Consider the following 72,089-nt stretch of genomic DNA (forward strand, 5'->3'; position numbering starts at 1 on the left):
GAGATGCCAGTCAACTGTATGAGCTATTTAGTGACCTGGGCATGGACAGATCCTCTGAGACAATCAGCTGATCTCTCTTGGGCATTTCAAGTGGTATATTCCAAGAGAATAAAGTGTTAGCAATGGGGAGAGAAAGTGAAAGGGAGTGAGATAGAAATAGGTCAAGGGTGAGATAAAACTATACATGAGCCATGGTTACGAATGAACAGACACTTGAAGATGGAGAAGACTAGAGAATAAAGAAGCCAGTTCACAGGAAAAGAAAATAAAGAAGGCATATGGAGAAGTGGTGGTGCTCTGTAAATTGTGGAGCACTGCAGCAAAGACATCCCACTGCTGAGGACTCCTGAGAAATCTTGGATTAAGCCCCACCCTTCAGTTTATTCTTCCTGACAGTTGAGCTTTGACCCTCTTCTGACTCCTCTTTCTGTATATCTGTGACATTCCCTTTTCTTTTTTCTTTTTTTTTTTTTTTTTGTGGTACACGAGCCTCTCGCTGCTGTGGCCTCTCCCGTTGCGGAGCACAGGCTCCAGACGCGCAGGCTCAGCGGCCATGGCTCACGGGCCCAGCCGCTCCGCGGCACGTGGGATCCTCCAGGACCAGGGCACGAACCCGCGTCCCCTGCATCGGCAGGCGGACTCTCAACCACTGCGCCACCAGGGAAGCCCTCCCTTTTCTTTATCCCATTTAGATGTTCCTAATACCCTGACTCATTTGACTTAGTTTGAGTCTTTGTTCCCGGAAACCAAAAAGTTCCTTAGGACAGTGGTCCTCCTGTCTGATATGGAGTATCAGATATATTCCTTGCTCAGTGTCCACTTCACCAGGGTATGAATGCAAGCAATAGTCATTCACTTAAAAAAAAAAAAAAGGAATATAAAAAAATTCTTCCCATGATGTCTTCCAACAATCTGAGATCAACGTCTTCTCTGTACATGATTCTTAAGGAGGCTAATTTCATCTTTTAGCTGCCAAGCAGGACAAAGTGCCAGCCTAATAAAAAGGCACAAGGCTGAGGGTGTTGATGCAATCTCAGTGCATTCTCTTTCCAGCCAATTGTTTTCATCCTACCCAATCACATTAGCATCACAACACATACTCAAAACATACTGACAATTTATGCTCTGCTTATTCTTCTCCCCAGACACTACTTCTAGAATTGATATTTCCTTTGGCCATCTAATATTCAAGAGTCATGTAACCATCTTTCATCATCACTCTCTGACTTTGCTTAATGCTCTTTTAAAATTATTAAGTATATAGTTGTCACTATTGAACAATAAAACTAGAAGGACCCATAAAATGTTCACAATTTTCATTAATGTTTACTCTCCTTGGTATTATTTATTAAATAATTAAATTACTATGAGCAGATGGTGATTACAGGGTATAAAATGTCAATGTCTATGATATCAAATAAGGATATATTGTTGATAGAATTTAATTTAAGTACTCCTTGTTGATTGGTCCTTTTCCTACAGGAAAAAAAGATAACAGGGGTGCCTATTACTACATCCCATTTAGATTAAGTAATGCATTTTCCATCTTCAAGAAATCCCGGTGGTGTCATGAGTTAATGGTATGGAAAGTTAGTAATTTGGGGACATATGGTCAATGTGAAAGATAACTGCCCAGGCATAAAACAGACTAAGATCTAATGGTTTAATGTCTGTTAATAGTTCTTATCTCTTTAGAGAGAACAACACTGCTGAATCATGAATAGCTGACATCCTTTACATTTCCTTGAGAAAGGGAATGGTTTGAGCATCAAGGATTTCTCATGTTTTACTCCACCAATGACCTTTAAAATTATTTTTAAAAATTATTTTAAAATTACCTTAAAATAATTATTAAAATATCTAAAAACTATTTTTCCTCCATGGATTCCTTGTTTTAAGTCTTTCAAATATATGTATTTAGTTATTAATTTACTGAAAACTTTTATTACTTCAATCTATATTTAATGGTCAATATGGGCTCCTGATTTGCATGAGAGAACAATCCTTAACATACTGACCTTATAGAATTTCAGTCAGATCAAAAAAATCTTTTAGCTAGTTTGTGCAAACTTTTCTCCTAGGGTTTTTGAGATATTGAAAATAGTTAAGAAATTCCATCAATACCTTCTGATATTTCTAGGGAACTGCAGAGTGGAAACCACTGTAGTCACCATCTCTGTGGTCCCTCAGATTTCCCAGGGCAATCTTGATATCAAATATTCATTTCTAAAGTCAGGTCTGATTTGGGATTTTAATAATATGGTTGTTGTATCTGTTGTTGTAACCAACAGAGGTTCCTGTCCTTTATCCTTGCTAAAGGAACCTTGATTTGGTAACTCTTTTCCAAGAGGCAACTGCTTTAGAGAAAGCTGACCCCATGGAAGACTCATAATTGGTTTCCTTTTCCTCATTTGCCTTTGATTGATGTGGCATGTATGCTACTTGGTTCTATGAAAGAGTACTGAGGGGAAGTCTGCTAATTTAAACCAGTCATGGTAAGTACATGACAAAAGTTTGACCAGTGAGAAGCCTAACAGGGAAGCTTTATGAAAGGCTTTCTTCATTCTTAAAAAAAATGGAAGGAAGCAAAGATGTTTCCCTTTTCCTTGTCTTGCCTGTGGAGGTGCTGTGTAGTGATGTTAAACCTGGGGCTGCTGCAGTCATTTTGTGACCATGAGGTAAGTGCTGAAACATTGACAACTGGCAGGCTAGAATGAAGAAAAAATTCTTGGCCCTGTTGATTTATTAATCAACTTTTTAAACTAACCCTGGAACTTCTCTGTTTCTGGATTTTTTATGTGATGTGGTTAAAGTCACTTTTAGCTGCATTTTAAAAAAAAGATATTTGTATTTCTTGAGGCTGGAAGTAATTCAACTTGTATATCATATAAATAATTATAATTTTAAAAATATTAACAATAAACAAATGTACTCATAGAATTTCAGAGTTGGGAGGGTCTTCAAAGTTCATCTAGTCTAACCATCTGATTATATTATGCAAACTGAAAATGTGATGGGTAACCTATAGTCACTATTAGAAAATGTTGTGAGACAGATGTAGAGAACAAACATATGGACACCAAGGGGGGAAAGTGGCGGGATGGGGGGTGGTGGTGGTGGGATGAATTGGGAGATTGGGATTGACATATATACACTAATATGCATAAAATAGATAACTCATAAGAAGCTGCTGTATAAAATTGAATTAAATTAAATTTAAAAATTAAAAAAAAAGAAAATGTTGTGAGAATTGGTTTTCACTGACACTCTAAAATGTTCACAATCACCTAAGAGATAGTATATTATCTATAAGAGGAGACCTGTTATGAACAGTTACAGTGTCCTTCCCAAATTCATATGTGGTTCATACATGGATATATGAACCACATGTGAATTTGGAGATAGGGTCTTTAAAGACGTAATTAAAGTTAACTAAGGTCATGAGGATAAGGCCTTCATCCAATATGGCCTATGTTTTTATAAGAAGAGGAAGGGATACCAGGGATGCACTCACAGAGGAAGGACCCTATAAGGGCGATCAACTACAAGCTAAGGAGAGAGGCCTCAGGAGACACTAAACCTGCCAACATCTTGATCTTGGACTTCGAGCCTCCAGAACTGTGAGAAAATAAATTTCAGTTGTTTAACCCACCTAGTCTGTGGTATATTATTATGACAGCTCTAACAAACTGATATAAGATCCAAACAAAATTGCTTTAATATAAGCAAATTTATCACTTCATATAATATAGAGAGTTCCAGAGTTAGGACGTTCCCAGGGTTGATTAATTAGCAGCTCAATAATGTGAACAAGGACCCAGGCTCTTTTCATTTTCCTGCCCTGCCATCCTTAGCATATTGACTTTTAACCCTTAGGCTTGTCCATGCATGAATACAAGAGAGCTAATAGCCCCAAGTGTTACCTCTGCACACAGCTGTATAAGAAGCAGAAAAGCAGGCTTCTCCTCGTGCAAATCCATTTAAGAGTGAAAAAAAACTTCTCCAGTAGTCCCATCCCACCCTCCAAAATCCTCTCCTCAGTCTTAGTCAAAATGGTATCATATGCTTTTGCCTAAGTAGTCCCTTCAAGGAAAATGGGATTACTGTGATTGGTTTAGATCAATTGTGAGTCACTTTTTGGGACTGGGATGGGGCCCAGCCCTCCCCTTGAAGCAGGTAACTCCTGGGTATCTGTCAGCCAGGAACTATGGGGTAGGGATGAATCTTGGATAGGCAACCAACAAGATCCCTTTCGTGTGCTTATTCCATGTCCTGCTTTGATCCAATTTACTAGACTGGCATGTCTTCTGATATGTAAAATTGCCAGGGCAGGGAAGACAGGACTGCAAGTAACATCCCTTAAGACTCTCCAGCTTTCTTTGACCTTATTCCATGCTTATTAAGCAGTATTCTCTTGATTAATTATGCTACCTAACTACCTTGATATCTGGTAGGAAGTGCCCTAGTTAGCTGACTGACATAATTAGTATATTCAAGAGGTGTATCACATGTTATAAATTAATAACTTCATGCTCTGACCTCACATAGCAGTCCCATGTGTGTAATTGGAGTAATTTGTTCATCATTCATTCAGCACTTTCTTTGTGCTGGGCACCACCGCAGGTGCTAGAAATTCAAAAGTGAATAGGATGTGATTCCCACTCTGAGGGCTTCTCTCATCTTTAGGAGCTCAGTCCCAAGGGTAACTATTATAGTTACCATTTAGGGAGTGTGTGCCTGGCACTGGGTTGAGAGACTTCCATGTCTCACAATCTTGCTCTCCGTCATCTTTCTGATCTCGTTTCTTGGAGTCCTTCCTCTCACTCACTCAGTCTGCTCCAGCCGATCTGGCCCATGAAGCCTTGAAGCAGCACTTTTGGGAACAATCCCTAACCTAGAATACTTTCCCCCAGATATTCTCTCATCTCTTTCAGATGTTGACTCAAATGTTATATTTACGGAGAAGCTTTCCCCAATCATTCTATTTAAACTTTCAACTTCCCAATGCTTCCTATCCTCTTCCCTGCCTAATTTTTTCCCATAGAACTTATGACCATGTAACATACTATGTATTTCATATATTGCTTTTATTTATTGCCAGTCTTCCCCTACCAAAATATAAGCTCCTTGAGGGCAGGGATTTTTGTCAATATCCTTAATGTCTACAATAGTACCTGATACATGGTAGGATTCTCAATAAACATATGTATTGAATGAATGAATCATTGCCTATAAGTAGAATTATTTATACAAGTTGCTCTTGATTACAAAGCTAGTAAAAAAAAGTGGTGGAACCAGGATTGAAATTCAAGTCGTTCCAGTGATAAAGTACGCTCTAAATTCTTCATATTCAAAAAAAAGTGGTGGAACCAGGATTGAAATTCAAGTCGTTCCAGTGATAAAGTACGCTCTAGATTCTTCATATTCTTTGAGCTTCCAGATCTGCAAAGCCAGACCCTGGTACCAGACCCTGGACCATGGTAACCCTTGGAGGCTTTAATCTCCATGAAGACCTCACGGAGACAGAAATCACACCAATAACTGAAAAGGGAAAATTTAACACGAAGAATTGTTAACTTGCAACAGACAGTTAACTAAAGAGAGTGTAAAAGGACTCCGAGAGGTAAAGCAGAATCTATGCCTAGGCAGAAAGAGAGTGAACAAGAAGGAACTAGAAACTTAGAGGAAGCTCCTCCCTCAACCCCAGGTTGAGCTTCAGAACCTCTGAGAAGAGGGTACATGTGGCCCGCTGGTGCTGGAGAACCTTGCTGGAGGGTGTAGGTTGACCATGCTTGCTAAATCTGCCAACTGCTGAGTGGAAACGTCCCACCGGAAGAAGGAAGGAAAATCCCTGCCTCCTGTTCTGTCCTTGAAGAGTCTCTCTAGTGCCCTCTATTGGCAAAGCCTTATATGATCCAGCCAGCAATGAAGATAATTTTACAGGGACCCGTTCCACTGTCACAAGGCAGGGCAAAGAAGAGTGGATTTGGAGCTGTGAGACAATCAATTAATAACTGGCCCACCGAGTTACAAAACGCCCCCCTGAGGCCCTATGGCATGTAATAGTGTTTGATGCATATCTGCCCCTCCTGTTTCTCATCTCCACAGCACAAAAAATCCATTGGCTTGTAGCCTACCTTAGATGTTCTTGCATGTTTTCTTTCCACATATGATTTGAGAAATTTCTCTAGTTTTTCTTGTCAGTTCGCTCAGGACTTTCATGTAACCATATGGGATGGCAGATGATTCAGCTGAAGAAAGTAATATTTTGGTTAATTTGGTCTACCTCTATTTTTTTTTCCCCAAACCTAATTCCTTCCCAGTCTAACCATTTACAGACGGTCCCCAACTTAAAATGGTTTGACTTATGATTTTTCAACTTTATGCGTTTGAAAGTGGTATGTATTCAGTAGAAATAATACTTGGAATTGTTAATTTTGACCTTTTCCTGGGCTAGTGGTAGGTAGTACGATACTCTCTCACGATGCTGGGCAATGGCAATGGGCTGCAGCTCCTCAACGGCCGTGAGATCATGAGGGTAAACAACCAATACACTTAAAACCATGCTGTTTCCATACAGCCATTCTGTTTTTCACTTTCTGTACAGTATTCAATCAATTACATGAGTTATTCAACAATTTATTGTAAAATACATTTTGCGTTAGATGATCTTGCCCAACTGTAGGCTAATGTAAGTGTTCTGAGCACGTTTAAGGTAGGCTAGGCTAAGCTATGATGTTTGGTAGGTTAGGAGTATTAAGTGCTTTTTCAATTTACACTATTTTCAACTTACGATGGGTTTATTGGAACTTAACCCCACTGTTAAGTTGAGGAAGATCATTAAGATCACAGAGCTACTATCCCTGCTGTTCACACACACTGTACCTTCAGTTTGATTTTCTAGGCTCTGGAATTCATGGGCAGTCCCATTATATCTGTGCATCTCCTGCTGGGAAATAGAGACTCCTTCCCTCTGTGCATGGACATTCGGGAATTTGTACTGTCCTCCTGAATCAGTCTATGAAAAGCACCTGAAACTTCTCTCATTATTATTTTAATAAGTATCAATTTATTAAAGATTCTCTTTCCTTACTTCTCCAGATCTTTTGCCTGAACATTAGCGGCCACGCTTCTCCAATGTCTGTGGTTTTATCTTGCTGAGGGTAAGGATTCAGGATATCATTTTGAAGTCTGCTCCTTTAAAGGTAGGCCATTTATAGTTTTGTTGCCTGGGCATAATTTTAACCTTTTTGAAAGCACCAGGGCTTGTTTCAGGGGAGAGGTGAAGTACATTAGAGACAATTGCTTCTCTTATAGTCTGAACTGAACTGTGGTTTGGGTCGGTTTTCTAATTGGTTTGGATTTTCAGTCCATTAAAGGAAAGCTCTGATTACATTTTACAGCAGGTCACTAGTAAAAAATCTGCTTCATCTGCACAGTGGCTGTGGTTCCCTTTCATTTGACTATGTCATTGGAAGATACTTACTTTGTGCTGGGCAACAGAAGCATCCCAGGGAGTGCCCCATTCTCCCAACCGCATCAAAGCACTTTATACAACACAGAGCCCTGAGGGAGGACTCTCAGGTGCACTGGCTGAAGTTCACTCATCCATTTCATTGCATCCAACCTAAGTCTTGGATCTTGCAAACAGCAGGGTGGTTTCTGTATTCAGACCCCAGTGCGATGTGAATCTCCCAGAAATCTCTGGCCCATGCAGGGTAAGTTCACATCTTCCAACTTTAATAGCTAGCTGAGGAATAAGGAGGGAAATTATAGGAACAATGCAGTGCCCATTAGAAGGAAAGCATGCAGGCTTCCCTGGTGGTGCAGTGGTTTGGAATCAGCCTGTCAATGCAGGGGACACAGGTTCGAGCCCTGGTCCGGGAAGATCCCACATGCCACAGGGCAACTAAGCTCGTGTGCCACAGCTAACTGAGCCTGAGCTCTAGAGCCCACACGCCACAACTACTGAAACCCATGTGCCACGACTACTGAAGCCTGCACACCTAGAGCCCGTGCTCCACAACAAGAGAAGCCACCGCAATGAGAAGCCTGTGTACCACAACGAAGAGTAGCCCCTGCTCACCGCAACTAGAGAAAGCCTGCATGCAGCAACGAAGACCCAACATAGCCAAAAGTAAATAAATAGATAAATAAAAATTTTAAAAAAGAAGGAAAGCATGCTTGCTTGTGCCTGTGCTTTGTTATCCCAAACAGTCTTGGAATGACCAAAAAACGTGAGGGAGGGGAGAAAAATAACTAGGATTTTTAAAGTTATGCACCTCTGAGCCTGGGGTTTTAGTATATGGCACTCTGAAACGCTTACTGTATGCATCAGTATCAATAAAGACAATTATCTTAAAAATCACTCCCAGCCTTAGAAAGACATCATCCACAGGTAAAGCCAACTTGCCTTTCAGTCCTTTGTGAAAGGGATTTACCGAAATCCCTAAAAGACCAGGCCAAGAAGCCAATCTATCAGTGTTTTAAGATTTCAAAGCAAAAATATTGGCAATTTCCTGGTCAAACTAAAAAGCCCTAATGCTTTGTGGGCCAAAAAAAATGTATCAAAGATATGTCTTTCCTTGACTAAAGTTCCTTACTAAACTGTGGCCTCCTTGAGGGTAAGGAACTGGGTCCTACTTATGTTGGTGTCCCTAATGCCAGCACTGTACCCACCTATAGTCAGCAATCAGTTAATGACTATGGAGAAAACAAAGAAGAAGGAAGGAAGAAAAAGAAGGGAAGGAAGTGAAGGAAGGGAAAAGAAGGGAAGGGAAACTTCAATCAGTTACAGACAGTGAATGTAAGAGAAAGAAAACACATCGAATATGAGTGAGAGATGATGGTGGAGTGTGATCCTTCAAATGCTGGAGCCATTTTTCTTTTTCTTCCACCAATAGTCTCCTTTCTTCTTTGGGGGTATTTTTCTTGTCCTCCAACACATTTTAAGGCCTCCCATAGCCTTTCATAGCTTTGTAGAATAATTTTTTACTGTAGTAAAAGGAGCAACACGGACACTGTGAAGTCTCCCCTGGGTTGTCCCTCACTGCATGTGCCACTTAGTCCATCACGGTGTGACCTGAGGGAAAGGCAGGCATCTTTTTGTGGTTTAATCTCTCAAAGAATTATCCTCATGAGGCACATGGGATAAATATTTGTAAAGAAATAGAAGCTTTTTAGATTAAAAAAAAAAAGCTAAGGAAGGTCAAAGTCTTATTAGAGACAATACACTTGATGCACATTACAGACAACAGCGTCTTTTGTGGGCAGTGCAAGTGATTTTTGTCTTAATAACATTTTCATGATGTTAATTTAAAACATATTCTTAAAGCCTCAATTAAAAATGAATGCATTTCTTTGCCTGTTATGTTTTAAAAGAAGCCTAATTTTAAGAATATAATTGATGATTAATTATACTGCCCTTTTTCATAGACCTGATAATAAAATACTGCGTACTTTTTTCCACAGTTATAAAAATAATTACAGTACTTGATTTGAGAGTAATTTTTCCTAGGCCATCTTTCAAAAGCAGCGTATAACCATAAGTATATAACATTAATTAGTTAAGATTTCCTCTTAGGTGTGACTCTTCTTTGTGTGGCTTCAGAAAATAATAAATTAATCATTTTAGGTGCTAAATGTCTGCACCTTCTCCACAGCCATTGTCTTCCTGAGTTCTGTCTTGGTGAAGGACATTATCAGCCTCTCAGAGCCCACATTGAAACCTGGGAGCCACTAGTGACTCTTCTTTCCTTCTCTCATCCCCAGTACTACTGGGAATTAACACTCTTATCAACCTTTGCTTGGACTGATGAGATTTTTTTATGGCATATCCCCATCAGTTAACTGATGAGTTCAAACTCCCCAGTATATATATTTTTATAGTTGATGAAATTAAATTCATGCACTATTTATCTAATATTTTATATATTATAAATAAAATTTTAGAGGAGGTAAAATTGAACAAAACAATAATTTTTAAATTTTATTTATTTTTTTAATTTTATTTTTCTGGCTACCGACGCATGGCTTGTGGGACCTTAGTTTCCCAACCAGGGATCGAACCTGGGCCCCTGGCAGTGAAAGTGCCGAGTCCTAGCCAATGGACCACAGGGAATTCCCCAAAACAATATCTTAAAAGTTGTGTTTTTAAAAGCACAAAAGCAATTTTCTCACATATTATAGAAATTTGTCAACGTACTTGAGACTTTATTATTAAACATCTGACTTTAAAAAAGTTTTTGTAAGTAAACTTTTTTATTTAACAATAACATGCAAGGAGAAAAGAAGACAAATCATGAATGTCCAGCTTCATGAATTTTCACAAAGTGAACATAGTTGTGTAATCGTGTAACTTAAATTAGGAGCAGGAAATAGAACATGACCAGTGCCTCAGAAGCTCCCCTTGTACCCTCTCCTGGTCACTATTCCCTCCTCCCCCACTGCCAAGGATAATCACTAGCCTGACCTCTGACACCACAGTTGAGTTTTACTTGTTTTGAACTTTATATGGCAGCAGTCAAATAGCATATCCTCCTTGTGCCTGCCGTCTGTTGCTCAATGTGAAGTTTCTGAGATTTACTCCTATTGTGAGTAACAATATTGTTACTTAAACATCTTACTACTTTTATATGATTTATCTTTTATAAATCATGTATTCACTTGGTGAGGGTGAGTTTGGTTTAAATTAGATAATATAATGCATGAATCCACTTAACTGGGCACATGTTCACTGAAATAGGCACTTTAAAGTATGTGAGGTGAAGAGTGTCCTAACAATGTTACCAAATTAATTCGTATAGACTCTGCTAGGGCCCTAGCCCTGCCAAAGGCTCTCTGCCTGGCAGTGGGGAAGCTCTTTTTCTGTTTGGGTTTGAGCAGCCAATTACAGCACAAGTTTTATTCAGTGGCCAAAGAATGGAGAAGCGGGAACTAATTCACAGGTTAACTTCTCTCCCACCCAGTGAGAGGGATTTAATTTTAGAGTAAAAACAAAGAGAGGAGAAGTGAGGCTAATGGTGGGGAGGCATATGCATTAGTCTACCGGGGAAGGGGCAGGGCTTTTTAGAGGGAGTAGGGTGCCACCTACTTTTTATCCTTTTCTGGTCCTTAATGTCTAGTCATGGCCACCAGTAGGTGTGTCATTTAATATGTTAATGTAGCAAAATCAGCATATATAATGAGACTCAGGGTCTGTTGGAGGTCAGATTCCTCACCATCTTGGTCCCAGCTGGCTCCATCTGGTTTTTTTTTTTTTTGGTTTGTTTGTATCTTCCTTTCTTATTACTGGACCCTTTAACTTAAAGATTTATGTTAACTCCTGCTAAAGGTGAGGGTTGGAGGGTTGTGAGAAGGGACACTCCTGCTAAGGGTAGAGGTTTTGAGGAAAGACCTGGAGCAGCTCTGGCTGCAAAATCTCTTCTACAGTGTAGAACTCTCTCTACTCCTCCAGCACGATAAGCAGCATGTGTCCCTCTGGCACACAAACCAAGTGAAGGTCCCCGTATTAATCCATATATTAAATGCTATTAAGCCTTATTTTTTTCAGATGACAATATAACAAATACATATCAACAGAATTTCTGAAATTTCCTTTCTGAACCATAATGGATACACTTGTACCCCTCCTAGGGTACATTATTCTCACTTTGGAAACCACTGATGAAATGTATATAATGGTGTCTTCCCAGCTCTTTGCTAGCCTCTTATCCCACCTGAGTCTATACTCCAAATAGCCTAGGGTCAGATTTTTAAAGTGCATATCTAATTAAGGTATTCAAGGCTTGAAACTATTCACCTCCTCCCCACTTCCTTCCCCAGCTTTACAAGCCGCTTCCAGCCTACATTGCCAAGCTCTTCATTCCAGCCCTTCAAACCCAGCCCTTCCCTGCCAACACCCCCAGCTGTGCTTCAGTCATGCACTAAACTTTTGTTATCTTACTGTAAGCCCTGACAATTCAGGCTTCCTTGCTTTTGCTCATTTGGCTTCCTTGCCTGGAAGGCACATTTGCAATTTGTCTGCGGGCAAATGCTTTTTCCTCTTTGCAACACATCTTAAGAAACGTCTCTTCATTGGAATTTTTCCTTTTAACAGTGGGATTTTAACTGCCATCTTGTGCAACAGGGCTCTGCCCTCAACTGCTGCCCCAGTTTCTGGTTCCAGCACCTTCTCAAAAGGTATGCTTGCATCAGACAGTGATGGCTTTCAAATGACCAAATTCACCCTGAAACCAAGTCCCCCTAAAACCGAGTTCCTCTGCCGAGTTAATCTTTATCCAAAACATTATTCCCTCTCTTGTCCAACACCTATTCACCTCAAGGTTGAAGAGTATCAAAGAAAAGGGGGGAGATTGAAACCAATCAGAACCCTGTGGGACTCTCCCCGGCACAAAAGCCTTTCCGTGTCCCCTGTTTCTTGTTTGTAGGAAAAAGGCTTCAGCCTCCTAGACCTTCCCTGAGTTCCAAAGGGCAGATGAGAACAGTTACTAATTAGCGGGGTGAGGGAATGCAGAAACAAAGGAATGGCAGTCGCTGCCCCATCCCTGCACTAGTTTAGATTAAACTGTTCAGGAAAATAGTATTATTTTATCTGTTAGGCACCACAGGCATGGTCTACAGTCTAGAGCTTTTGAAGAAGTGATGAAGTATGGATAACCTAGAATTAAAAAAAGAATTTTGGCTTTAAAAACAAAACTGCAAATTGAAATTGATAAATGTTTTAAGTAAATGTCTGCAAACACTAAATTGCTGCCAACTAATCAAATGCAAATCAACTTCTAGAAAGTTGGGTATAAATTATTTTTAATGTTGGATTTGGTTTCACTTAGGAATGTTTGATAGAAAGTGGGATGGGGTCTGTAAACTCAGTGCCTAGGCCTTAGGGACTATGAAGGTCTTAAAACAGCCTTTCTGGAAAAATTGGAAATTTGTGTTTTAGTGGGAAATATTCCCATTTTAAATGTTGGCAACTTATTTTGAATTTTTTAAAAAGTATGTAGGCTTTTGTGGAAACATGGGTGGACCTTGAGGGCATTATGCTAAGCCAGATAAGTCAGACAGAGAAAGACAAAAACTGTATGATATCACACCTACGTGGAATGTAGGAAAAGCTGAACTCATAGAAACAGAGAAGAGAATGACAGTTACCAGGGGCTGGAGGGTGGGAGGAACTGGGGAGATTTTGGTCAAAGGGTACAAACTTACAACCAGAAGATGAATAAGTTCTGGAGATCTAAGGCACAGCATAGTGATCATAGCCAACAATACTGTATTACATGCTTTAAAGTTGTTAAGAGACTAGATCGTAGATGTTCTCACCACAAAAAAGAAATGATAACCATGTGACGTGACAAGGGTGTTAATTAACATGACAGTGGTAATCATATTGCAATGTATTGAATATAACTGTATCAATATATAAGAGGTTATACACCTTAAACTTGCACAGTGTAATACGTCAATAATCTCTCATAGAAATAAGCATGTAGGCCAAATAAAATCTGCAATGGACCAGATTGGGCCACTAGTGTGTGAATTTGGTTTGGCTGGCTAGGATTATTGAAATAGTCTTACTGATTTTTCAGTTTTCATTCTTTCAACACATCTCATTCACAGATATCCCTTCAAACTTTCCAAATCATCAATGTCTTCATCTGCAGGTTGAGTACAAATTGCTAAACCTGACATTCAAGAACTACATCATTTTGCTCTTAATCATCTTTCCAGATTTATTTTTCATTATGTCTAGTACAAGAAACCTGCATTGTAATTCCAAGAAGACAAGCCAGATGAATTCCAACTCTAGATTTTTGCTGACATATCTTCCTTACCCTGGATGTCTGTATTCCTCTTTATTTATCCAATTCTTCTCGTACTTGCAAACTCACTCAATGTCGCATTCTCTGTGAAGTTTTTCTTTTCCAGAGCAGTTAACCTCTTTCTGTGGCATTTATTGTCCTGAGCATTCATTTGGTACATAGTTTACGCCCCTTTGTTATTTCAATGCATGCTCCTCTGCGTTTGGGTTTTGTCTCCTCAATAAATGTTTGGTGATGGTGCAAATCTAGAGTAGCGTATGCTGCTTCAAGGGCAGGAAATAAAAGAGTTACACACCCGTCAGAGAACTTACTTTCTTAAGAAGTCACTTATGCCCTTGAATAAAATCCTGACACCTAAATGGAGAGTCAATACATTAAAAAGATCATTAATCCAGCTGCCTGGGAGCATTCCTATGACTGATGGAACTTTGGACCAAATTGGCCAGATGTTCTGTTCAAAGCCAAATGTATTTGTTTGGAGTGAAAGTCTGTGACAAGAAATACAAGACATTGATTTTTATTCAGAAGCTTCTAAATATATACTTTTGTCTGCTCATACCTTCTCCAGAGGGTGGTATGGATGAGATATAGCCCTGGTTTGTCAAGTTTTGTATTGGATTGAATTTTCATTTCTCAGCCATGGTTCTTAATATCATATTGGAACATGTTTTAAGGCAAGTTGTAATCTATTATTTATATTTAATAAAAACTACTCCTCAGTCCATAACAATTTCACATGTAGGGTACTGCCCCCCAAATCTTCAAGAATCTGAGGTTACGGAATCTTTCTATCTTGCATCTGAGTGTTAACACTGAGTGCCGACAGGGCCATTACTAGCATTTCTCTGACTTGGCCCTTTACAGCTTTTCCTCTGAGTGTGAAATGCTCTCATACCCCTTCGGGGCAATCTAATTATGATGTAGGCTTTTCCTTTTGTCCTCCTTGGCTCTAATATCTTCAAATGACAGCTCTTATTACCTCTGTTAGTGAGAGCAGACATATTTTCCTGCAACCAGGTTGGTTCCCCTTAATGAAGAGAAGCTTTGTCCCTTAGTATTCTCAATTGGTTTCTAAAAATAAAACCTGATACTTTCTTTAGGACAGAAGTTAAACCAGACGGTCCACGGTTTTCTGAATCTAGAGCGTCCCGGGCCTTTATTACTGTTACCTAATTTCAGTTCCTCATGTATTTCTCCTGAATTCTTGACTGACGTCATTCCAATTAAATCACCTTGGTGTTTAAGTGCTGTGCTAAGAATTTGGCCAATCAGGACTCCTAAAAATAAGTTGACACTAATTCTGACGATGGGACCAGTAAGTGTTGATGCTGCATTCTTGTTCATTCTTTTGTTTTATGAGCAAATGAGCTTTGGGAGGGGCACAAAGATGGTTTCCACTGTCTGCTTTCAGGAACTGATGTACTTCTGATCCCCCAAAGAGCAGTTTGAAATAAAATCAGGCAGAGTACGTTGAAAGTAGCTAGCTTGTTTACTTCCTTCATTTCGAGTTACACTGTTTTTCTTTTTTTTTCTCATCTTTAGTCTAATGGACCATCACCAAACTGGAGTTAAGTAGCATGCAGTGTGTTCACTGTCATCATCTTTCCATCAGCTCTTTGTCTGCTTTGGGCAAGTTTTCCAACACAATTCAGTTTTGGCAGTTTCCACCTCATTTAAGTACATTGAAAAAGCTGTGAATTACTGCCCTGAAAAGTTTTCCAAACTTCCAAGTTCACCTGCCATTTAAAACTGCTGTTTTCCTCATTTTAACTTTTGTAACTCTTCCTTCTACAAGGATCTCTGAAGTTATTAAAAAAGAACTCCAGTAGCATGTGGCACTCTTTTACATCTGCCTTACCTTTGGTCTTGTACATTATCAGAAGGAAAATCATTTACTTTCAAACAATTGTTTCTTGCCTAAGCTGTGAGTTTTTCCAATGTTATTTTAACCAGTTTGCTTGCAGTGGGAAAAATTTTTTTTCTAACATTCTATTTTTTATAGCATATGAAAACAGAGCAAAAAAAATATGAGTTTGGGGTAGCAAATATCCTGACTAACAGATAAATCTTGTCAGTTCTTTTTACCAGAATGGATGCAATCTTCAGGCATATTTCATGCTGAAAATGTGTGAGGTGTGGGTCCAAGAACAAACTGCATTTCTGATGAAAGGAATAACCTCTGCATAAGCTATAGGATACATTAACTTAACAGAAAAGGCACTGAGGATAACTATGAATTCAGAACTGTGCTAGTCATTGTGGAGACATGACTTACACCAAGTTAGAGTTCTAGTTGGAGGGACAAGACTTTGATGTAGACATTTAAATGACAATACGAGATAACAAGTCACAAGGAGTTACTAGGTAGGACTGGCAAGAGTTGTTTGTGAGTCATTGGGTGAGAATGGTCAGAGATGTCTCCAGGGAAGAGTTGACAACAGAGCAGAGTTTTGTGTGATGGGAGGACCCAAGTAGGCAAAAGGCAAGGAAGACGGCCTCTTGGGTGGGAACAGTGGTGGGAGTGAGGTTTAGAGTCAAGAAGCAGAAGATGTGGCAGGTCCTAATGAGTACTATTGCTGTCAGCTAGGAGTAGGACCTAATTTTGAAAAAGCATGTGGGGCCACATCATGGAGGGCCTTGATTGGAAACCTAAGGAATCTGGAGTTTATCTTTAGAATAATGAGAAGTTATTGGATAAATTATTAATCTCTTTTTACTTCAGTTTACTGTAAAGTTAGGATACTAATCATTCCTATTGCATAGGGTTGCTGTGAGACGAATTAATGTTAAGTAAACATTTAGAACAGTGCTTGTCACATAAGAAACAGTCAATGAGAGTGATAATTATTTTAAATGATCGTTAGTGGCATTATTATTACTGATCAGGAAGGAGCATTATGAATATGCTTAATAGCAACCAATTCCCTCAGCATTGAACAGGAAATGTTCCTTAGACAATCATTCCTGAACTTCATCTTTAAGTTATTAAATATTCCTTTGTCTATCTCTTAAAATAAATAAGTACATTAAATAAAATGGAAGATCTCTTTTCATCATCCATCATCAGGACCCTTTGCCCTGGGTTCTGCCCTGGTCCAGTAAATCTCATGCCCTTCCCAGTAGGACCAATGACACCGACATAGAATAGTTTTGAAGGATCACATCCAATTTATTTGAACCTTTGGTTTAATCCTGAAGAAAAAAGAGAAGCAGATGAGGTGTGTTGAGATATCCCTGTCCCAATCTGCTCTGTTATTCTATTTTATATCTTTTCCTCACTCCATCCCTCCACTATGTCCTCTATTTCAGTGTCCAAAACCCTTGTATATAAAAGTATATAACGAATGAGATGGGTACAGAGGAACAGTTCCCTGGCCCTTGCACCATGTTTCCTCTCCATCCCTGGGCTCCTATGATGTGTTACACATGTGCCAGGCTCTGGGCACATACCCACTTTCCTTTCTCTTTTCCATCTACTCTCTTACTGAGTGTCAGGAGAGAAATGAAGAGGAGGAGGAAATGAGAGCATCAGAGAAAGAACCAAGAAGGGTGATAACTGAAGATAGGGGACAGAAAAGCAAGAATCGTGACGATAACAGGAAACACATTCGATGTCAGATCAGCCTTCTGGGCTGCACAGTTCTTTAGAGCTTCCTGTGTGGTCCCTGAAGCAAACATGAAGGGAAAAATAATATTGTAAATTTATGCTGTAATTAAAAGTAATATATTACATTTATTCTAAGACCTAAAATAACTCCTCAATAAAGGCATATGAGGATAACTTAACCAACCAGCGACAGGTAAAATAGTTTTACGTAAGAGTCCCAGTATTTGCAATTAAATGTATTGTTGTTCAGTGGAGTCAATTATGGTGTCCTTCTGCTGGTATGGCTGGTTACTCATGATTGTGAACAACTGCCTTTGATCCTTTTAGGTAGATTGTATAGTTGTGTAAATATTCCCTAGTAGTATCCACTAATTTTTTTGAATTATAAAATATATTTTTTTCTGTAAGCTCTTTCTTCTTTCTATTTTGGGGAAAATGTATTATTAATTTTTAAAAATTATTTTGTTCCCAGGGGCTTCCATTGTAACTTCTAGTGATGCTGTTTATTAGAAAGAAAACATCATCATGTTATGTTGTAAAAAGAAATAATAACTCTGAACCACAAAAATTACAACAACTATAAAAAGTGTTGTGAATTTGTTGAAAACGGTAGTTGAAATGTTATTGGATATTTAGCTTGAGGTTCATGGTACAAAATATTGACTTGATTAAAAAGGAATTAGCTTTGTTGAGTTGGAACGACTTTAGGGAAAAGACAGGAAAATGAGAGGAGAGCTTGAGGTGATTCCCAGGGTTTCTGGGTGGAAGACTTCTTACTGGGTAATAGGTGCCCTACTGTGCTTCTCTACAAGACTCTACAGGTCAAGTCCTGCCTCATAATGGCAACTTGTTTAGCTTAATGGCACTTTCTGTCACCAAACTGACTCGGCAGTGACCTCAAACACACATCAGTGTTCAGAGGACTTTGGCTTAAATGGAACATAATCTACTCTCTTAAAGAATAAAACAGTTTAAAATCAAAATTTTGTTCTATGAGAGACAGCGTGGGATAATATAATTTGGGGATTTGCAGGGTGGAGGTCACATAACCATAGGAGCTGTGTGGTTCCAGGTAGGTTATTTAACCTTTCTGAGATCCTTTTATTCATCAGTAAAACAATTACTATTTCAGAAAGTCACAGTGAAGATTAATGAAACAATAGAACTACAGTGACAATCGTGGCCTCCGGTAGACAGTAGACAGTACGTAATGATCAGTAGTGTGCTGCAGCTGGTCCTTATCAGCTCTCAAGGACTGATTGATCAATTATCAGAAATTTTGAGAGCCAGTTGTTAAACACAGTCATTGTTGAAAATTATATATATTTACAGTAAAAAAAATTATATTAAAAACAAATGAAATATATATATATACTCATAACATCACTTTCTAATCAGTTTATTACATTTTATTATTATCTATGTTCCGAGCCTATTTGCATCTATTGTATCTGTAGGATGAAAACACTGTATGATGGTGTTCCACTGCACTTTTCTTCACAACTCTGAATTCGGTGACTACATGGTGGTAACTTGAAATCATGGTGGGAATATTTGCACCTCAGATATTGGGAAAATGCTACAAATCAGGGTTGTTTTTTTTTTCTCCCCTGAAGAGAGCTGGTTGTTAAATATTTATCACCACTGGTAACAAAAACCATTAGTTTTCTTCCCTTTAATGTATGTAAAGTGTCTGGCAGCATGTATGGCACATAGAATGTGCTGGTGAAACACAGGTCTCCATTGCTCCAATTTTTCTTTATTTTTTTGGCCACCCCACATGGCATGCGGAGTCTTAGTTGTCCCACCAGGGATCAAACCTGTGCCCCCTGTAGTGGTGGAAGCATGGAGTGTTAACCACTGGACTGCCAGGGAAGTCCCTCCATTGCTCTTAATTGGGGGTCAACTGACTCTTAGAACTAGAAGGAGCCTTAGATATAATCTCATTCAATTCCCTTGGTAGAACAGAGGCAAAGTGGCCTGCCCAAGGTCATGGCTAATTAAGGACAACCCCAGAGACTCAAAGCCTTGTGTCTGACCTTGATGATTCCCAAGTTCTCTCTCCTTCTTTCCTTCAAAGCCAGAGTAATTAACCCTACCTGCAGGCTCTGTAACTGCGACATTGAGCAGGAGGAACTTAGGAGCTCTAGCTTGACATTTGGAGTTCAGCCTAAATCCCACTTAGTGCTCATCCAGCTCTGTCCTGTGCTCCCATTTTGGTAACTTGCCTTGGGCCTTATTCTGGGGTCTCACTTTACTTCCTGGATTCCTGGCAGCTCTGCCAAGGGACCTCATTTGCTTCCTCTGCTGGGGTCCCTGTCTTGGGACCTTGAGCTTCTATACTTAGGCCTTTGCCTTGTCCATGCCAGGCAACCTTCCTTTGTAGGGACAGCAAACCTGCCTGGAGCAGATCCTCACTACTTGCTGTTACCCAGCATAAGTGGATTTCAGGATTGCCTTCACACCTGGATTCACTGCTTCCAGACCTTTCCTTATGTCCTTGGTGTTAACTCTCATCTTCCTCGACAAGACCAAAGACATGGGGCCCATGGTCACAATATTGCCACACTCGAGCTGCTAGCTCCCACATTTGGCCTGCTGGGCTGGGCTTCCTCCTCTCAGACCCTACCCCTGTGAGCAAATCTGCCTCTGGGTCATGTACCCTCCTAATCTCTGTTTTTCTGTGGTTGGCTAAGCCAGGGACGATCCTGTCACAAAACTTGATAAAAGTAAAACTACAAAGGGAAACTAGCTCTACCAGACATTAAACATACTATAAAGCCTCTATAACTAAAGCAGTATGGTACTGGCTCTTCGGAGAAGTGGGTCGTTCCAGAACTGAGGCAGGGAAAATGCAAGATGAACCCATAACGTCTTGTGATCTTATTTAGTGGGGAACACTACAGTCTTTTTCACTAAGATCAGGCACAGGTACGTTTCTCCCAAACCATCAAAGACCACATGGTCCACCTGCTCTGTAAATTATTCCAGGTCAAATGTCCACAAACTAAGGCCCACAGATCAAATCTGGCCCTCTGCCACCTGTTTTTTTGTTTTTTGGGTTTTTTTTTGCGGTACGCGGGCCTCTCACTGCTGCGGCCTCTCCCGCTGCGGAGCACAGGCTCCGGACGCGGACGCGCAGGCTCAGCGGCCATGGCTCACGGGCCCAGCCGCTCCGCGGCCTGTGGGATCCTCCTGGACCGGGGCACGAACCCGTGTCCCCTGCATCGGCAGGCGGACTCTCAACCACTGGGCCACCAGGGAAGCCCCGCCACCTGTTTTTGCGTATAAAGTTTAATTGGAACACAGTCACTCCCACTTGTTTCCTTATTGTTTATGGCTGCTTTCTGGCCGAGTTGAGTACACACAGCCCTCTGTATCCATGGATAGAGAACGCATGGATACATGCTGGGGTACAACTGTTCTATGCCATTTTATATAAGGGACTTGAGCATCCTTGGATTTTGGTTTCTGTGGGGAGCCTGGAATCAATCCCCCATGGATACTAAAGGATAACTGTAGCTGCAACACAGAGACCATATGGACCACATCGCCTAAAGTGTTTACTATCATTTACTATCAACCCATTAGAGAAAAAATGTGCTGACACATGTTCTAGAACATGGAATGGGAAGGAAAACTTCCTCACTTCTTTTATGAACAAGTTTGACACTGATACATAAGCCAGTTAAAGATACTATAAGGCAAGAGTACCGAAGACCAGTAACACTCATGAACACTGATGTAAAAATACTAACTAGAATACAGTAAGCAAAATGTTTCCCTGTAACTTCTTTGGCATTGTTTTGAACGGAACTTCAGTAATTTGGTTCAGTGCCATATATGTCTGTTATCACTGCCGGTGGTGGTTTGGGTTTTTTGAGGTCACTGTGCTTAGTGCTGGGGAACACAGACAAAGTCTAATTGATGCCCTCACTATGCCTGTTGTCCATGGGGGAAATAAACACTGTAAATATTTCACTCAAAAGTGATGTTTATCAGGGTATAAATGGAGGGTGTAGGAGCAAATACCAGGCCAAGGGGTTCAAGGAAGGTTCCTTTACCCAGTTGCGTTGCTGTACATTGTATAGTACGCCATGATGTCCATTTTGCCCATATGGAGCCTGGCACACATCTACAATGAATAGGAACCTTGGACTGTGCACTGCTATGCTCCTTGTGTCCAGCACTGAGCCTGGACTCTCATTCCCTCCAGGTAAGCTCATTTCATTCTGCACTGTTGTGCTTCTTGGGTCCAGTACCGAGGCTGGCACTCAACCTCTGTGGGAAGGCACCTTGCATCATGCACTGTCAAGCTCCTTGTGCTCAAAGCTCAGCCTGCCCTCAGCTCCTTGGAGGTAGGTGTCTTGTGCACTGTTGTTTTCCATTTGCCCAGCATTGAATCTAAGTGCTCCTTGAGCGTAGGCATCTTTTACACTGGTTCATCCTTTGTGGCAAGCAATGAGCTTAGGATAATTGCTTTCCTTGTACATTGTTCACCATGCCCACTTGTGAGCCTGGCACACAGCTCCTTGAGGGTAGGCATCTTGCATTGTGCACTGTCATGTTCCTTGTGCCTAGCATTGGGCCTGGCACATAGTCGTAACTGGGATGATTCTCAGTTGAGCCATGAAGGGTCAGCAGAGGTTACCCAGGTAAACACAGAACAGAGGATTCTGGGTAAAGGAAGTAGCCTGAAAAAGGCAGGAATGTAAGTGTTGAGATGTGTTTATACACCTTTTATTCCTACTGCCTATTTTTTCCCTTCTGGTTTTTGGCCACCCCCTGGCAAATGGGTCATGGAGACACATTTCTGGCAACCTGCCAAGACCTCTGCTTCCTGTTGGGGGCCACGTGTTTGGGGCCTCAGTTCCACTCACAGTAGGATGTGCATCCTGCTAATTTGCAGTGAGATAAGTAAGACCCTAGTAACTTTCTTGGAGATGACGTGTTAGGCTCAAGAATAAGCAGAACAAGCAGCAACTTACTTGAACTTACTTTCACATTTTCCTCCTATTCTACCTGGAGAGAGATTTTTGTTATTTCATGGTTTCCTGATGAAAGATGTCTCGGGTGGGAAAATCTTCAGCAACTCTGAGAGTGTCAGAAATTTTCAAAGAGGAGGGAGAACATGCTTTGAAAGCTGAGTTAAAACGCTTCTCTCTTCTGAATGCCTTTCACAGCCTCGGGTCTGGTCTTTTCAATCTGACTTTTGAAGTTCTGTTATCTTTCAAGCTTAATTCCTCTTGGAGTGTGACCAACTTACTAGAGAAGCTATGCTTTTCAAAAGGAATGTTGAAACCAGAGCATTTCCATGGGAATATGGGTTAGTGTTCCTGTACTTTTTTTCCCTGCTAGCACTCTCCCTCCTAGCACTTGCCCTGCTGGAAAGAAAGTGCATTCTCCTGCAGGCCTGTGGATCCCATGCTATTGTTTCTCAACCAAATTGACTAGGACAAGCAAAGTGAATAGGCTAAAGGGACACCCCTTCCATCCTGCTGCTCCTGTGGTGCCTGAGTTTAGGTCCAGGAGTCTGAGATTGTTGTCTCTCATAGGTCGAGGGGCCTACCACCATTTTCTGAGGTTTTGGGTGTATTAACAAAATATGTCAAAAAATACTTTTTGGAAAACTAGGATAACCAGTTAGGATACCCTATGAAAACTGAAGCAATGAGGTTGTGCTCCTCTGGCAGTACATGGGTGCAAGTTATCCAAACCAAGGGCAGAAATCTCAATATCCTTGTACTCTGTGTGATTTGGGGATTCTCTTCTGGGCCTCCAGTGAAGAGTTCCTGGGTCTGAGAATGGCTCTGGCAGTAGTGGATTTGGGGTTAAGGATAATCCCACTCCTTGGTCAGTGGATGGGCAGTGGTCCATGCCTCTACTGTGGACGACAGGACATCAAAGGCACCAACTGGCAGACGAGACCCAGGCAGGAGTGACTCACTCTGTTTTCTACAGTGGACGCTGATGAAATAACAGCCAAAAACCGAGATTAGATTGCTTTATTCACTGGGTGAAAAACAGTCTCTACAATGCTGCCAGCTTATTTGGATTCCCATTCCAGCTGACCACAAAGCCCGTGGTAACTTCTGCTTGTAATGGAACATGGAATGTGGTTCCTTCAGGAAAGGTATTTTCGAACTCTTCATCTTCTGAACTGACAGGTTCTGGATCCTGGAACAACATGCTGAAACTGGGTAATAAATCTCCTAATGGAATAAGTGACCATCCAAAGATCAGAGTGACAGTAACTCGAGATCAGCCATGCAGAGTCCTGCCTTCCTTTGGTTTTACTTTGAGCTCAGAAGCCTGTAATAGAAGACCAGGTGGCCGTCGCCATAGCAAAGGCAATCTGGAGAGTTCCTTAACGTGTAAGTCTCAGGAACAGGTTGTAACAGATGATTTCTGAAGAGGGTGGCAAGGGTCTGAGGCGTCCCCACTGTACTGTGGAGGAGGGTGTTCAAAAAGAGGAAAGAGAAATACCGAAGGTTATTAGAGTGACTTAAAGAAGGTGGTCATGGAAACTCTGTTCCTCCTGTAACTTCAACTCATCATAGTTTTCAAAGAAGTCAGATAGACACATTAAAGACCAAAGGCTGGGGGCAAGAGCAAAGGCATGGAGTCAAAACAACTCAGTTTGTTCCAAAACAATATAGAGTTGTTTGAAACAAGGGGACCTCTATGGTCAGTGAGAAGCGAAAAGAGGTGTTCAAAGGGGAAAATTTCTGATACAGAGAAGACAGTTGGAATCAGACTTGAAAATGAAGGTAGGAGGGGACTCCAGCTGGAACCTGACCTATCTGAAGAAGTGTCAGCCCGACTCCGCCTGGGCAGTGGAAACAATGGCTTACTCAGGAGGAAGATGTCAATACTTGAGACAAAAGAAAAAAATTGCTCAAGCAAAGAGAGGGATAAAAGGACGTATGATCTTCTTGAACTTAAGAGGACATGGAAAAGGAAATCAGTAATGCTCTAGGCCATGGCCCACAGGATGAGATCCTAAATAGTGCTTTCAAATTACGAATCACTCGAGGAGATATCCAGACCTTGAAGAACTATCACTGGCTCAATGATGAAGTCATTAATTTTTACATGAATCTCCTGGTGGAAAGAAATAAAAAACAAGGGTATCTAGCACTTTATGCATTCAGTACTTTCTTTTATCCAAAATTAAAGTCTGGGTGTTACCAAGCAGTGAAAAGATGGACCAAAGGGGTCAGTCTCTTTGAACAAGAACTTATTCTGGTGCCTATTCATCGGAAGGTACATTGGAGCCTGGTAGTTACAGACCTAAGAAAAACGTGTCTTAAATATCTGGATTCTATGGGACAAAAGGGCCACAGGATCTGTGAGATTCTCCTTCAGTACTTACAGGATGAAAGTAAGACCAAAAGAAATATTGACCTGAATGTTTTAGAGTGGACCCACTACCACATGAAGGCACATGAGATTCCTCAACAGTTGAATGGGAGTGATTGTGGAATGTTTACTTGTAAATATGCAGATTATATCTCTAGGGACAAACCCATCATATTTACTCAGCACCAGATGCCTCTGTTCCGGAAGAAGATGGTGTGGGAAATCCTTCATCAGCAGTTGCTGTGAGAACGCCCTGCCGCTGTCCCTCCAGCTGCTGTTGGTTCTTTCACGGATGGACGTTTCCCTATACCTCATGCATTGTGGGTTAAAAAGTCCCTGCATCACCTCTGTTCTCCCACAGGTACTGAGCTGTCAGAAGTGCATGAAGGCCCCCCTCTGCACCCTAGTCCTGACTTGGTGTGCGGAGGGCTGCTTGCAACCCTGTTTATAGCAAACCTGTTTATAAGGCCATGCCTGCTCAGAGCCCTGGACTCTCTACCCACACAAGAACAAATGCTAATTAATACTTTTTTTTAAGATTTTTTTTCCCTATGAACGTGGGAAACGATTTATTCTACTTTATTCTTCTGTGTGTTTGTTCACGTGTATTCATTCTCTCACTCATTTGCAAACATAATGGTCAGTGGCTGTTTTCTGCCGCTCTTTTAAAGTTAACTCTAAATTACTCATTTGAACTATTTATTTCTGAAAGGAATGTTAAGCTGCCACTCCCTGCTGGAGATCAGGAGGGAAAGCAGTGGGGAGGGGAAGGGTTAATTAACTTCTCTAGCCGGAGCCATAACTGCAGACTTGAAGCAGGAGGTCTTTCTTCTTTTGAGGCTTGAAAATGCCAGGAGAAGCGCTGTGGTGTAGGGCTCTGCCTTTCAGAGGAAGTTCCACACTACAGCATTGGCACGGTGTCGTGGAAAAGTAGAACTGTGGCCAAGGAACTCTGGCTATCCAAGTGTCTTCAGAAGAGTGTCGTGGTCATCCTAAAGAGACTTCCCTTTCTGGAAATGAGGTGACTTGGCTACTCTTGAAACTGGATTTAAAGTCACTGTAAACCCTAAATCTTCATTTTCATCCCAGATCTGGTTGAGTATAAACCTCACATATGTAAGTGCTGGACTGAGCTGTTTATTTCAAAAGATACTATTCAATTTAAAGGTATTTTTCCTCAAAGTTTCTTTCTATATATAAAGCCAGAATTAAGTTTGGTACTCATTAGGATTTACATCTCCCCATTCCACTGCCGCTGAAATCTGTGCAAGAAAAGTTAGCACTTGGCTCTGAGGTTGCCAGTTACACAGTAATCTATTTTGCAAATGAAAGTTTGTATTTAACTGTTTTGTTCACTAAAAACCTTACAGTGGTTACACATATTTAATTTCAGAAAGTTTAGAGTTGGTCAGAACATATTTTGCAAGATCTAGTGCCTAATGTTGCTTTTCTCATGTAATAAAAGGTGGTCTGGAAAAAAAATGTCAAAAAATAAGTCAGAGTTTTTCAGGAACAGTAGTCTAATGTCATTTGGAGGTAATGTCACCAGTCCAACTGTGACCTCTTCGTCAATGTGAGTCTTGGAGCAAATGGCCCTCCCTGCACCCACTGTGATGGGTCCTACACTAAATGCACGTATCTACGATCATCCATATTTGGTGGGCTCTGAGTGGTATCGTGCATGAGAAGCTATTTTTCAGCAAATAATTAATTTTCAAGATTCTTGATATTATTTAAATAAATAAATAAATAGTTATAATTTTTTCATTTGAAAAAAATTTTTTTACTTATTTACTATGGTACAAAGTGTGAGTCTGTGGCCTTCAAGGGAAAGGGAAATGTCGATGACAATACTTGTCCTATAGTTGCTTACAATGAGAAGAAATGTTAAACAAAGACACCATTCTCTCTCTCTCTGTTTTTAATTTCCTGGCCCCACGGCATGTGGGGTCTTAGTTTCCCGACCAGGGATAGAACCTGTGCCCCGTGCACTGGAAGCACGGTGTCTCAACCACTGCACTGCCGGTGAAGTCCCAAAGACACCATTCTCTTAATGATGCTGCGTTTACTAAGACAATAAAGTCGACACCTACATTTTAGAATAGAGAATAATGGTTCTCCACCTGGGCTGCTTATCTGCAACCTGAGGGGTAGGAACTGGCAGAAACATTTCTTTTGAGTCTCTGCCAGAATTAGCTGTGAGATACTGAAATAAGCAGCCCAGTGGGTAGATGTTAACCATATTACCATCCTGCCCTGACAGGTGTAATTCTATTGACAGGTGGATACTCAGTTCAAGACTGTTCATGTATTCACAGCTGCTGCCTCTTCACTTGCTGAATTTTCCAAAATCATTCATGCATCAAAGTGTGTTCCTAAAAGATTTGCCTGTGTCTATATGTTGTAACCATTCAACTGAGACGCAAGAATCAACTAGATTCAGGGAATGACAATTTCAATTTGCAGGGACTTCCACTATTAGAGTAGAAATAAGTAGATCATCCATGGTCTGGTTGTTTTATTTGGACATATGGAGCCTTCATCAAATAATTAGCTTTAATCATTCATTAATTAATATCTAATAATGATTTCCTAAATGTGTCAAAACAAATAAAAGTGGGTGTTTGTTCTACTCTGTGACTGGAGAGTTATTGTGTATACGAAGATTCCTGTTTTTTTCTAGTGTCTTTGTGGCCTATGAACGGTCTACTTCTCTTTGAGTCCACCGTATTGCGTCTGCACATTCTCAGGCTAAGATGTGTTAACATGAAAAAGAGGTAGAAGTGTAATTAAAAACGACAACAATGAGCTGTACGTACTTCTATACCATTAGTGAACTAAGGTGTTCACCTTTAACACTGTAAAACCCTAAACAGTGATATTCAGAGCATGGTTCACTGTGATGAAAGTGGAAATTAGTTTATTGTTTCGGTCATTATTTTTGAAATTCACAATTTTACTTTATGCTAAATTAAGTGTAAAATTTAACAGTTTAATAGAGAAAATTTAGAGATCCATGTCATTGAGGGGCCAGGACTCATATAAATAGCAGTTGACATCTGCTGCGTCACTGTCATATATTATGAGACATAAAGGAGAGAAGTGATTTAAACTGTCATGCTGGTTCCTGGCATGAAAAGGTCTTTGAAGTGTAGAGTCTGAAGCTAGCCCTTGGTTCTTAGCATCTGTATCTTACAATGCATTAAAAGTATAATGGGCGTTCAGGAGCCCAGCAAAAGCCTGCATTATGTCCATTGCTGGGGAACATGTCTGGCTGTATGGTGGGTTGGCCACCAGAGATCTATTTGCATAAAGGACTTTAGAATCTCCTGCGCAGAGGTCCCATTCTAAGGGAAGAAAGAGACAGGCAGACAAGCTTAATCCAGCAGTAAAGTCTCCATCATCATAAGGAAAAAGTCATTAATCTGTTCAATCCACAAAGGTTTATTGAACACCTATTATGAGATTCTGAGTTTACCATGGTGTCTGTTACTCAGATTTGTCTTCCACTCTAGCCTGACCTTATGGAGAGGGTGGATTCTGAACACAGAGTGGAAGGGGCACCTTTTTTGGTATCTACATAGGATGGCTTTTGTACTTTTTAAAAGGGAGTATAACATAAGGAGAGACAGGATCTCCCCCCGGCTCCGCCCCTTCCACACACACACACCACGCATACCCATACATACATTGCCATAGGTCTTTGGGGAAGTGGAGATGGTGGCAATGCCAGCTGGGAAGCCACAGTGCCCAGCAGGGTTGGCTGCAGTACTGACAGACAGCCACTCCTGACGGTGCCCTGTGGTGCTGGCTGGCTGTGTGTCAGCAGAGCTAAGGAGCTGTTGAGGGTTCCTGAATGCTCTGAGAGCACGTTGCAGGGGCCAGGGCCCATGTTGGGCATGAGTCAGCCAAAGGGATGGAGAAAGAAGTAATTTCACATAAAGAGTTGTTAAGTTTTCTCCAAATATTTCAAAGATATTGTTTGAAGGAGAAATTGGAAAGATTGAAGTAACTTTTTTTGAGGACAATCACGTAGTCACCAATTTGACCAATTTCAACAAACTCTATCCAAATTAAGGGTTTGTGTAACTGAAGTCAGCTGGTCATTCTGTGGGTATAAACACAGATAATGGTCAGTGGGTGTCTGGTCCCTTTGCAGTCTTTCCCATGACGTGACTCTTTCCCATGCAGAGCACCGGGGCTATTCTGTCATGATTCTGGCCCCTCACCTCAAAAACCTTTTATTTTCAGTGTTGTTTCCCAGAGAGAGTTATCAATGCCATACTCTCAGAGTTTTAGGCTTGGAGGTTTGTACTTACTAATTTCACACAATTTAAAATTAGTGCCTCAAGCACAATAGATGCAGATAATAATACCAAGTAAACACATTGTTCTTAAATTTATGTTTAAATTTAAAAGTAATAAAAATGGGGCCTCCCTGGTGGTGCAGTGGTTAAGAATCCGCCTGTCAATGCAGGGGACACGGGCTCGATCTCTGGTCCGGGAAGATCCCACATGCCGCGGAGCAACTAAGCCCGTGCGCCACAACTACTGAGCCTGTGTTCTGGGGCCTGCGAGCCACAACTACTGAAGCCCACATGCCTAGAACCCATGCTTCGCAACTAGAGAAGCCACCACAATCAGAAGCCCGTGCACTGCAATGAAGAGTAGCCCCCGCTCGCCACAACTAGGGAAAGCCCACGCGCAGCAACGAAGACCCAGCGCGGCCAAAAATAAATAAATAAATAATGAAAAATAACTCAGAATCTAGTGATAGGTGTTCAATTAACCTTTGTGGATTGAGTGAATGAATCACTCTTTCGTTATTAATTATACTGTTATCATATAATTATTTTCATTATTAACATTAATGATTATTACTGTGCTTTCAGAGAAACCTGATACAATTCCAAGGTGGAAGACTTGTGATGATCAAGCTGAAGAGTAATGTGATAATCACATGAGGATGAGACACTGTTATAGAATTGTCAAGAACCACACACACGCATGCACGCACATACACACGTGTCCACATGCACAGCACACAATGGTGGCAGGTATAATATTTTCCATGTGAGCACCTTCAAAATCCTTGAATTAGCAAGACAAATAAACATATATTTTTTACCACTGAAACTTATACTATATGTAATGACACTTTAATTAGGCAAATTGTATTCTTTTATCAAAATATTTGTTTCCAGATCAGTTAATGTGCTTCTGAAATATTAATTTATTGAATTTTCCTTTTCTTTATGTGCACTCACTGTGTTTGGCTGGACTGTGACACCTTTGGAATGTAATTTTTAGACGGCAGCTGTGCAAATTTGACAGATAATCACTAACAAAAGAATGGTTTTGATTAGTCCCATAATGAACTATTATAATTAGCTTCTTTCAACAAGCTTACAAATACAAATATGTCCATAAATATTACATGTGTACTAAATGTGTGTACATTTTAATTTTAACGCTAATTCATATTTTTATACAGACTCAATACACGTTACCATTCAAGGTTGATTAAGTACAAGAGGGTTGAAATGCAGCCAATAAAACAAGATTAGAAAGAGATTAGCAACAAATTTTAATTAGAAAATTGCCACCTCAAATCCTTTTAGGAAGTAGGTAGACATAAATAATAAATAGAACCATTTAGAGACTTTTCTTGACAAGTGGCTGGAATTCTGGAGGGCTGTATTCTAGTCACACCTCTAACTCTGGCTTTCCTAGTGACCTTTAGTAATTGTTTGGTAAATCTTTCAGAAGCTAGGACATATTAGGTGATCAATAAATGCCTCTGAATTTCATTAAGGTCAGGAGAAAGAATCTCAGGTTGTTTTCCTCACCGGACAATTTCCAAGGCCATCTGGAAGAGATCCTGGGACCAATCTAAAATAAGGCTCCTGGCTCTGATCTTTGGAGACTTCAGATATTTTGGATCGAGGATAGATTTTATGGACTTTTAAGAAGACCGAATATGTTTTAGTTTTTCAGCGTGAAAACCAAAATGTTAAAGATACTTTTAAATGTCACATAATCTAGACCTTGCCGTAAAGTTATCTGCAATTTACCATTAAACTGTTTCTTACCTGTTGGGCTTCAGTGGAGGTGTCCCAGAAGAAATGAGACTTACTCTGTGTTTCAATGACCAGGGAATTATCTCCTTGAGGGTCACTCTGCCTGCATTCACCTTTGGGAACTTGCAGGGGCGCTACCCTTCAGGTCCTATGCTTCAGGACTTCTGCTTGCTTTGTTTGGAAATGCCCTTTGTGACTGACGGCTATTGCTCCCTCACCCTGTGATGCTGGAGGAGAATAAGCTAATTAAACACACCAGCATTTGCTGAGTGCTCTGTTTCCCCTGATTTCTTGCACTCATTTTCTAAGGCTCCTAGAACAACTTACCACAAACTTAGCGACTTAAAACAACAAAAACTTATTCTTTCACATTTCTGTACATTTAAAAGTCCAACACAAGTTTCCCTGGGCTAAAATTAAGGTGTTGGCAGGGCTATGTTTCCTTCCGGAGGATCTAGGGAAAACTATTTCCTTGCTTTTTCCAGCTTCTTAAAGTTGCCTATATTCCTTGTCTTGTGGCCACCTCTCTCCATCTTCAAAGCCAGCAATGCTGCATCTCTCTGAAGGTCCCCAAAGTCTAAACCCATTTTTCCATTATCATCATCTCTCTGACTGTCCCCTTTTCTCTTTCTCTCTCCTACCTTTAAGGACCCTGTGGTTACATTGGGCCCACCCAGATAATCCAGGAAGCTCTCCCCATCTCGAAGTCCTTCACTTCATCACATCTACAAAGTCCCTTTTGCCATGTAAGGTAACATATTCACAGGTTCCTGAGGTTAGGATGTATATGTCTTTGGAAGGAGGGCGTTATTCTGCCTATCACCCTTCTTATTATCATTATGTTTCTTCAGGAATGGAGGAAGATAAAGTTGTTTTGTGAATTATTACTATAATTGTTATAACTTTCACTGTGATAGAATCACGGTTGAGAGATGTGGTCCATATTTGCAGAAATGGCCACGATAATTTTCTGTCCCATACACACTTTTGTGTCATCCCCTCTCACGCTGACTATGGGCTTGACCATGTGGCATACTCTGGCCAATGAGAAATAACAAACAGGATGCAAACAGGTGCTTGAAGAATGCTTGCATGTTGGGATTTGCCATCTCTTGCTATTCTTTACACCCCTCTGACTACCATGAAGACACCCGAGTGAGTCTACTAAGAGGTGAGACACATGTAACCCAGGCACCTTTGTCATTGAGCCAATAGTCAGTATTGGCAAGTAGCACCAATCGATCAACTGCACAAGCCACCAACATTTAAGAGTGATCACCTTAGATCATCCAGTCACCAGATGACCTGCCAGAAACCACAGGTGCATGAGGAAGGCCAGCAGTGTGGAGCCCAGCTGGGCCAGACCAGAAGGACTGCCCAGATAAGAAACAGAATCCTGAGCTAATCAGGATGTTTTGAGGGTGGTCTGTTATACAACAAAAGTTAATTAATGCAGGAAGTGACAGGCAAAATGGAAGCCAAAGCCAAGAATAAGGTTGAATAGAAAGAAAATTCAGTTACAAGGGAAAAGTGAAAAAGAATATCCCTTAAAGAAAAACCATAGATATGAAACTTTTGGGAGAGATTCTACGCACAGGAACAGCTAAGTACATTGAGTCTAACCCCTCTTTCCTCTCCGCCTTCATGCCCTCAACTCCGTGACATTCACTGTCAAAAGCATGCTCCAGTAATCGTTTTCATCTGATGGTATGATGTTATCTTGAAAGAGCTTAAACATCCCCTAATCTGATGCTCCTATTTTATTTAATAGAAAGCTCAAGCCCAAAGAGATGAACTGACTTGCCCATTTCACTTACATTTAGCTTATATTTCCTTTGTGTTCAATGAAACAAATCTATTTCCTAAACACTTTTGAAAACGTTACAGTACTTACAGGAGAATGTTGTGTTCAGTTTCCTTCTTTTTCCTGTATCTCCTGATATAAGTCTCAGGATGGGTGGACCTATAGCCAGAAGCTTGGTGGCAAGGAGAGAGTATGACTCTTCCATGGTCAGCATACCCAGAGAACTGTCTTTGAAAGGACACCTTTGCCTCATTCCTGGAAAAAATGAGCCAGAGATGGAGGATGCCATCCACGTGGCCTTACCAAAGAAACAGGCAGTTTTGCAGTTGGTCTTAAAGATTGTTCTCTGGTGCCGTTAAAGAAAAGGTAATGTAAAGCAAAGCTGTGCGCATTTAGAAAGGTTGGAGGTGAGCCAGCTCTTTGAAATGATGTTACCAATCTTCTGGGAGCAACTCACCTTCTTGGTGGACTGTTTTTAAAGGGGAATGACATGTATGTTTAGAAACAATAAACCCTTTCACCAACAGCTCCCCAAGACCTGGTAGACTGATATGGTTCACAAATTCAGACGTGATGGAACTAGCCCGATGAGGTACCAAGCATGCTGCTGCCTCCTTGATATGATTGAAAGGCTATTGGTTTTCGACTGAGCTGACTCTAAATAACAGACACTTGTTCTTGGAATACCAATCAGGTGCTTTCTGTGGGAAATGCATATTGCTCTCAGTTCAGTTCTGCCTTTTCAATGCACCAATCCACTTCTAATCATTATGAAATAGCACTCTTATTCCTTAAAGTTACGATAAAATGTAATTGGAAATAAATCTTTAAAAGCATAAAACATAAAGAAATTGTTCTTGTAAGATGTATCATAAGGTATAATTTATTAGGACCTTACCAAATGATCATATTTCGGACTAAATTTCATCCTTGCACTAGCTGTAAAAGAAAAGTTTGCTATAAAAATTCATAAACAGATACGAGGGGGCCTGAGTAACCTACTTAAGAGGACAGACTGTTTTGAAATACTTGAAGTAACACCCATTTAGGAAAACAATATGCCAATTAAGAGGCTTTTATTTTGTAAAGCTGGTGCAATTAGATATTTATTTATCAATGCACTGTTAGTATAGTTTGGTACTTTGCCTACTTGGGAATAATTGCAATGAATTTGCTTTAAAATATTTTCACCTTGTTAGCCTGAATTGCTAAGATTTTGCTGTATTTAGTCATTTTTAGAGGGAATGTTTTCAGCAAAGTTTTCTTTTCTGCTTAGACTGTGTCTGTTTTCATAAGTGGAAAATGGCTGCTGAGTGTGTGAAAAGAGTACAAAAGGCTTCAGCAGGCAGACACGATTTACGATCATTTGAAATTTTCCATCCATGGAAAATTCTCAAATTAAGCTTATGAAGACAATCCAATTTAGCAGACTGATAACTGGACAAAGCACAAGCTCATTGGTAGGACTGGATTTGGGGCTGCACTTGTCCTTGGTTCTTACCTTCCCTTAGCACATCCCAGGAGTTTTTCACCGGTCCTGGAGCTTGTCCTCCAGCAGGGCCCTTGTTCCAGGGGCAGCACCCCAAGCAGTGCTCTCACAAGGCTCCATCAGCTTTAGTGGAAACTGTTCTGGCAACTGCTGGTCCATCAACATAACAGGTACCAAATCTAAGATCAGATGTGATTACAATGGATTTACATGCCTTTGCTTTATCACACATCACCTAAAGACCCTGATGTCTTAGATTTTTTCCTATACTACAGTGTAATTAGTGGGAAAAATTAATACCTTCATCAGTTGAAGGTTTTTGTGAGGTGATTTCAGGTGACTACAAGATGGGCTTGGAATATGATGTCTGTCTATGGGTTTGCATGTCTCCTTTTCTCTCTGTTCCCTACTCTCTCTCACTCCCTTGGGACTCCTGTTCCTGTTTGTACAATTATAATTGGAATTCCCTGGCTTCCAAAATGGTGTCGTTTCAGCTTTACAATCCAGCAGAAACCTCACCGTTGCTTAAACAGTTTTTTACTCTTTGCAGCTGGAACTGTTTCACAAAACCGTATGGTGCCACCAAGCCTCTGGAAGAAATGCAAAGTTTTCATGATGTAAAAGGAATAACTTACTAAAGAGAATCCTAGTGGATCTATTGTGATGAGCTGTAGATTCCTCTAGAGGTCGGTTACCTGTCTGATGACAACAGGAAACATTTTCTAAACAAGGAGGTTTGAAACCTCCAGTGGAGTGTGCTATTAAGGTCGTAGCATTTTTATTTCTACCTAGTTCAATCAGCAGTGGCTGTGACTGTTTTTTTGTTTTGTTTTATGTTTGTTTTTTTTTCAGTGAAATGAAACCTGCCTCTAAAAACATCCTCCTAGGCCAGGTGTCCTGTTTTAGGTATCTGTGAGGAGGCCCCAAGGTCTAAAACAACTCTCAAACTTATTTAACAACTGGAAACTGCAACACTTTTTTTTTCTGCATGTGATGAAGAAATACTTGCTTACTGAGCTAAAAGCAACAAATTATAAAAGACAGCACAAGTCAAATAGAATCTTAGAATCAACTCTGATATATACTCTTGGTAGCAGCAGCAAAGTTGAAGAAAAATTTGGACTATAAAAGATTATCACTGAAACATTTCTATTCATTACTTTTAAAAATTTCTCTATGAGTCTAGGAAAAGATTGCTATTTTTCAGTTTTACTGGTGGAATACCTAGGCTGAGTTTTTGAAACGTCAGTGTTCCAGTCGAGCATACTTTGACAGTTACTGGTATAAAACTGTATTAGCTGTAGAGTGCTCTAGGAAGATTTATAATAAAATTAATGATAATGTGTTGATTATGTCCTTGAGTGTAGTATTCAGTTTACTCTGACGGTTAGCTGAGAGTTGAGGCATAGAGAAGTCTGATGCTAAGTTCCTTATGTTTGATTTCCTTCACGGCTTAGATGAGAGTGATTGACATTTAGACCCAAGACTCTCACTCCAGACTCACTGTGCAGTCAGTGAGAAGCTGGCCTCTAAGCATGTGCTGGTGTCATGCCTGTTCCATGCTGAGAAAACAGCACCAATGCTAATTGAAACGGTAGAGATGATTACCAAGGCTGAAGCTTGAGAAGCAACATATACCGACAATGAAGGGCAAAGGGCTATTTATTTAGAAAAGTTCACCATCAATCACTGGACAGGATGAACAACTCATGGAGAAAATCAACACTTAGTACAATCAAAAGGGAATCCACTGTTATTTGCTAGGCACTCTCAATGTGAACAAAACTCGCTTAAACATCTTCCACTGGATAAGCAACCATGATTGTGAAAAATCCATCTTATTATTATTATTTTTTCTGTTGATACCTCTTTCCAAGGTTTTCCAAACTATATTTAAGCATCTATAAATGCAGAACAGTACAGGCTATCTGATGTTAGCAAGCACCCAATTTAGCATTAATTTCTCTGGATGGAAATCTGAGCCATATGTTTATGTTAGTAATAGCAACACTACGTAATTTGATCATTCCTGAGCAGGCTGATGTAGTTTCATCTCAAAGAGGGAGTTCTGAGAGTTTGCGGAAGCATCAGCAGCTTTCAGTACAGAGGCTACACAAGTTTTCTAATCTTATTTTATTTAATTTCTCTATTGGTCTGACTTTGATTAGAGGTTCGTATAAAACTGTGATTCTTCTATGCCTTGATTATATTAAAGTATTTCTTGTCTGTCTCCTAGCACCAGGAGCAACTGCAAGTAAGTTAATTGTTACAAGGTTGTAGCAGAGAAGCACAAGTGCTCTTTGAGGTGGCTGTTATACTAGATTTCCAGATGGTTGAGATATTTTTAAAAAATATATCCAACCTTGCTTCATATCGCAAGGGTACAGAAATCCAACGGAGAAGTGCATCTTTCCAAGTGCTCTCATGTGCACATAAACAGCTTTGACTTTGGGAGCCAGCAAGGGGCACATAAAACAAAATGAGTAAAAAAAAAATTGCACATAGAGTAATTTTAATCCATTCCATTTTTTAAATACCACAATAAATTTAATGTTCACGATAAATTAAATAGCCATATTAAGTTTACAAAATAGAATTACTTAGTGTGAAACCAGTATTCACAGCTATATACACTAGGTACACGACATTTCTCTTTGTTGACATAGAACACGGAAGTAAAAGGACTTGACTTTCCGATGTGTGACTGACATGCTACAAGTGACACCATGGTCCATATGAGAAAACGATAGTGCAAAATCACCACAGGAACTTCGGAACGATGTCAATTTTATGAGATAAGACATTTTTTTAAATAATAAGAAAATAGTATTTTCTGTTTTCATGGCATCAATTCAGCATCTGAATTAAAGAGTCAGCTTTCCCTTAGAAAAGAATGCATAACCGAATCCTCTACTTCCTGAAACTTCACAGCCATTGGTACATTTTCACATGTTAATCTTTTGGCTTAAATCTTTGAAAATGGCAGGCGACAAATTCTGACTCAAAGGAAGACTAACTCTTTGAGAATAGCTGAAGTCACTTTCCCCCAGTACCACCACCTCTTCTTTTTGTAAATAGCATAAAAGATGCAACTATGTAGACAGCAAATTGGTTTGTTTTTTGTTTTTGTTTTTGTAAATTTTCAGTAGAAAAAGAGCTGATCTTATATTTGGTCACACACTGCGTATGTACAAGTATACATGGAAAAATGACTTGGACAGTTGTGTCTATAGGAAAAGTGCATATTTTAATCCAGACGAGACATTGTGTGTCCCCAGGCACAACACATAGTGTTGTATGACATTATTTTAGGGCCAGTTCAATGTCCTCCCAGTGATCTGGTAAAATTTTTGATTGAAAGGGTGAAAGAATTTGCGCAATTTGGTAATGACAGAGGGGTCCACCTCTGGATGAATGCGCCCCTTGCTGCCCGCCAGGCACTTATTAAAGATAATGTTAAATCGCAAGCAGTAAAACCCTCTGGTAGCATTGAAATACAAATTGTATTGACTTATCCTCGGGGGAAGATTTAGGAACTTCTCCACGAGTTGAAGTTCTGGCAGGGGTTCCGTGATGAGGCGATCTCCATCGACGATGTGAAATTGCTCAATTGGAAAGTACTTCAACCACCGTTCCAGATGTTTGGTGTAGACGCTGGTTCTTACTGCCTTGTACTTTGTGTTCACTTCGCAGGTATTAGGGTCTATAGCCAGCTTCTCAAACTTGTAATAGGTTTTATTCTTCCTCTCCTTCCCCTCTAGCACCTGAGTGTAATCAGAAATAGCTCTTGTGGTTGGCTCCCTGACAATGATCAACAACTTGATAGACGAGTTCATTTTGTAAATCCTTTCTGGAACTTCCTCCGTGATAAAATATGCTGGGCTCTTTTCAATTGTGATTTGCTGAGGGTAGGAAAAAGGCATCTTTTTCCTATACCACTCAATACCCTTGGCATAATTCTCATCATTGTCAAAAAAGTGGATTTCTTGAGAGGCTTTGACCACTGCCGGATGGAGGTTCAGCATCTCAAGCAGGGCCCTGGTGCCTCCTTTCCTCACCCCGATGATAATGGCCTTGGGGAGCTGCTGGACCAGGTCATGAAGGCGTACCTGCTCCTTGGAAGAGTTGCCCTTCCGAAACTCGTGCAGCAAGCCACGCTTAAACTGCAGGGCGCGCAGGGGGAATTCAGCCTGACCACGGGCTCCGAACCGGCCTTCGATGGGGCAAATGGGTTGTAGCCTGTAAGCAACAGAGAGATGCTCTAAGGAGCTCACTGCAACTAATTTCTCATTTCTCTGGTTCCCCAGTGAGAGTAAGACTTAAAATGCATAAATAAAACCACTGCTCCCTGCCTACTGCAATCCACAATGAACATATGTTTGGGAAATTTTATTTTAAGCAACTCTGTATTAAATGAAGCACACATAATTGATGGAATATTTTTATTAGTGTTTCTTAAAATTCTTATTCACCAAGCTCTTAATTGACTATAGCGTGTACTGACGTTCACAGTACAGGACAGGCAAGTGACACCAACCATACTAATAGCCTTTTAGCAGCCCACCAGTTAACATCATTTAGAAAATACGAAAGACGGAAGATTAGAATCTTCAGTTGGGAGGCTAAAGGGCAGCTAGGAGGCCCTTTTGTGGGTTTCATGTGGTATTATTTTCTTGCAGCTCAGCTGCACTCATATGACTCTGAAAAATCTTTTGAGATATAATCTGAAAAGAGGTCCCAGTCTCTGCCCTCGGCTATTTGCGTCATCAACCTGCAAAATTCCAATCTTGGCACTTGCTGAGCTTTCCATTATATGAGAATTTCTGCTTTTGGCCTTGGGGACAGCTAGAAGAGTACATATTTCTTCTGCTTCTCTTTCTCTTTCTATCTAAAAAGGTTAGGCTTATGTTTTTACTTTGCTGAACACAGGAGCAAACCGAATGCCAACAGCAAGTGCTGTATATCACCTACCACACCTGGGACCAGAAATCAACAAGACTCTGGCAGTGTCAGAAACCTCAGGTCCTCATTGTCAAGCCCATTTAAATCCGGGACTCAAACTCATGAAAGAAGCAAAGCAAAGGATGGAGCCAGAAAGGAGGATTTCCACTTCAACATTGCCCTAAGCAGTGAAAAAGCACCACTACTTTTTTTCACAGAGAAAGTTGTGGTAACAATCACAGTGATATTAGGCTGGAGTGACTATTTAATTTGGTGTGGCCAATTTATATGGTTAGTAAATTGAATTTCCTTTGGGGTATAGTCTGCAATTGAACTGAATTCATTATAACTTTCCTAAGTTTATCTGAGAAGGTATTTTTGCTTTCTTGTTAAAGGGTATAGTATTAGTCGAAATGGCTGTTAAACCAATTCCTCCAAATGAAGCTTCTAGTTGCCCTAATAATTTGGAGTCTGTGCTCCCCTCTCTGTGGCAAATGAGGCTGTCTCTTGCTTTTCCCAAGAGACCCCACTGTACCTTTCTTATCTTCTGTAATGTTTACAATTAAAGGGAGAAGGGAAAAACCTCAAGGTCATGCCAAGGCATTTTGCAGAACTGAGGGGAAGGGGCTCGGCCTATGCAATGTTTAAACAGCTATCATAATGCTTAAGGAAATATAGGAAGATATTTTACCTTTTTTGTGGGTTTTTTATGATTCTAAAAACAACTTATGCTCATTGTGGAAAACATAAAAATATGGCATACTATAAAAAACAGGGTTAATCACAGTTAATATTTTAGAGAAACATGAGTTTTGTTTTCATAAATTTGTTAATAGGATTAATATGTTAGAGCTCTAAATGGAAGATATATAAGGAGCAACACGTACATAGTCAAAGTATGTTTTCAATTGTGACGTTGATTGGGATGTCACAAATTCATCTTTTAGCTCTTGCTGGGCTCCGGTTGAGAATTAAACCCTAATCCCTTAAGGCATCCATTGAATGCAATGGATGGACTTCTCTCCCAGGCATCTTGAATGATGCTGTCCTTGGGAGAACTGAGGAAACAGTCAATCAAATTCTTTGCTGTAGGACTTGATTCTCTCACAGAACCCAGGCTGAGAGAGGCTGAAACAGTGTCTGCCCTGTCTGAGCTCGAAAGGAATTTCTCTACTTCTAGAAAAGGTCATTTTCCTTCTTTCCTTTATTTACCTTCTACCATGGGAGCTCGTTCCCTGCAGAACAATTGCTTTTTGGACTCCCTAACTCAAGATAGGAAAAAATATCATATTATTTCCACTCCCTAAAGAGTAGGCATGGACCCCAGACTAAAAAACATGAAATTTTAGGATTGGAAGGGACAGTAGAAGTAATTGAGCTCAGCCTCCCGCCCAGAGAGCAGGGTCTTCAGTTTCTAAAGGACAGGTCTGTGTCAGCATGTGTCAATTTTAGACAATCTGCTCAAACTCTCAAGTGAGAGGTTTTGAGAAAGCCCCCCAAGCAATCCAATTCCTTATAAAAGCTACCCCATTAGAGACTAGAGACCAGGTTAACAATGAAAAGAGTTATCAACTAAATAACTAATATGTTAATGATTGTTAGATCAATTACTCAATAAAGCAAATGATTAGAAGCAAACTAAAGGTATTGGGAAGAACTTGATATAAAAGTTCCATTATGGACATAGGACAATGGTACCACCTCAAGGCTCTTCACTAATAACAAGTCCTACTTTAGGGAACTACTCGGAGTCAGTGATAAGCTCTGGGTTATACTGTTTCCCACAGTGAGTAGGAAGTTTACTTAGGAATTTTGAATTGAAAAGCATTAAAGGGGTTCATTTTATCAGTCAAAATTAATACTGGCTGAAGGAAAGCAAAGACCACTGTTATATTATTTGTTAAATATTTCTGTGATAAGATCTATAGATTAGAAAAGAAAAACTGTAAGGAAGATATTTTTATTTTAATGTGTGGCTACACTTTTATAGAAAATGGGAATTGAATTCATGGGGAGCATACATCAGTTTTTCAAGAGCAAGAATTAATTTTAAAGGGCAAAAAAGGAAGCTTCAAATTTCAGAAATTAACTTCTCTACCCTTTCTAATCATACCGGATGTGGGACAGTCCAGTGGCATTCAAGCTGAAGCCAGGTGACACTGCTGGACTTCTGCAGGTCTAGTACCTCTCTCAACTGTTGGCTTATTTAGAGCCAAACACTAGTTCTGTAAATTTCCTCTCTGTGAACTTTCCACTGCTTTCTGGGCCATTACTCTGAGCGACAGACTCCCTGTCTGGTATGTTCAGCTCCTGGAAACCAGAGCTAATTAACATAGTTAAAACTCCCCCTGCAGCCATCCTTCCAGGGCAATGGATTCCAAACCTGATGAGCTCCTTTACAGTCTCATACATAATTTTAACTCTCTTGGTAGCACATTAATTGCCCACTTATAAAGTTCAAAATGTAGATACATAAATACATCATCACTATTTTGCTACGGCTAGAGGTCAACAACCAGATGCACACAGAGCTATAGTAAATGACATTTTTACTGTACATGGCTTTATCCCTTCTCTGAAAGCAAACAACACACACAGAATACAAATGGATCTTGATGAACACCTTGGTTTGAGCAACTTGGATCTCTTTCTTTTAAAGGCTCAATAAATCAAAATCAATACTGCAGAAAAACATGCTTCTTGGGAATCTTGAAGGAGGAAAACAAATGGATAGATTTAAAATTATGTCCTAAGGAAGTTGAAATCAAGAGACATTTAAAGTCATACAGGCATAAGTATGTGTTTAATCACCTACCTATCCAAGCTCCCAACTCTGGCGACTAGATACAGGAGACTCCCAACGGCAAGGCTTCCCAGCACCAGGAGCTTCTGTCTCAGCCATGCCTGCTGTTTGAATAGCATGGCCCTCCATCAACCTTCAGGACTTCTGCAGCCTGAGAGATGGGGATAGAAGGGGACTCATCAGCAGTCATCTCTTACTGGCTCTGTTGATTGTCACAAAGCCAAGCAGGGGTGGGAATACAGGGGATAAAGTGATGTCACACAAAGAACAGATGTCATACCAGCCTTGACAGCGTTCATGGACAACAGCTATTTAGCAAAACTTACCTACCTTTCCCTGCTCTGTGTTATAAGATCAAATACTAAACCAGAGGGAAGACACTAACTAGACAGAACTTGCTGGGCAACTGTCAAAGTACACTAAAATGCATATATAATTTTAAATGCATACATAAATGCATATATATGTAAATATATATATGTTTTTGTTGTTAATCATTCAAAGAATACTGATAAAATGAGCAACGGAGCAACCTGAGGTTTAGCAGCCGGGCAACCAGTAAACTAAAGGTTCTACGTCAGTATAATGGGATGAAGGTAGCAATTGAAATCCCCCTTCAGTAAGTTAGTATTTGGGGCATAACAATGACATGCTTTACTGATATGTTTTTTGTTTCGTTTCGTTCTAGTTGTGAGCGGAGGAAGGGGGTAAGATCAAAAGCTATGTCTTTGCTAACTGAGGTCATCAGTGGTAGCTATCAGGATCTCAAATGTTTGGGGACAGTGGCTCTCAGTAACCAGATGTTTCCCTTCATCTCCTCTGCCCAGGCCTGGATTGGACTGACTGATTCTGAAAACATGCTCCGACTAGATGCCCTGCTATGTGACCCCCTCCTGGCTCTCAATGAATTTAAACAGGGTTGGTGTTATGGACCTCGCTCTAACATCAAGACAGAAGCTTACCCGGAAGCTCTGTACTCTTATACCTGAAATAAGGCCAGCTGAGGAGTGTAAGGCTTTACTAGTGCTGTTATTAAATTTTGGGAAAAAATGCAAGCTTCCAATTCAGTCTCTCTTATTAAATACAAATCCAATCCCCCTTTCAAGATAAGATTGTTTGCTTCGCATTCTAAGTCAAAATGGTAACCCCAGAAGAGGGACAACAGCAATGGGTCGTGGTTAGAGATTGTTTTGATGCAATAGTCTCTCCCTATTTGCTAAGTGAAGATATTCTCTGTACAAAAAAGGATTATACTAGGATTGATGGGTTGATTCACTCATTCATCAGGAAATACTGAGCACTGATAGCATTTCCAGCTATTCTACTAGGTTTATGGGGGATCCCAAAAAAGATCCTTAAAGAGTTTTAGCCCTTGGAAAACTGACGATGTGATTAGAGAATCATGAAACAATCAGAGAACACCACCTCATTCGTGATAATGTATGAATAACTGTTGGGAAAAGAAAATGAAGGAGATGGTCAGGTATGTGGGCTCGATGGGAATGCTGTTTGGTGGTATGTAGTATATGATTTGCTGAGGAGGCTGTAGGAGGTCACCCCAAAAGGGAGAGAGAAGAGCAGCATTCACCCAACACACAGCCCACAAATATTTATGGAACGTGACTTAGGTTTTAGATTCTGTACCGGGTGCCCCAGAGATAGTGGCCAACGTGGGAGGCTATAGTCTCGTGGAGAAGACAGAAACTAAACCGGTAAATGTAGGATTCACATGTACCTACAAATTGTAATAACAGAGGAAAAGTACAGGATGCAGTGAGAAAGAATACAGGAGGAAGCTACTTCCGTCCTTCTTGAAGAAGTGACATTTGGGCTTACGCCTGGAGCACAAGGACCAAGGAGGGCCGGAGGAAGGCAAGGTGGGTTTCAGCCAGACTAACCAGTGTGTGCAAAAGTACTGCGCAGGGAGAAAGCTTGGCTAGTTTGAGAAGCGAAGGAGGGTTGGTGTGGTTGGACACGGGGATTTAGCGGAGAAGAGGAAGGGCTAAGAGCAAAAGCAAAGGAGAGGCGACAGGAAACGTCTTTGTAGGGACTGGGTGAGGCTGGGGTTCTAGCTTAGCATGGCCTGCCTTGTGTGTAGATAAAAAGGGGAAGAAAAGGGGGAGAGAAAAGGAGGTTTGTTGAGACCGACTGTGTGACAAGGACATTATCCAGGTGGTATTTCAGGAAATTGTCAGAAGAATCGTACTAGGCAGATACAGTTATTTCCATTTCAAAAACAGGTAGAGTGAAGCTCAGGCAATTTTCTCTAACTTGCCTGTGATCACACAACTTGCAGGTAATGTGGAGGCAAAGGCAGTAACTTATGTAGCATGACTCAGGGCTCCACTGAAAGAATCAATCTTCTCCTATCTCTGGGTCGATGTCTGAAGTCCTCAGAGCCACCTACCTTCAGCACAGGGCTCTGATCCCTGTTGAAATGCAAATACTGCAGCAAGATGTGGAACAGGGTGGCAGAAAGAAACCTGTGTTCAAGTCCCCTATTGAAATTCTCCCCTTAGTGATCTTGCAGTGGCTGTTTAGATTCTCTGAACCTTTTTTCCTTCTCTGTAAAATGGGGACAATCTCTAACTTCCCCACTCCATAGGGCTATAACGAGAATGAAGTAAGGGTTCTACAAGTGACATCACTACACAAAGGCTTATTAATATGCCAGGCTAACATAAGGGATTATGTGTCATTATATCTTAGTGTAAATGAATTTAATGTGTGCTCACAAACAGTATGAGAGAGTAAAAGCTAGGATGTGGTTGAAGAGGGCCAGCTACAAATGGGAGAGATGGGAAAAGCAAAGGTAAAAATGTGCTTGCCCGTGGCCCCAATGAGGGTCACTGGCCTCATATAGAAGAGCAACTTGGAGGGAGGCTGGGGATCACCTGGCCTCCTCTGCTACCTAAACGTAGCACCCACGCTCCCCATTCAAAACTATACCGCATGATGCTTAGTCTGCTTTCGCCAGCTCCCTGATCCACCTGTCTGTCTGCAGCTACAGCTCAGCCATTCTTCAAGGTCTGGGCCATGTCCCAGTTCCTCTAGGAAGGGCTCTCCAGCTGATGCCCTAGTCCATGGTCCACTCCCTCCTCTCCTGAATTCTTGTTCTTGTAGTTAGGACCTCAGTTAGGAGTCCAGTGTTCAGAAGTGTTGCACTAGCGTTAGCTGCTGCCTCCTGCGTGTTCCATCACACCTCCTAGCAATGGGCTAAGCCCGCTGACTGAGAAATCCGAGAAGACTAACTGAAAGGCAGTCTGCCTGGAATCTGACTGCTTTGCTCCACAGGCTGGTGGTTCCCCACGTTGAACTTGCAGAGTCTTTAGAGAACACACACCTGCCCCCCCCTACTCAGAGATTCCAACTCAACAGGTCTGTATTAATCTTGTGTCTGTATTTTTACAGTGGAGGGAATGATGCACAAAACTCCAAATCGTTTTCTATTATCTTTTTTCTCTTTGGTCACCACGGTCAGTAAACTCTCCTTAATTTCTTCTCTCCTTGTCTTGTCCAGGCACTTAGTGCCTCCCTTGTTTCTTAACATCTGGGTGTGTCTCTGTGTTCGTTTCCTATGGTCCAGACAGTCTGATTAATCTTCCTAACACAACTTATTTTGTCAGTCATCTGTTTTCAGTTGTTCACTAGATCAAGTCCAATCTCTTCCCTTTGCCAGCCCAGGCCCTTCCTTCTGAGGTCCCAGCTTGGGCAGTTGGCTTCTTCCCTCTTATTACTCACCAACACCAGACCCATGCCTGTCAGGTCGGCCTCTTCATGGCTCCCCATACCCCTGCGCTCTCATCTCTATGCTCTTGTCAGTTTCCTCACTGGCCTGGAATGTCTTTCCTATCTCTCCTCCTTTAATACTCCCAGATTCCACTGATATCTTCCTGGGGAGGGTGGTCCTGGTGGAGGTGGAATTTGGGGGGAAAAAATCCCAACACTCTTCCCGTTGGTAGGTAGTAATGGGTCAGGTCCCTTGTGTAGATAATTATGGGACCAAAGGGTCATAGCTGGGTTTAGGGATAAAACTTGGGAGACATTTACCTGCATGGGGTGAGTGAAGCTATGAAGCCATCTCACAGCTGAATTCTGCTTGAATGAGCAGGCAGGAAAGAGACGAAAAAAGCGACTAAGGATGTGAAGCCTGCTGGGGAAGTAGCCCAAGATTTAGGAGAATATCATGGCAAAGTTCTCCAGTTCTCTATTGCAACGCACATATCATCTGGTAAACATTAGATTATTAAACCTGACTGAATATGGGGTCATTACTTCTTCTGCTGCCACTGAATGTCGCTCAGTCTCGAAGACTCCAATGCTCCACCCACAGACTCTTCCTTTGTGATAAGCCCAGTTATCACCATGAAGGTTTTCCTCTGTGGGATAAGTTGCTGCTGCCGGCCCAGCTTCTTTATGGCTGAGATGACTTAAATACACCCACTGGGGTTTTCTCTCTTTGGGAATCCTGATTTCTCCAGGCTTTTGTTTGCAGGGCTGGCCTAGCTCTTTACACTGCCTCGTCCACTTATGGAAAGTCCATTATGCCCTCCAAAGCATCTTTATGCCCACTAGGACACTGAGGAAAACTAAGATTTTTTAATTTATTTGAGACCTCAACTAATATGAACAAGTTGTACAGGGTGAAGTACAAAGACCATTGGATTGGGAGTCAAAGCCCTTGAGTCACATTTTTGTTTAGTTTTGTAACTGAAAGTTTCTGAGTTTTGGTATCCTCACCTGTAAAATTAAGATAATAATGTTTGTCTCACAGGGGTGTTATGACAGGAGCCTTGAGTAAGATACTGTGGAATAGAACTTTACATTTGGGCACTTCACAAAAATGAAGCAGAATTAGTATCTTTGGGAGGGTAATACTTTAACAAGAAAAGAATAAAATAAATGCAGTTCTCATTAATAGTGTAACTGGATTGCAAAACACTAAATCCACTTTTATATAAATAACTTTCAATGGAAATTCCTGTTAAACATTAAAATGCTAACACACACTATAATTGCTGTTCAAAGCAAGATGGCACAATTACAAACAAACAAAAAGTTAACACTTATCTTAAGTCGAAATCTCTTGGAATTTTTGAGAAGTGAGGGGGGCCAAGGTTGCAGTTTCTAATAAGGCTCTCTGGGACACAGGAAGTGAAATCTCGTTCTGCTTTGTAATCACTCAGACCATGTGCTAAGAGATAGTATTAGAGCAGCCGCAGAATAAACCTTGCTCAAGGAAAACCAAAGGTGGACTTCCCTGGTGGCACAGTGGTTAAGAATCCACCTGCCAATGCAGGGGACACAGGTTCGATCCCTGGTCCAGGAAGATCCCACATGCCGTGGAGCAACTAAGCCCGTGCACCACAACTACTGAGCCCACGTGCCACAGCTACTGAACCCACGTGCCACAACTACTGAAGCCCGTGCGCCTAGAGCCCGTGCTCCGCAACAAGAGAAGCCACTTCAGTGAGAAGCCCGTGCACCACAACAAAGAGTAGCCCCCTCTTGCCGCAACTAGAGGAAGCCTGCGTGCAGCGACGAAGACCCAATGCAGCCAAAAATAAACAAATAAATTTATTTTAAAAAAAAGGAAAACCAAACGTACTTGGCAAATTTAACATTCAAGATGCCTCTTTGGTTTTCTATGACATCACGAAGTGCTCAAGCATCTGCCACAATGGAGTCTTAAAAGCTGGGAGTTGCAGGTCTTGGTCTAGGAGTACAAGTCACAGAGAAGCCATACCATCTAACCCTTACAGACAATGCTATTAAATTGGGGAAAAGGTTAACTGCTTCTCCAACCCCAAAGTCCCTTCCCTTTAGCTATGCCAGCTTTAATGGATAGTTTAATAATCTTTCATCAGAGCAGTCATACTGGTAATAGGCAATTTATGTAAAATTAAAGGTTTAAAAAATTTATTATTTCTTTTTATTAAAAAAAAGTTAAAGACCTACAGTGACATTTAAGCCCTCCTTTATCTCCAGTTTTTAATCTCCCAGTCTCTTTCATTTTGTGTGCCAAGAACAGCACAATTATAGTTTCTCCAGACTATGAAAGCTTTAATAGACACGGTATCTTAGCTGAACAAAGCTGAGTATCTAAATAACAGAGTATGTGGCCAGAAACGACAAATTGTACACACATCTGGCTGTTTCTCCAAAGCAGCGCTAAGCAAAGAAAGAAATGATTCCCAAGCTGACACAAAGAAATAAGGGAATTCAAAAATAATAATCATAAAGATATGTTCAAGTGCTCTTCAAAGGCTTGTAGACACGGTTGCTGCAAGTCCCTGGTACCAATAAAAATGATAACAGAAACAACATCAGCAAAGTTCATTAAAAACAACTGAACTTATATAGCAGAATTATTCCAAGGAAATCACAACAGTCTATTGAGTATTAGCTCATTTATCCTGGGCAATGGCCTTATGGGGTGGACAGGAACCACATTTATTGAGCCCTAGTCTCTCTGTTACTTTCTTTCACATTTATTATCTCACATAATACAACAGACCTGTGAGGTATTATCCGTTTTATTATTTTTTCTGATGGAAACCGAAGAGCAGAGAGATGAACAGATTATTTACCCAAGGGCATGTGGCTGGTAAATGCAGGAGGATTTAAATTCAGAATTATCTGACCCCAAAGAACATGGCCCCTTGATGGCAATGTCACTCCCTGAGCTTTGGATGCTCACCTGAGAGGCGCTTTTTTTTTTTTTGATTAAATTTTTCTTTCAGTTTTATTGAGATGTAATTGACATAGAGCACGGTATAAGTTTAAGGTGTACAGCATAATGATTTCACTTACATGCATCATGAAATGCTTATCACAGCAAGTTTAGCGAACATCCTTCATCTCACACAGATACAAAATAAAAGAAAAAAATCTTTTTCCTTGTTATGAGAGCTCAACAACTTTTATATATAATGTAGAACAGTGTTAATGATATTTATCATGTTGTACATTACACCCCTAGTACTTATTTATAAGTGGAAGTTTGTACCTTTTGACTGCCTTCATACAATTCCCACCCACTACACCCAACCCCTGCTTCTGGTAACCATAATCTGATCTCTTTTTCTATGAGTTTGTGTATTTGTTTTTTGAAGTACAATTGACCTACAACACTATTTCGTTCCTAATGCATAACACAGTGGTTTGATATTTCTATACATTTAGAAATGATCACCGCTGGGAGACTCTTAATAAATACTTTTGCTTATTGAATGATGCGAGCAGACAAAACCACTTCAACTCTCCTCAAATTTCCTTCCACTGAATCTTACAGTAGAAGATGAGGATGTGAAACGAAAGAGTAAAAGAGGGAAACATTTTTATGGAGGGGTAAATAAAAAGGGCTATTTGGGTGTTTGAACCTAATAAAAGGAAGGGAAAATATTAATAAGTAATGATAATGAAAATAATGAAAGGTAATGTCTATATAGGTTATAATGTATTTTTCATATTCACTATGTGCTTATGATTAAAACCAACCAGAATCATGGGAACCCCACTTGTTTTCCCCGTAATTCATGAACTGACTCTCCTTTTGAAAGATTTTTTGGTAGAGGATCAAAATAACATTGGTTTTGACTGCCCCTTGATTCAGATTCTTATGTCCTGATCTCTGTAAGATCTTGGCTAAATCCGTTTATTGCCTTTTCATTATCACCCCGTCTCATCTTACCTCCCCCCAGCTCTTCTCAGTATCTCAGTGAATGGCTCCCCATCTGCTGACGGGGTTGCCCAACCCAGAAACCTTGGAATCTAATCATCCTTGGCTCCGCCCCGCCAGTAAAATTCTATCTCCAAAGTACTATTGGACTCTACCTAGTTCTCTGCACTGTCATTTGTGAGTGCCTTGGTTCAGGCCACACTCTCTTTCCCTCAGATTTGATGGGCTCCTAACTGGCCTGCCCACTGTTAGTTTTGTTTTCGCCTCAGTTTATTCTCCACACCGATGACAGAGTGGTCCTTCCAAACAGAAATTTGATCCTGTTGCCTTCAGGCTTAATACTCTTTAAAGGGACCCTATTATCCACAGGGTTTTAAAGGCCTTTTACTTCTTTCCACCGCAATTCCTCATTACCACCACCCCTCCCCCAGCACATTCACGTACAAACTTCAGTAGACAGAACAACTTGCAGTTCTTTGGAATAGGTCATGGTCAGTTTTGCATCAGGGCCTTTCTATTGATAAATAAAGTTTCCAGAGCCTAAAAACAATAACTCTGTGCCTCATCTATCGGGTCTGGGGCACCAATAGATGGTGTCCCAGTAAGATACTAATAGCCCGCCCCAAAGAAGTTCTGTGAGTAGGAAATGAGCATGTAAAGTAATTAGAACACTGTTTGACACATTGTAATAGTCAATAAACATTAGCTACATCTACTAATGCTGACTTCTCTCCAGGCCTTGGATTAATTCCTATCTTTTAGATTTTAGGCTCCTTGGGAAAGTCTTTCTTTATCACATAAGGTTGGCTTACATGTTCCTTCTATGTGTCAGCACAGCATCATTTAATTCTATTGAAACCAAATTGTAATTGCCTGTGTACTGTGTGTCCCTCTAACTAGAATGTAACTTCCATGAGATTATGGACTGTGCCGTGTTTGTTATTGTATCACCAGCATTTAGGGTCTCATACTCAGTAAATAATTGCTGAATAATTGAATCAGCTAGATGAAATGAACTTTGACTATCCTAATAGCTATGGTACCTGTATACCACATCTCTTTAAGCAGGTAAAAGTACTTTATCTTTGTTTAGTACTTTGCAGGTTTACAGAGTGCTATATGTGTATAATAACCTCATTAATATATAACCTCATTTCCCCACCCTTTTTCTTTTTGAAAGATTTTTTTTTTTGATGTGACCATTTTTTTAAAAAGTCTTTATTGAGTTTGTTACAATATTGCTTCTGTTTTATGTGGGGTTTTTTTGGCTGGGAGACATGTGGGATCTTAGCTCCCTGACCAGGGGGATTGTACCCGCACCCCTTGCATTGGAAGACGAAGTCTCAATCACTGGACCGCCAGGGAAGTCCCTCCCCACCTTTTTTTTTTTTTCATTGTGGCAACATTTATTTTTTATTTATTTATTTTTTCCTTTTCTGGTTAGCACTTTGGGGTTTTTTTTTTCTTTTTAACATCTTTATTGGGGTATAATTGCTTTACAATGGTGTGTTAGTTTCTGCTTTAAAACAAAGTGAATCAGTTATACATATACATATGTTCCCATCTCTTCCCTCTTGCGTCTCCCTCCCTCCCACCCTCCCTATCCCACCCCTCCAGGCGGTCACAAAGCACCGAGCCGATATCCCTGTGCCATGCGGCTGCTTCCCACTAGCTATCTACCTTACGTTTGTTAGTGTGTATATGTCCATGACTCTCTCTCGCCCTGTCACAGCTTACCCTTCCCCCTCCCCATATCCTCAAGTCCGTTCTCCAGTAGGTCTGTGTCTTTATTCCTGTCCTCCCCACCTTTTTATTTTGAAAAATTTGAATGATTACATATCCTTCATCTAGATTTACCGATTGTTAAATTTTGACATCTTTGCTTTATCTTTCTCTATATAAACATATTATTTTTACCAAACCGTTTAAAAATAAGTAACAGATTATCAACATTTCAGCATGTTAGAAGACCCGCACCTGATCCCCACAAAGTCCTGTGATATAAGTGGGGCAGTGGGCATCCTTGAGGCCTAGGAAAGTGAAATGACCTGCTCAAAGCCTCAAACTATTAAACCTGGGGTTGCTAACTGCTAGTTTCAGGCTTTTTACATTGTGCAACTCCGCCTCCCTACTAAGTTCATTTAACGTTGAAAATGTTATAGAGTTTATTGGTAGAAATAGATATATCACTCATCTTCTCTTAAACATTCAACTTGTAAATTCTGATGAGTTAGGTATCAAAAAAAAAAAAAAACCTTTGGAAAAGTGGCTAAGGAGAAAATATTCTCAGGAGATTTCTTGTACTGTCTCCTGTTTGCTTTTCTCAATTCTTTTAAAGAAAGAAAAATGGAAAAAGCTCTTTCTATACAACGTGAATAATGGCAGCATCTGAGGACGCCCATCCATCGGAGGGCTGGAGCTGGCTCGTACTTTGCAAGCTAGTTCTTAAAGCCATGATTAAGAACTGCATTACAGACATTCACAATTAAAGAAGTTAAAAAACAAAGGCAATAAATATTGAAAACTCATTATTTCCTAATTATCATACTACATTTTACTATTATCTATGCTCCTGAAGTTAGGTCTATTGTGTTGTTCAGTGGAGATAATATTGTGCCTCTCTTCCTAATTCCACACTTAGTGAATTCATGTGGGTAGTTTAAAATTGGCCTCGGAGGGAGGATTTATACAACTGATATTTACAAACACTACAAAACATCCCCCCTCCCCAAGAGCAGGTTGTGAAGTATTTACCAGAACACTACTAACCATGTCCCACTCATTTTTTCTTTTATGGATTCATTAATCACAACTTTCCTGAGTGCCCACTGTGTGTAGTGTGCCGCCAAGTGCCATCACGGAAAAGGACAGTGTACCTGTCACCTCCTCTTCCCTCTTTAGCCTCCTCCTCCATTCTCCTTCCTTTCTAAAGAGATTATATTCATTTCTTTTTTTTGTGATACGCGGGTCTCTCACTGTTATGGCTTCTCCCGTTGCGGAGCAACAGGCTCCGGACGCGCAGGCTCAGCGGCCATGGCTCATGGGGGCAGCCGCTCCGCGGCATGTGGGATCTTCCCGGACCGGGGCACAAACCCGTGTCCCCTGCATTGGCAGTCGGACTCTCAACCACTGCGCCACCAGGGAAGCCCTTTTTTTTTTTTTTTTAATTGGAGTATGATTGCTTTACAATGTTGTGCTAGTTTCTGCTGTGTAACGAAGTGAATCAGCTATATGTATACACATATCCCCTCCCTCTTGGACCTCCCACCACCCCCCCATCCCACCCATCTAGGTCATCACAGAGCACCAAGCTGAGCTCCTTGTGCTGTACCGCAGGTTCCCACTAGCTATCTATTTTACACATGGTAGTGTATCTATGACAAACCTAATCTCCCAATTCATCCCACCCTCCCCTTGCCCCTCTGTGTCCACATGTCGGTTCTCTACGTCTACGTCTCTATTCCTGCCCTTCACATAGGTTCATCTGTACCATTTTCCTCGATTCCACATATATGCGTTAATATATGATATTTGTTTTTCTCTTTCTGGCTTACTTCACCCTGTACGACAGACTCTAGGTCCATTCACATCTCTACAAATGACCCAATTTCATTCCTTTCTATGGCTGAGTAATACTCCATTGTATATATGTACCACATCTTCTTTATCCATTCATCTGTCGATAGACACTTAGGTTGCTTCCATGTCCTGGCTATGGTAAACAGAGCTGCAATGAACACTGGGGTGCATGTGTGAGAAAATATTTGCAGATGAAGCAACGGACAAAGGATTAATCTCCAAAATATACAAACAGCTCATGGAGCTCAATATCAAAAAAACAAACACCCAATTAAAAAATGGGCGGAAGACCTAAACAGACATTTCACCAAAGAAGACATACAGATGGCCAAGAGGCACATGAAAAGATGCTCAACATCACTAATCATTAGAGAAATGCAAATCAAAACTACAATGAGGTATCACCTCACACCAGTCAGAATGGTCGTCATCAAAAAAATCTACAAACAATATATGCTGAAAAGGGTGTGGAGAAAAGGGAACACTCTTGCACTGCTGGTGGGAATGTAAATTGATACAGCCACTATGGAGAACAGTATGGAGGTACCTTAAAAAACTAAAAAATAGAACTACCATATGACCCAGCAATCCCACTACTGGGCATATACCCTGAGAAAACCAGAATTCAAAAGAGACTATATTCACTTCTGAGGCCCTTGTAATCCCTTTCTTTCTATTTTCACTTTTCTAGGTCTTTGTCCTCAGCTTTCTGTGCCTGCTTCCAGTTTCTCCCTGCATCCCGCCACTATGTTCTTTAAATAACAGAACTTAAAGAGAAAGAATGCAGTGCTGTTATTCTTGGCATTGATAACAAAAGAAAAGTACAGCTACATTTCGTAGTAAAATCTTTTGAGTATTTAATAAATCTGTAAAATAATTTATAATTAGTTTGTATGCAAAATGATTCTAAAAGTCTCCTTCTTGGGCAGGCTAACATTTTCTTAAATTGCAGTATTATTAATGTGCTTCAAAGCATTCCTCTTTTTATTACCATAGACACCTCTTTTTTCGGAATCTCAGATCTTCCTTTCAGGGCCAGAAGGGCTCCACCAAATTCTGTTATCTCAAGATAACTGCCTATGTTACCATTCATCAACAAATGTTTACTGAGTGCTGCCATGTTTACTGCAGACTCCGGGAATGATGTGGGCAACAAGGGACACAGATCCTGCTTCATTACTCTCTTTGTCTTCCAGCATTCAAGGTCAACTCTTGTTAAAAGTGTAAGGAAACTGCATCCTCCCTTAAACACAGAGCCCAGATCCTCTTAGACTGGCAGTGAAGGAAGACTCCTCACAAGGGCAGGGTCTGCTGGATCTCAGAGTCTCATCTCCTGGCCCTAAGATCCACTTCCCCTGTGGAGGGTCCTTGCCTCCAGCCCAAGTATCCACAGTCAGACCACTCTCCAAAAGGCACTAGTCTTCCTTTAAAAGACTCCTCTCTTCAAACCCCCCTGCCAGTGAAGATGTTGGGATGTTTAGACCAGAATCTGCCAAGGGAACAGCTTGCTGCCTGACAGGGCCAGCTGTTGGCCACGTGACCTGTGTATTTGCATGGGGCTCTGTGTTTAGAAGGGCTGAATGCTTGGTTTAAGGCTCTGCTGTCACTGCCTTGAAATTCTTAATAATTTCTGAACAAGGAGCCCATTTTCATTTTGTAGTGGGTCCCACAAATTATGTGTACAGTCCTGGTGCCAGACCCTCCAGCCTTCAGAGAATGGATTACTTGTGTATAGGCTGTGGGCCTTCACAGTGGTGACTCCTTTTTCCAGATGCTTGGCTTTAAGAGAGGTGCTGTCTTAACCCCATCACGTAGGAGCACAGTCCTTCATATCTTCTTACAGCACTGGGATTCCACTCCCCTTCATTTCTCCCTCTAAGTTCTGTGGTCTTCCCTGAGGCCCATCTCTTCCTTGGGTACCCAACCCTGGGAATGGTGTTGACTTTCAGAAGCATGGTAGCTATCCACAAAGCCTTACAGTCCTAAGTACAATATCCCTAAAAGAGCATGGGCCACGCAAGGATAATGTGGTCACACACATACACACACACACTCCAGCAGAGGGGATCCCCTACCATAGATCTGTGGGGGAAATCCTCTGACTCCCACCTCTCTGCTCCCTTTAAAGTAAAAACAGGAAGCTCAAACTTTGTTACTCACCTGCTCTGTGACTTTGGGTAAATCATTTACCCTCCCTGGTCTTCTGATTTTTCCTCCCAAGAAACAAAGGGTTTGGAAGGGATGAGTTTAACAATCCCTTCTGGGTCTAAACTTCTCTTACACTAAGGAATTTTAACAGATTAGCACTAAATGAGTGTTCTTATAAGGACAGATTAATGTGTAAGGAAGTAAAGACAATTGCAGTGGGGGCGGAAATTAGTGCCTGAGGTGAATCTCAATTGTTAAGTGTTTATAAGCCCCCAGTTGTAAATAGTCTGGAACTCTTTCAAGATGGCTGCCTCACATTCCGCTGCCTATCACTGTGAAAAGCAATTCTCTCATTCAAAGCCAAGAAATTTCTTTGAAAAGACACCGACACTTAAGAAAGAGTCTACTGATGAGCTTTCAATCTGCCCGGACGTCAGGGAGCCCATAGGAATCTCATTCTGAAAAAGTTAACCAAGGGCAGCAGAGGAAAAGTGTCACAAAGAATTCACTTTTCTTCTGTTATAATGATCACATAAGACAGCTGTAAGGAGAAAGAAACAAATGAAGAGTGTATAAGAACAAGGGCATGGGAAGTGGTGCTCTGCATGTGTCAGGTCAAATGTGAAGAGACGGGTGTAGATTAAGAGGAAAATGGACACCACTTGTTAGCAGATTAAGCAGAAAATGTATCCGTCAGGATGCTCATAATTGCTCTATCAAATGGCTAAGGAAGCTATTGAGTTCTTTGTTTCTTCAGTTAACCATGAAGGGTCAATGTTAGACATGAAAAGAAAAAAGTTGGTAAATTATATAGAACTGTGGAGTTTATTACTGCTCCGTGCTGAGGGCTTATCCTGGGAGTTACTGCAGGAGCAGCTTTGAGCAAATTCCAAATTTTCAAATGGGTTCTCCATTTCTTTCCTCCATTCAGCTTCTGATATCGTGCATACATAATTTCTCACAGCTACCATTATTGCATTAGCTTGAGTAGTCCTCTGGCTCTCTGCAGTATGCTCATTTTGCATTTGTAATTACTAAACTTAAAAGGAATCAGTTAATTCTGTTTCTGTTTCAGGGTCTCATTTACTAGAATGAGGTCTTAAGGAAAGAGATAGGAACTGAATTTTATTTTGGCATGAAATCCCAATTAGTCTTAATTTCCGTATCTCATTGGTATATGTAACTAATGTTTGTAGAAGAAGGGTATGTATTTTCCCTCCTAAAGTTTCTTTTCACTTCATTAAATAGTTACTGGAGTTTAGTAAATTTTTCCTGCTGATAAGTTTGGAAGCAGAATCTCTCCTCTAATCCTGTGTTTATAGAAAAGTGTGAGTTGGAGAGGTGACAATTATACAGGTAATTAAGTTAAGATACGTGGTCCAAACAGATCATTCCAGTAATTTAGCCTCATGCAATTAAAGAGCTCAAGTTAACTGGATAAGCTCTTCCCTCTGCCTTGTATAGCTGGTAAATTTTATAGTAACATCAGTTCTACTTGTCATACTCAGTAACAGTTGAGTATATTTATTTTAAAATCAAGTATAGTATTGGGCTTCCCTGGTGGCACAGTGGTTGAGAGTCTGCCTGCCGATGCAGGGGACACGGGTTCGTGCCCGGGTCCAGGAAGATCCCACATGCCGTGGAGTGGCTGGGCCCGTGAGCCATGGCTGCTGAGCCTGCGTGTCCAGAGCCTGTGCTCCGCAACGGGAGAGGCCACAACAGTGAGAGGCCCGCATACCGCAAAAATAAACTACCAGATAAAAAGTCAACTTTTAAATCTAATTTCTTGTCTCACAAATTTTGTTTTTGGTGAGGATCAAAGAAATGATGTATATAAAAAAATACCTTAATGCCACAAATAGATTAAAAGTATGGTGGTATTTTTATCATTAACTTTTATTTCATTGTAGTTTTCATTATCCTCTGTCTGCAGCAACTTTTTCCTCCCGTTTAACCTCTACAACACTAAGTTATATATTTCTTTTATAATCTGAAGATGATGCTGATTTTACCATTAAAGTGAAGAATTAAACCATTAGCAGACTGATGGCACAGAAATGTGAATGCACCATGTTCAAATCTCAAAGTTGGACTGAGAAAATTCAACACATTTAACATAAAATTTAAGTGAATTTGTATCAGAACAACCTAAAAACTTTAGAGAAAGATTTCCTATTATCTACTTAATCATCATAAAAAGTTTTCATAAAGTTACTATCTATTTGTGTAGCACTTTGCAGTTTTTAAAGCTCTAGCTTAAACATTGTTTCATTGGAGTTTAACAGCAAAGATATGAGAGACAATAACTATTTTATTCTCTATTCTCTAAATGAGGAAGCCAATGTCTGGTCCAGGTACAGTCCTAGGTCCGCTTAGCTAATGACTGGCAGAGTTCAAAATAGAATCTAGCTGTATTGACCGTCAGTATTTGTGGGAAAATTCATCCTCTTTCTATGAAGATTTGGCATTAATTTTAGTACCAGGACTAGATACTCATTCATCAGTGCAAATCTAATCCTTGGGTGCTGTACGTTTTGAAAGAGTGCTAAAGTGATTTTTGTCAAAGTATAGCGCTTGGAAGAAAAGAAAGCGGTAAAAAGTAATTAACAAGTGTTAATATCCTTTCTGTCTCTCTCTGGTTGGATCATCAGTTCTTCCCAGAAAAACATCCTGATTGGATGACAATACTTTCATCAAGGGTAGAAAAAGAGGACAGAAACCAGTTAATTAAATAATTCCTGAGAATAACAATCATTATGCAAATTACAAATTTAGCACATTAACTCCAATCACTTTCTCCCAGCCACTATGTACATTTCGGGTCAGGATATTCATTCTAGTGTGATTCCTCAGCACCTCCTAGGTTAGGCATTATTTTTGTTATTACTGTTTTACAAAACATTGCTTATTTAGATTTATCTGCATTTATCAATATCATCCAAAATTCCATTATCTGAGGCCGTTGAGGTTTTTTGTTTTACTCATAGTGTCTTATTTCCTTGTTTGTTCCATGATTCTTCATTCTGGGTTGTTCATTTTCTAAGGAACTTTATTTAACCCAGGAAGCCTGTTTTGTTTTGTTTTTTTTAAATAAAATCAGTTTAATAAATCAATTAAAAATATATGCAGTACATGTGCAACTGTCAGACACCTAAGTTTGCTTTCAAGTTTTCTCCATTATTAGGAATAATGCAACACATATCCTTGTATGTCTTCTACTACAAACAGCCACTATCGGATTCAAACATAAACTGAGTAGTAAATGATCATGTCGTAAAAAGCATGACTTTTTTTAAATTGGAGTATAGTTGATTTACAATGTTGTGTTAGTTTCTGCTGTACAGCAAAGTGAATAAGTTATACGTGTACATATATCCACTCTTTTTTAGATTTCCTTCCCATTTAGCAGGAAGCCTGGGTTTAAGTTGAGTCTTTCAAAGGAGTTATAGATTTGCTTCTGCCAGTTGCCTGAGGGCATGATCCTCTGGGATAATGCTTGAGGTTTTTTGGACCACACCTGTAGCATGAATTAGAACACCAAACTCAAGGGAGGACCTATTTGTGATTATGAATCCTCAGGGAATTTTGTCTTCTCACTCTGTGCCAAAATTGATTTCCTTGTGGAATATTAGGGTTTATTTCTAATCCATTCTTACAATAACAGTATAGTCTTCTAGAATACTATTTTTATGAGTGTCTCTTATTAGATTCCTTGCACTGACCAGCTCCCATGCTTTTTCTCAAAGCTAAGCCCACATAACCATCAAAGTGCAAGCTAAAGGATTCTAGGGTTTGGCAGAAATTCTCGGAGTAATATTCTCTTGGGAACTTACTAATCATTCCTCATTTTATTTCATTTTTGGGCTCCACTGATTCCCTCCTTTCAAGTAGCCTCATATAGTTATATACTTATAGAGATGGACATATAGTTTAGTTACTTCACCATACATTTTAGCTATTTCAATAGTGAGTGCGATACAGGGTACTTATTTGACCACACTGCCAGAAATGAAAGTCTCTTTTATTTTATTCCTTTCCCCTTAGGCTCATATAAATTTCTTGCCCATCTGTTTAATCAGTCACTCAGCAAGGACGAAATTTGTCCTTTTATAGACAAAGACATTTTGTGTCTTTGTTTCATCTTGTATAGTGGCTTATTTCAATTTACAAGGAAAAAATGAAATGGTTCCATTTGAAATGTATTCTGATATGATATAGTAAGGGCACAGTAGGTGGGGAAGAATTCTTCATTTCCTCCATGACCTTTGCCCCTGGTGTTCCTCCTGTGATTATGTTATGTTACAGAGCAAAATGATTTTGCAGATTGTAATTAAGGTTGCTAAACAGTTGACCTAAAAATAAGGAGATCACCCAGGTGGGCCTAATCTGATCAGAGGAGCTCTTTAAAAGCAGGGAGTTTTCTCCAGCTGGTAGCAAAAGGGATGGTTAGAGAGATTCCAAGCAAGAGAGGATTTGATGTGCTGTTGAGAGCTTAAGGTACACGAACTTGGAGAGCAACTTCTGGGAAGTGAGAGCAACCTCTGGCCAGCAACCAGAAAGAACACAGGGACCTCATTCCTACAACCACAAGGAACTAGATTCTGTCAACCACGAATGAACTTGGAAGTAGATCCTTCCCCAGACTCTCTAGATAAGAGCCCAGTCAAACTGATGGCTTGATTTCAGCCTTGTGAGATTCTCCAGAGAGAATCCTGTTGAGCCCACCTGGACTTCTGACCTACAGAACTGTGAGTTAATAAATCGGTATTAAGTTGGGATGCTCGCAAGTCATTTGTTATGCAGCATTATAAAACCAATACAGACATATTTCCCCATCATCTGTAGCTTAAAGAAAACAAAAAAGCAGGAGTGATTTCTTTCTTCTCTTAGAATACTGAGTACCAAACAAGGAAGGCTTGCCTTCAAGAGACACATGTACCCCTGACAATGCCAGCTCTATGCTCAAACTTTGAACAGAGAGGATGATGCAATTGAGTTTGCTATTGGCAAGAAAAGGTCAATTTAGTGAAATGTCAGATACTTTTCAGTGAAAAGGCAGATCATTATATCCGACACTAAGTCAGTACTCCGAGTTATAATGTACAAACTACTGTCTTCATATTACTCTCTCGGAAGCCGACCCCTCTGCATGTTTTTCTCAAGCTAAAGCCATGTTCCCCAACGCCCACCTCTGGAAGTGGGCTTCTTTCCCTGATGATGCTCCAGGCCTCTGCAGCAAAGTGGAACACTGTTCATTTAACTAGCTCTTGACATTCCCTCACCCCGATTTCTCCTTAATCACCATTCCAGCTTCCTTTCATATGATATGTCCATACAGACCCTAAATTTGGCAAATATTTAGTTTCCAAATATTTAATTTCCAAAATATGCCAGATATTTTGCTAATTTCCTTCATGCCTTTCCTTCTACTCATGATGTCCTTTCTTTATGTCCACTTGTAAAAACTGTCCTTATTCTTCAATATTCAGCTCTGAGCTCACTTCCCCCAAGAACCTTTTCTAGATTCTTCCAGGCAGAATTGTATATTCCCTCTTCTGTGTTTCCAAAGTGTTCAAAATCAGGTTTTGCTCTCTGTTGTGTAAATGCCTGCTTTGCCCATGATGTTGTTAAGTTACATTAAGAACAACTGTTCATATCAATACATTTATAAACATTTATATACATATATATATATATTTATAAACTCCCCAAAGCCTGGCACAGTTCATTAGTAGATGTCTGTGGAACTGAGGTTCCAATCTAGTGAGATAAGCAAGATAATCAGGTGGTGCAACAAACTGTTCTCCTTTTCCTTTAACTATGTGAATTGGCATGCTGCTCTTTACTTTCTCCTTCAACTGGATTGTGCAGACTTGGCATTTCTCCCAAACTTCTATAATACATGAGTCAACCACCACAGTCCATCCTCAATTATTTCAAAGCCAGGTTATTTCCACAACATCGTCTCCCTGTCTTGTGTCCATAATATCCTTCCTGTGACCATAATATCCTCACAATCTGATACATGTCTACATACTAAAACGTCATTCAGCTGTCTAAAAATTGTTTTTACTGAACCACTCTCTACCTCAAAACCCAGCAATGTCTGTCCATAGCCTAGAGTTGCTTTGTCCAATACTGTAGTCACTGGTCACTAGCCATTAGCACACTGCTGCAAGTGTTAAATACCCACAGATTTTAAAGACATAGTATGAAAAAAAGAATGTAAAATATTTCATTAAAATGTTTTGTATTGATTATATTGACTATATGTTGAAATGAAATGATACATTGCCTACACTGGGTAAAAGAAAATATATCACTAAAATTAATTCACTTGTTTCTTTTTACCTTTTTAAATGAGGCCACTAAAATTATGTATATGGCTTGCATTATACGCTATAGACAGTGCTAGCCAAAGGCATAAAGTCCTAGCACCTGCATTTGGCATCGTGATTCACACTTGACCTCAATCTCCTTTAACAGCCTCATCTTTCATGTCTCACACATGAAATGTCCATATGGTCAGTACTTTTTCAGATATCCTGTTCTTAGTCTTTTCCTCTGCCCATACTATTTCTTGTATGACCTCTTCTTCCACTTTGCTTCACAATCCTATCCCTTCTTCCAGGCTCATTTTAGCACCACTACCTACAAGAAATCTTTTCTGATCTCATCAAGTGAACGGATTTTTTTTTTTCTAAAGAAAGGATTCTGACATGTAATTATTTGTGAGTATCTTTTGTCTCCTCTATTACAAAGTACTTAGAGGGTAAGGACTATTTAATATATCTGCACATGCCACCACAAATAGCGAAGTGACTCCCCTCAAAGACTCTCAAGGTGTGATGCATAAATGAATGGAGGAATGCTATTTAGGAAATAAGTTATAGACGTGCATATGTGTATACATTATAGACATTGTAATGTCTCTATATACATATTCATAAATATTATTTTATAGTTTAATGAATAGGAAAGATCAGCATGAAGACTCCCTGAGTCTTTGGAGGAGAATATAGGATGAAAATCTGCAGAGAGGAAAAGAAAGACATTAGAACTGAAAGGGACTGGAGAGAGCATTATGCCCATTTCTCCCTTCTTACAGATGCAGAAGTTCTAGATGGAGAGTTTGAGTGATCCCTGCTAGGGATGTGCGAAGTATACTGCTGTATCTTTTGTGCTCAGTACAGGACCTGACACTTAGAGGTCAATAAACATTGGTCCAATGAATGAATGGATGAATAACAATGCAATGCACACCTAGGGAACTGAAACTAGACGACATATCTCCTGATTCGCAGAGTAGTAAGATTTTCACTCTGCCATGTAGAAAGGGGAAGGAAAGTTGGGAAGCAATGTTTAAAATATTCTTATCAGCCAACTTTGGCGTTATTCATTCAACAGTTTTTCTGGCAATGGCATCTAGGCATATGTGGTTATACAAGAGTAAATTACACTTCCCCTCCTGTTCAGGTGACCCCCTCCAAGTTGGTTAGGGTTTATTTATCTTGCTGCCCTTTATCTGGGCAGAAGAGTATGTGCTTTCGGTAACTTTCAAAATAGCAGTGATGGATTTCATTGATTCCCCCATTCTTTCTTGTTCTGGTCCCTTCTGTACACTTATCTGTTGCTTGATATTTTACAGAGCATTTCTCCCACATGTATTACACTATAAAATCCTCAAAGCAAAGTTACTAGGTATTATGAGCACCTCCACTTAGAAATGTGATACTCAGGGAAGTGAACTAAGACTGGTCAAACATCATACAGCTAAGAAGGGTCAGAGCTGGATGTATCTTCTGTATTATTTCCAAATAACTATACTTGCTTCCTCCATTATTTCCCATTATCACTGTGAATAAGAGTACACATTCATTATAGCTGGGGCAAGAGGTATTATCTGTGGCCAGTGGACAGAAGAGAGCCATCGGTCAACCTCATGGGGCAGAGCTGAGCTCAGAGGCCAGGAGGTCTCTGGAGAAGGAGAAAAGCAGCCTGATGAACAAAGCCTCCAACTATGAGAAGGAGCTGCAGCTGCTTCAGCAGGAGAACCGGAAGAACATGCTGCTGTCTGTGGCCACCTCCCTCCTTCTGACCCTCATCTACGCCTACTGGACCCTGTGAGCCTGAGATTTCTCCAGTCAGCACAGGCTTCCCCTCAGTGCCGTGGTCACGGCCAAGCAGGCCCTTGAAGCCTCAAGAGGACCAAGGTACAAGGGCCATCTCTCCCTGACCCAGACATCGGATCAGGGCTTCCTGTCAGCTCAGCTCCTCTCGCCTCCCATTGCTGCTGTGGGGCTTGAGTCTCCAGATGGACTTCGTGCTGGCTTAGCCCAAGGGAAAGGCAATAAACACTACCCTGGCTGGAAAAAAAAATCACCAGCCAATTTCTTATTTTTCAGAATATTCTCTTCAAAACACAATTTTTGGGGTTTAGTATGTGTGGAAAGAAAATAGCTTTTCTGTTTTCAATAGTCTTATCCAATATAACAACAACTAGAACCATTGCTAAATGGCTCCCCAAAACTTCATATGGGGTGTGTACCCTTGCTCCATTTCTGAAACTCCAGTGATGAAGAGACAGCAATTGACATTTTCTTGGGAACTCTGTACAGGTGGATTCCCCCCACCCGCTGCTAAAGATTAGGGGACTTATGAAAGCTTGAAGATTTTGAAATGAGGTTTAGGCTTAATGATTTTTTTTTAAGAAGTTGAAAAGAATGCAGGGTATGATATTAAATAGGATAGATAAGTAGAACAAAATTCATAAATCTTAGCTGAGGTAGTTTACACAGGAGATCTATTCATCTCACACATTTTCCATCTGTATAAGGCAATTTGCTTATTATTTAGATGGGACTGACACAATCTGACAACCTGGTTTATTAGCATACTTTGTAACTAATTGTATGTAAAATGCCAGCAGTATTTTTCCCACCTCTTATTTTAGCAAGGGGAATTTTTCTGAAGCTGTAAATGAACGTCCCCAAAGTTCTCTCCCTCCCCTCTTTTCTTCCTCTCTGCTCTTATCTTGAACCTACTAATGAAAACAAAATTTAGAACATCAAATATTACTGGAAAGCCTGTTGGCCACGCATATCATTGCGGGTATGCCACCCTCTTAGCTTTAGGAAGGTTGAGTAAATGTCTACCATCCCTTTATGTTACCGCCCTGCTCCTCCCATCGCCCTCGCTTCCTTGGGTGTGATGGGTAGACTGAAAAAAGTGCCAATGAAATAAAAGGAAGCAGTTCCAAAATACGTGGACTTGCACTATGAAATCCTTGTGTTAAAAAGTAGTGTTTCTTAACAGAAAGAACCTATTAAATGAACAAGAAGAAAATCATAATGAAGTCATCTTGCTAATTAACTTGGACGGAACTAACACTGCTGCAGCTAAAACTCACAACAAAACTGCCTTCTTAGTGGAATTTTGTTGAATCATAATCTCCTGTTTCTTCGGTATCCACATGTCTAGCTATTTCAAGAATGTTTATATCAAACTTTCATTGTAAGTGCTAATACTGAATTATTTAGGAGAAATAAGTGACAAATATTTTCCGTGTGTGTGTGTGTGTGTGTGTGTGTGTGTGTGTGTGTGAAGTATCACTTTCATTTCAGGGGGCCTAATTATAACACTACTTTCTATTTTAGTCTTTACTTATTCTTCAGCTCTTCCGGGATTGGGTAGTTTTTAACAATGAAACAAACAGTGCTCCAGTGTCTAATTAAGATTTTCTTGTAGGATTCATAAATGTCTCATTTATTTCTTGTAGACATTAATAAATGTCTCTTTAGCCCCCCTGAACTAGAGATGTTACTCTTCACCTTGGCCTTCTAATCTGGAGACAAGTTTGTGGATCAAGTATTGAAGGGTATTGAGCAAAGAGTTTGATTAAAGCCACTGAGTCTTCAGATGCTAGTCCCATATTATTGATTCAAATGCACTTCTCTATATAAATGCTTAGATGTGTCTTTTCAAATGTACAAAGCAATGGTCTGGAATGACCATCAGAGGAAACCATCATCTTGGCCTTCCCTGGCAAAGAAAGTAGAAAGCATCTTTGCATTCTGCCTGAATTACCTCTGTTTCTATGACAGATTTTTTTTTTTTCATGCTGAGGAAGAAGCAATGAGACCAGAGCACAGCCACCAGAGAGAACTCTTGTCAGTTTTCTGGTAAAGACTTGCAAGAGGTTATGCCATGCACGTTTGGGGCAACGTTCTCTGAGAGGAGTGGGCTCAGTTTCACAATGACATGGCAGATGGTAAAACCATTCAGTTCCAAACTCTTGCTCAGTTAAAAACACCCTAGACTTTTCTCTTTGTTTTTCAAAATGACATGATTTGGTAGGCCAAAAAAAAAAAAAAATCAGTGATGAAGAAATTAAAAGCCTGAGTCATCTCTTAGATCCTCAATCACACCTTTATAAAATGAAAGAGCTGGCCAGATAATCTCTTAGGTCCTTCCAGTTTTAAGATTCACATGCTTTTACTTGAGTGGTATCATCCATGCCTCGCTCCAGGAAGCCAAGCTGTTATTTGTTTTTGCATCCCCATGCCTCCCAGCCAGTGGGTGCTCAAGAAATATTTGTTGAAGGAATGAATGAAGTGGGGCCATGAAATGCATTGTAATAGCAAGTGCCAGCTGAGTTTGTGATGAGCTCAGCATTGGGAAGACTTTCCCCAGGTCGTTCATAACATCATTGGAGAAATTAGCTTACATCAACTGAAACTTTGCAAACCCACAGCACAACAAAGAATGAGGCAGACTCTACAGATCACAAGAGCTTAGAGAAGGTCATGCAGCTCTCAGGGACGACTGGGTAGCCATTTTGGTTTTGGCAGATGGAAAAATAAAAATAACGATAAAAATCAATAAGTATGTGTATGCTTGCTAAATGTCAGGCATTTCATATATATGTAATCATATTTAATCCTTATGACACCATGAGCTCGATATGATTATCCACATTTTACAGATAAGTGAACTGAGGCTTGGGGAAGGTCAATAAGTGGTCCAAAGTCACACAGCCAACAAATGGTGGAAGAGGAATTTGAAACCAAGACTGACTGGCTTTAAAAACCATGATCCTCCACATGCACCTAGCTGCCTAGATTAAAAGTACACTATGTCATGGGAAAACTGGGGTCTCAGGCAGAGTACTCCCTCTTATCAAGTTGTTCTCTCATCAGGCAGGTGAATATGCACCTGTCTGCTCTTTTTGATCACCTGCCCATCCCTATAATGCCTGAGAAGATCCTCACACATGACCTCTCTTGCCCTCTGGGATTTTGTTTTCTTGGATGCTTTCTGTCTGCCCATCTCTGCTTATCTCAACCCTTGATACTTACATTTGTCCAGGCTAAGCAACCTAGCTTGGCTCTAGGGATTGGTTTTGACTTCTAGGATGTGATGACCTTAGTGCTCATTATACCCACCTTCTTCCAACCTTCTGTCTCCGCCTCCTCTGCTACCTTCTGAGTCCTGTTATAGATTTGCTTTGTCGTTCTCCTTTTCTGTCATATACATAGAATCTGGCTTTCCCCTCATTCTTTACCTGGGTTCTCCATCCTCCAATATCTATTCATTGTGACTTAGGACATTTGTGATGATGACAGGGGCGTGAACAACCCAAGTACAATATGAGCAGAGATAAGGAAACAGACACAAGCTCGCCATGTGTAGGAACCAGGAGGGAATTATTGGAGAGAGAAAAGATGGCTTGTACTAAAGCATGGAAGTGAGATTGAATGGAATATATATGAGACGATAGATCTTGTAAAAAGCCAGACGTGGGTGTGTACAGATGGTAGCATAGGAAACGGAACAGCAGCACAAATGATTGAAAAAATAAACTGTTTGTTAAAAGCTGTTTATGTAGAAGAAAAATTCAATCTTGAATAGGACTGACAGAGTGGGGAGGAAATATTAGAATAAGGACACCAGGTAGGGGGCTGATGCTGATTTATCCAGACATGAAGCACTGACAGCTTGCCCTAGAGTACACGTTGTGTGAATGGAGGAAAAGGGGTAAGTAGAGCAGGTATTTTGAAGAAAAGGCCGTTAGGACTTGGAAGAAAGACTGGATATAATATATGACATTTTAGGTTATCTCTAGTTCTCAAAAATTCTTGTTTTTTGGGGGGTGGTAGTGTTCAAGAACAGGTGCCCAAGGAAAGGATTTAAAGTCAGTTCCAATATTTCACTAAATATTCATGTCAAATCAAACCTCAGAGTGGACAGTGTTGCAACCAGCAACAACCCAATGTTTTTATAATCTCATTTAGTATGAAGTATTCTTAGATATTGCTCTTTTGTAATTTTGAAATGATGAACTGAGATTTCTCAAATAAAAATTTGTTTCTGAAGAACAAATTTTTATTTAAAATGTATATTGTAACCTTTCTTGAATGGATGTTGAAGATCAGAAAGAATTGAGCTTTTCCTCTCTCTCTCTATGGTAGATATTTTCAGGATAAATATTCTAATAATCCTAAGTTAGTGTAATAATGGTCCAAGTTATGGTATATAATGGAATTTCCTTGAGTTGACAGTTGGAAGTAAAGATACCCAGAAGTTTCACATTTTAAAACCTTATTAAAAGGCTCACATGACGGACAGTTAGGGTATCACCCATGATCCCTGGGACCTGATGTTCATGCCTTTGGATAAGCCCCTCCCCTTAAGCATGGGTAAGACCTATGACTTGCTTCTAACCCCTAGAATATGGCAGAGGTGATGGGGTATCACTCCTGTGGTTTTGTTACATTATGTAAGACTCTGTCTTGCTAGCGGGCTTTGCTGGCTTTGAAGAAGGAAGCTGCTATGGACTCTCTGCTGAGAGAAAGTGAATGCAATCCACAGCTGCACAAGCAAGGAAACACATCCTTCCCTAGTTGAGCCTCCAGATGAGAACCAAGCTCTGGCTGACACCTTGGTTGCAGCCTTATGGGGCCGTGAGGGGAAGAAACCAGCTAAGCTATGCCCAGGCTCCTGACCCAAAGGAATGATGAGATCATACATGTGTGCTGTTCGAAGCTGCTAAAGTTTGCAGGAGTTTGTTACACAGCCTAGAAAACTAGTTCACTTTGCTCCTTCTCTCTTACTGGCTCTACAAACCAGTGATTAGTGCTTCCATCTTCCCAGTTACCATACCAGAGGCCTAGGAGTCATTCTGGGCTTCTCCCAACCCTTATGCCCAACATCTAATCATTCTGCACGTTCCGTGAGTTTGTCTCTTCCATGCTTTACATCGTCCAAAGTAGTGAAATTTGACTATACAACCCATGTCTTTCTTCAAGGCTGAAGGCTATGAGATGCTCATGTGAGCTCACTTTCAGAGAGAGGGAGGGAGGCAGTAGTATGGCCAAGGACAAGGGGTAAATAAACAAAAAGACAAAATTGATGGGGTGCTGAGCTGAGGCAGGGTGTGCCAGGGCCTCTGCTCAGACCTTGGTTAATTCCACTGTCACCCAGGGTATCAGTGGCTCAGAAATGACCTCACTTACTACAGAGGCACTTTTACAACCTGCTCTACCAGCTCTCATCCTTTCCTGCCTGGACCAAATCTTCACTCTGACTTGTATCTTACTCCCTCTCAAATTTATCCTCTACTTTGTTCCCAGACTCACTCTCTAAAACACGAATCTTACTATCTCACGACATTTGTCACTGGTGTTCAGCGTAAATTCAAACTCCTTGGCATAGCCGCCAAAGCCTTCCATAGCTGGGTTGGCCCTGCTACATCTCTGGATATGTCTCCTATGCTCCCACCACTCACTCCGTGTTTCAATGATATTGACAGTTTACCATACGGTTTCCAAGGCAAAGTCATGCTATTTTCATCTCTACATGCCTGCTGAAGTTGTTCTCACTGTGAAGAATGCTCTCCCCCATCGTTTCTTTGACTTCACCTCAACCTTTAAGATTCGGTGGAAGTGTTAAAACCCACAGGAAGCCTTTGCTCACCTATTAAGGAGGATCATTCCAGGCCAGAATAGAGTAGAGGCTTTGTGGGGATCTGGTTGGAAAAGCATCAGAACTACTGCTAATTACTCACTTGATCCAAGGGGACATCATACTTCAGCCCATCATCAAATCTTCACCATAATTAAAAGTAAGTTCTAAAAGTTTTATATAGTTGGCCCAATGATAATGCAGTCTAGGTATCATTGCGTACATCTTCCTTTGGCTAGATGGAAGTATAATAAAGATACGCCTCTGTATTACAATAATATTAAAACTAACCTCTATTTGGGTAGATGTGTGTTTTTACAATTTAATACAGAAATTTTGTTTCCCATGAAAATGTTTCTTTATAGTCAATCTCCAAATGGTTTCTGAGATGACTGGAAAGGTCACAAGATGAGAAAGAATGAAAAGAGATTGTAGCAATTGGGCATTTGAATAACTGGAGATGAGAATTATTATGAATATATTTTTGATTCCAGAAACATACTCAACATTTGTGGGACATGAAAGAAAGTCTACTTGTGTTTAAAAACTGGGGAAAAAGTCAGCAAAATATGTGTAAGTATCAAAACTGGTCCAAGTAATTAGTAAAACAAAACAAAACAAAACTAACTTTATTCTTTAGTTTGGAAATTTATTAGAAATACAGGTGCCACTAGGGGGCTCCCTAATATTCCAAAATTGTTGGGAGACCTGAATATCATAGAAGGGGTAATAGAATAATGAATAAAAATGCTCTGTAATTTAAAGTATATTCCTTAGCAACATTAACATTTGCATGTTTGTATAAAGGCTGAAAATGGAATTTTATTATTTTAAGGTTTGCTAGAATTAAAAATGTATTTATGGTAAATAATTTAGAAATGCAAATGTAAATATGCACCTGACCAGAGAAATGCATAATATGCTTCGCTGAACTCAATTTCTTTGGTGTAGTAAAAGGGGAAAAAAGCACTTCATCTAGTTTCCTGATTACTTTTCTTGCTGAGTAACACAAAGTGAAAATATTAAAATGTTTTTATCACCTGAATTATTCTATCATACTAGTAGATCGTTATTTACTGACATGAAATAAATATCCCTCTGTAGAACATATAGATATATATGGAATTGGATATTAGATTGTTTAACTCTAGGCAACAGAATATGCAGAATAAAAATTTTAAGTTGTGAATTCTAATATATTACCAGTTAGAGAAATCTATGAAAGGCTTGGTCCTGTGTAGATATACTTAAGAGAAAAGGTATCTTTTATTATAAGGATATATTTGATTTATTGTTCTCAGGCGTATAAAATGCCAAACTCATTTAAAAAAATTTTCCCCAGTAACATTAAATTATATTTACGACACAAAGCATTATTACTAGGAAAGGAAAAATTGGATATTTAGCATTCTTTATACAATATATTGTGATTGGTGCTTGTTTCCACAGACTTTTAGATATGTCCAAATTATGAGCACTGCATTATGTTATTTCTTATTTGTTTCTATTCTTGTCAAATGTTGAAGCATGAATATCTGAAAATTCCACATAGAACTATATCTGAAGTGTATTTTGTGCTCTGGAAAATATATATCCTTTGAATTGAAGTAATCAGAAGTGTTTTAGGGGGTGGTAGGTGTGGAGAATGAGAAAGGGAAGAAAATTTTCCCTAGTTTTCCTTCCTTTTTCTTTTTATCAGAGTATAGTATGCATTCTCATTCTTTTCTGTTTCCCATTTCAGACTTTTAATTCCCCACTAAAATTTTAAGTATAGATTTTTAACTAACTCTACCCCCATGAACAAAAAAGAGTAGTGACAAAATTTTGTGGGTTGACAAATAATTCATTCTTATTTTTAGGTTTATATATGTGCATTTTCTTTCCTACAAACAAAAGACAGATGAATAACCTGTGTACAACATTTACTTGTATGCCTCTTTCACTAGTCTTGAAAAAGCAGGGCAGGCTGTGAAAGGAAAGGATGGGAATTAAATGTTAACATACACTTTAGACTTTTACTAAGGAAGTAAAGAATATACTAAAACATTCAAGGTAGTAAATAAAGTTATTATGATCTCAACCTGGAAGTTTTGGGCTGTGACAATTTCTTTTCCTAGCACAACTGCTAATTTCTTTTCCTAGAAACTTATAAAACCACCACACAAAAACCTACAATTTGGTAAGTGAAGTCAAAATCAGAAGATCAATTAATTTGTTAAATGCATACCTCTAGACAACATATTTGAAAATTCTGGGTGACCACTAAATCTGGAAACACAGGCAAATGTATAATGATTTATTGCTATTATATTACATATAGTTGATAAATTAATATTATCCATGATTCAAGACTTCACGGCTACTCTCAAATCATTTTATCTCATTGTCTTAAGTATACGTATTTGAAAATGATATTTATATGCCTGAGCATGAGAGAAAGGCCTCTAGGAGTTACTTAATGAGTGTGTATGTTAAGCAGTTGAATGAACTATGAGAAGAAAAGCATTTTTCATTCTGAATAATATTTTCTGAGTTGATTTGAGCTTATCCTAGAATGAATAACTGTGTAAATCTATTGGTATGTATATTTTTGATTTCAGGGTGAAAAGTGGCTAAGTTAAATATATAAATATATATTATATATAATATATATATGCATCTGTGTATATATATATATATATATGTATGTATATTTATAGGTTTTTTCCCTTAAGCAGTTATGAAGTTATGCATTGCTGGTAACACAATGAACTATAATGCATGCTCTCTGACTTTACTAAGCTTGCTATCCTTTTGGAGATACTTAATCAACA

At 40.1% G+C, this 72,089-nt stretch overlaps 1 protein-coding gene and 1 pseudogene across 1 annotated transcript; one reads left to right on the forward strand and one right to left on the reverse strand.

Annotated features, from left to right (window-relative positions):
• The first annotated feature begins 23,288 nt into the window (after nucleotides 1–23,288).
• LOC114896327 lies at nucleotides 23,289–25,035 on the forward strand (annotated as a pseudogene).
• A 10,762-nt stretch (nucleotides 25,036–35,797) lies between these two features.
• HS3ST5 (heparan sulfate-glucosamine 3-sulfotransferase 5) lies at nucleotides 35,798–42,058 on the reverse strand. Its single transcript, XM_029224186.1, has 2 exons — nucleotides 41,919–42,058; nucleotides 35,798–38,401 (listed from the first exon to the last, which is right to left on the reverse strand). Exons 1-2 carry the CDS (start codon nucleotides 42,023–42,025, stop codon nucleotides 37,471–37,473), a joined length of 1,038 nt encoding a protein of 345 aa, XP_029080019.1. The 5' UTR covers nucleotides 42,026–42,058; the 3' UTR covers nucleotides 35,798–37,470.
• Nucleotides 42,059–72,089: the final 30,031 nt, after the last annotated feature.

This window comes from Monodon monoceros, unplaced genomic scaffold (genome assembly GCF_005190385.1).
Source record: "Monodon monoceros isolate NGI ecotype Baffin Bay Population unplaced genomic scaffold, NGI_Narwhal_1 Super_Scaffold_15, whole genome shotgun sequence".
In the NCBI taxonomy this organism is placed as follows: domain Eukaryota; kingdom Metazoa; phylum Chordata; class Mammalia; order Artiodactyla; family Monodontidae; genus Monodon; species Monodon monoceros.

Coding starts and splice junctions, on each gene's coding strand:
- HS3ST5 (XM_029224186.1), bottom strand. CDS start 42,025: ATGCTATTCAAACAGCAGGCATGGCTGAGACAGAAGCTCCTGGTGCTG. Junction 38,402..41,918: donor AGAGTTGGGAGCTTGGATAG/GTAGGTGATTAA, acceptor TGTTGCTTACAG/GCTACAACCCATTTGCCCCA.